Raw genomic sequence first — 71,714 nt, 5'->3', positions numbered from 1 at the left:
ATAGCACGTTGATGCATGCGTATTGTTTGGAGGGAAAGATTGATAAAGCGAAAGAGTTGTATGTATCGATGGTGGATAATGGTATTGACCCCGATGTTCAAGTTCACAATGTGCTTATTAACGGGTATGTCAAGATTAGGAGAGTAGAAGAAGCTTTGTGGATATTTAAACAAATGATTCGTGAAAATATTAAACCAAATGTTGTTACGTATAACGCGTTATTAACGGGTCTTTTACAGAAAGGTGATGTTTTGGGTGCACAAAAGTTGTTCGATGAGATGCCGGTTTATCATCTCACTCCAAGTTCCTGTACGTATAACGTATTATTAACCGGACTTTGTAAAAAAGAGCATGTTTTGAAAGCTTTAGACTTGCTTCAAGTTTTAGAAAATAACAGGGTTGAATTAGGGATTAGGGTTTATAACTCGATGATTGACGGATTGTGTAAAAGTGGACGTGTGGAGACCGCTTGGGACGTTTTTACAAAATTGCCGTCAAAAGGGTTAAAACCGACCGTGGTGACGTATACGATCATGATACACGGGTTTTGTAAAACGGGTCAGTTAAAAAAGGCGGATTTTTTGTTTCTTGAAATGATTGAGAATGGGTGTGCTCCAAATGCGGTTACTTTTAATGCGTTTATGAGAAAAGGTTTGGATATTCGACCCAAAGTGGTCGAGTTGGTTAAGAAAATGGTGGAGAATAAAGTCAAACCGGATGCTTCCACGGTCTCGTTGATGGTAGATTTGTTATCCAAAGATGAAAAATATAAGCAATATTTGGATATGCTTTCAGCGGTTCTTGAAGTAGGCTAACAGTTAACATTTTTGATCATATATTGTGAATTTTAACAAGAGAAGAGCAAAAGAAATGACGGGAAAACTGTCATAATCGATGTCTTACAAAGCTTGATTTGGGAAGCTTTAAGCTGGTATATCATCCATGTCAGGCTGCACATCCAGCAGGTAATTAGCCCCCCCCCCAAAATAAATAAATAAACCGTATGCCATAGATCTAATGGATTATACATTAGGGGTGGTTGTTTTGCTAATTAAGGCTTTTTAAAGCAATATGTTTTGGTAAATATAGCGGATAAATGGTCAAAACCAATAACTAGATAGGAACTGAAAAAACTTTAAATACCTAAACGGATTGAAAAAGTTATAATACCCTAACAAGTACCTTTTTTCACAGATTTGTTTGTGGAAAACTTTATTGTGGAACTTTTCATTTGCTGTTTATCAGCAAAACAATCGGAGCAGCTGCAAGCTTTTTGAAGATTCAGTTAAAAAGAATTTTAAGAGGCATGCTAGGTGAGAAATTTTTTATTTTTATTCTTAAATTTATACGCTACATGAAGTTTTAAATTTATTTTGCAACTTGCAATACATGGATAGAGTTAAAAACACAATTCGATTAAAGTTATTGATACTAGGTTAAACATGCCAATAGTGCTGATCTTTGTAATTGATGATAACCACGTATTGGTTATCGAGTCTGAATAACAGTTATGGTTGCTATAACAATAGTGTTATTCATTTTGAGCTTACAGATGACCGTTACTAGTTTAATTATGCAACTTAATGTTTGCTTAAATCACTTAGTTATTCTCTAATGGCTCTCTTTAGCCTTTGGGCGTGTTATGTGCCAAAATGGTATGGTCGGGTAATAGGTAAACCGTAAACACAGATTTGAGTCAAAATGTGTCATGTTTACCTATACTTTCTTACTTTTTTAAAATACTAATCACCACCATGTTAAATGCAAATTCATTACAATCTTTTGCTTCTAATAATAAAATGTAGTACCAAATTTTAGAACAAATGTTTATGCATTTTGGAATGATTATCTAATTATCAGTTTTTAATGTTTGGCTACTTATGATTTTTGAGTCAAATAATCATTTCTATATGATTATTTGGTTCAACATCACATAATCCATTCTACAACTCACATCCAAAACTCAGAGTTGACCTTAAAAAGTCAAACTTTTTTTTCTTGGTCAATTGTACATGGCTTTATGGAGCTATTGATTCTTATGTTCAGTTTGCCTAATATTTGCTTATTTTTGCAGTGTTTATATTGGTGAGATTTTTGAAATATCGCTTCGAGGAGGTGATACGGGTTGCTAAATTTACAAGCGCCCAACAAGGTTTTTGAGCATAGTGGTCATATAGCGGTTAACTTTTCATTTTTTTTTAGTATTATTTTATTCTTTTAGATACATATAAAAACCATACCCAATGGGTAAAATTCATGTTGCAGATCAATTTATATCTCATATACTTGTATACATATTGGTACACACAACATTACAGTACATGATTCATTATTTCGTTTATACGGACAATTTCACCGTATGCTTTGTTATCTTTTCTTGGCACGTAAGTTGTTAATGAACCATGGCAGATCGTCGTGACTTGACTTATGGTACGTGCAATATGACTATTTTTTGCTGGTACGACAGGCATGACGCACAAACGTCGTGTAGATAGTGAGTCAATGGTGATTCTTTAGCCTCGAAAAGAAATCTATCTAAAGCAAAACTTACAGGTCCAGGGTGCAAACATGGAAAGATGAATCTTCCTTCATCTTGGCGGGATCTACATGAATATCCTTTTCGTTGACAACGTGGTACAAGAATTAAACTTTTTTTAGTCAAAATTCACACTTGAAGAATTTGGCGTATAATTGTTCTTTTTTCAAAAGATCCAAAATCAAATGTAAGTGTTTCTCATTGTCGGATTTAGATTTAGAATATATTAGGATATTGTTGATGAAAACAATTACAAACTTGTCTAAATGGCGTTTGCAAAAACGGTTCATAAGGTCCCTGAAAACCAAATGGCATGACCATGAACTCGTTATGACCATAACATGCACGAAAGGCGGTCTTTCGAATACCATTATCATGAACACAAAGTTGGTGGTACCCCGAACGTAGATCGAATTTTGAGAAACAATCAGCACCTTGAAGTTGATAAAAAAATCATCATTCTTGGTAAAGGATAATGGTTTTTGATAGTAAGCTTGTTGATTTCACGATAATCAACACAAATGCAAAAATATCCTTCCTTATTATTCACATATAGAATGGGTTCGCCCCAAGGCGAAGAACTAGGACAATTAAAAACTTTGTCGATAGCTTATAAATATTGTCAAATGAGGTTGAAAATTAGAAAAAGAAATCAGATTATGAGATACAGATGGATAGATTTACAGTTAAAAGTTAGATTGACGGCCTTGTTTCTTTCATTTCCAACAGCCCCTTAACTTAATAAACGACTTTTATCGTGAGAAGTGTACAAATAATTAGTGTAATTTAAATTTTAACACTAGAGTAATTATTATTATATTTTTGAACTAGAGTAATTTCTATTACACGTAATATCTTATTTTTTATTATAACATAATTACTTTTTATTATAACATAATTACACTAGTTTGTTATTTGTATGTTTAGTAGGATAATTTCATTTGCCCGGGATATTCAATTCAAAGAAACAGATTATAATAACTAAGTTTTGTTAAACCAAAAGAGTTTCACAAGTGTTGTCACAAACCAATGCTGCAGCTCAACTTCCTTTCTGCACAAACAAGAAAAGAGTTTCTTATGCTACTGAACTCAATAATTGATATTGTTGTTGTGTGCCTCTACTGTACGAACAAGAATATGATAATTGCTTTGATCTCACAAAGTAATTAAATTACACCAACCGGAACTTTACTTGACAAACAAAATAATTCAACTTTATATTAAGAAAACCAACTAATGGAAAAAACTTAATAAACCTATGTGAACCAAGGGTTTACATAACACCCTTAATTCGAGTCCTACTCGTATTCAAATACACAATTTGAATCTAACTCAAATACGTTTAGGATAAGACTAACTTAACTAAAATAAGACAAACTTATTAATAAATAATAAACGAATTATTATTTAAATCTCCTCCAAGCCACCCCATACCCTTAAATATCGTCTCGTTTAACAAGTTTCACCAACACCAACGATGACGGACAAGTCGAAACGAGGTTTGAAGAAACATGTCGGAAAGAACAAGTCGAAACGAGTAGTTTTTAAAAAATAGTCACCTGTGGTTCAAAAGAAACTGTTATAAAAAACGATTGACAAAAAATTTTAACGACACTAAATCGACTTGATTTAGTGACTGATCTTCGAAACTCGAATACCCTATGTGATTTTGGTTCTCTTGCAGTATAGAGACATGGCAATTTCTTTTAATATCTTGTTAAGATGATTTGTTATTCTTTAGCTCAACAAGTTAGGTTTTATTTTTTATTTTTTTATAACGATTTTCTTTTAATATATTTTTTTGTTTGTGGGGCTTCAACCCAAGATCTCACAAACCCTTCAAACCCGTAGTGTTTAAAGGTTTTGCCTTTGACAATGAACCACCAACCCAGTGTGTTTATAGTTTCAACTCAACAAGATTGGAGTATAAAACATGAACCAAAAACCAAACCATATAAATCAAAATGTTTTTAATTAATCAGTTAATCTTGTTACTTCTTTAAAATCGTGTCTATATAAGTTCATAAATCCTGAACTTGTATTGCAGCGTACGGATTGGTTTCGAAAAAAATTACGCGTCTAAATGTAGACTGTGATGTGTTGTTTTAAGTAGGGTTGTCATAACTCATAACATGTCAGACACGACACGATAAGACACGATGACCTGTTGTGCTAAACACGAACACGACAAGATAACTAATCGTGTCACTTTTTCCAAACACGAACCTGTTAAGTGACATGTTTAAAGACACAATGAGTAATACATGTTTAACAAAACCAAAATTTTCAAAACGGGCATAAAAGTCTTTAATTAATAGATAATTCATAACATATTTGAAACAAAAAACCACGAATCCATAACATATTATAAATAAAAGACGATAAATACATAACATATTTGAAAAAAAAAACCATAGATGCAAATCATAACATCCATAAAAAAGATAATATCGTGTGTGTTCTAACGACCATTAGTGAAATATCGTTTGTAATTATGACTTTAGGGGTGTATTTAATAAAAATCTAAACGGGTTACTAATAGGTTAACAGGTCTTTAACCTGTTATGACAGGAATTTAAACATGTCGTAACAGGTCGACCTGTTTAAGACACGAAACATGTTAAGCTCAAACCCAAACCTGTTAAAACTCGTGTCGTGTTAACAGGTCCGTGTCATAAATTGATAGCCCTAGTTTTAAGTATTGTGTGTATAACCAACCTGTAGCATCCATTTTCTGTATATCAATTATCAAACCATCATTTTCTACTTAAAACACAATATAAACATGACTTTTCAAAACATGTTATAAACCTCTCATTAAAAGTAATTATATTCAACCGTTTGCATTATAACTCAAAACAGTAAATACTCAAATACCATACTCAAACCTAAAGTCTTTTTAAGACCATATTAAGCAAGTGTTAACCTCAAAACACAGGTCAGCCAGCACCCTTTAGCCCCGTACCCAATAACGTCCATCACGATCCACTTGACAGTAAATGGGTCAGGTCAAATCGGAGCAGAACAGGTAGTCCTAAAATGTCCGGACTGGTTACACCGACTGCAATGCACAACCCGTTTCACAGGACCCCGATCGTCCGATCTCACCCTCCTCTTTCTCGGCCGCCCTGGTGGCCTAATCAACTTTGGTGGGTTAATAATAATATCAATCCCGTCACACTGTGAGGGTATATCCGTCCACATCGTCTTATCAGGAACCGGATGTATCGTTTGTGAATACGCTTTCCTGTAATTAGCCACCGTGAAGCAACTCTCGGTAAACCGCTGCACGTTTTGTCTCAACGATAAAAGCGCTGCCACTGCGTGCGCGCACGGGATCCCGTTAAGCTGCCATCCCCGACACAAACACCGCCGGTTTCTGAGATCAACAATGTTAGTCCCTTCATGTGAAATAACCTCGAATTCGGTGTCGTTTGCTTTAAGAACTTGATACGTTCGGGCCCGATCAATTGCTTCTGAAACCTGTCTCTCAGCAGACTGGACAAGAATCGAGGTCCATTGCATACTCATTTCTCGCCTCTCGTTAAACCATATCATTAACTGTCGGCGAATGCATTCCATCATTTGAACGATCGGGAGTCCGGAAGCTTCTAGAATCCATGGGTTTAGCGATTCGACTATGTTAGCCGTCAAGTGACCGAAACGGGTCCCTTCGAAACACGCGGTTGCCCATAAACGTGGTGGAACTCGTCTTATCCAATAAGCAGCTTCTTGAGATATCTCTTCGATTTCAAGAATCTTCGCTTCGAATTCCATTAACGTAAGCGCGCTTGCAGCGTCCCAAAGCAGGTTGACGAGCATCGTGTTGTTGAATTCTTTCCGAAAGCTCTCGCTAAGGTGGCGCATACAAAACCCATGGAAAGCCGTCGGGAAATTTACTTCGACGCTGTCTATGATGTTTTTGTGACGGTCGGATAATATTGTCAGTCTCGGCATGTTTTCGGTGTTGATTTCCAACAAATTATGAAGCTCAGAAAGAAACCACATCCAATTATCTTCGCTATCTTCATCGACAACACCGAACGCTAACAGGAATAACGCGCCGTCACCATCAAAACTTGTAGCGAAAAGCAATGTTCCAAGATACTTGCTTTTCAAAACGGTCCGATCGAGCCCGATAAGCGGTCTACATGCGTTTAAAAACCCGTAGATCGAAGCTTGATACGAGATAAAAAGCCGTTGAAAACAGTTATCATTTGGGTTCACGTAAACAGACGCGATACTGTCAGGATTTGTGCGACGAATCTGCTCACAATATAGAGGGAGAAAACGGTAATCTTCTTCAAATGAGCCGCGTAAAGCCGCCATGATCCGTTCTTTTCCTCTCCAGGCTTGTTTGTAAGATAATGTAATCCCGTGGGCACGATGGATTTCTTCAAGAATCTCTTTGGGCTTGCATTGCGGGTTTTCTCTGAGCTGTTGTTCAACGGTGGTCGCAACCCAATCAACCGAGGCTTGTTGATGGCCCAAATGAGCGATCCCGCCACAGTTATGTTCTGAATGGATGGTTCTGATTGTGAAAGTCGGGACACCTGGCAGTTTGGCAGCGTGTATTCTCCACGGGCAGCCTTCGCTTGCACATTTGGCGGTAAAACGTGTTTTGTCAGATTTAACCGTTTGGATCTCGAAATGAAGCGTGATGGCGGTGTGTCTTAACGCCCTGCGGCAGCTGGCGACGTCGGGAAACTCTTGACCGACGGTTAGTTCACAGTTTGGTGGCGGTGTGGTTCGGGTTTGGATTACGTGATTTGCGAGCACGGGTTCGGGCTGGAGGTAAGATATCGGGTTGTATTGATCAGCAAGAACTAACTGGGAATCGGGATTGTTGACCGATGGTTGACCAATATTGTGATGATCCATATCGTCATCATCGTCATTGTATCTAGATTCGTGTTGGTTGGCATCGTCAAACTCAGTTACTTCCCCATTACCATGATGATGTGGCATGGATGGTATCTCGTGGTCCAGAAGCAGTTCGTGATCGTGACGATGACGTGACAACTCGTTTTCGTTCTTTAGGTTTTGTCCTGGTCCCAAGTTATGATTCTGACTGGGCATCAAAGCGTGTGCATGCCATGGTATGTCGGACCGTTGACCAACAATCAGGTTGTGGTTCTCCATAACATCACCTGTTTGAACAAAATCAAGTTTAAAATCAATATATTTTGTAATTTTGTTTACTGTATTAAAACCCATAATGATGTGTATTTATTTAAGCTCAAATATAAAATGAAAACAGCTTACAATGATGAACTACAGAGCAGTTTTATATAAAAGATTAATGATCATTATTTGACCTAAAACAGTAGACCTAGAAACTACGGCTGTAAACGAACCAAACATTTGACGAACTATTCAGCGGGAAGTGTCCGTTCAGTTGCTTGTTCATAAAAGGTTTTTAATGACTTTTTTAATTTTATCAAATACATTTAAACAAAAGTTTTAACTATAAAACAAATATATATATATATATGAGCGTTATGTAACTAAAATTATTGTAAAATAAACATATGAAAGCTGTGAAGTTGTCGGTTCAAATCCTTGAAAATAAATGCAAGGTAAAAGTGGAATTTACGTGTTAACAAAAATGGCCATTAATAAAAACATATGAATATAAATAATAAAAAAAACACAAACTTGAGAGCCTGACTAAACTGTTGACACTTGACACTGACTATTCTTGATTGACCAAATCAATAAAACATTGTCTATGTTCATTAGTGTTTGTTTGCGTTCGTGAACAGTTCGTTTGTCCGATCGGACGAATATTAACAAGGCCATGTTTGGTTTGGTTCGTTTACAACCCTACTAAAAACTTTGAAAAATCATAACAAGCTACTGTTTTGTTTCCGTGAATCAGAAATTCAGAGCTTTGAGTTTTAACATTCATATGAATAATGAAATGCAGATACATGTACAGATCACAATGCACTCATCTGATGAATAGTTTTAAATCTGGAAGGCAGATTAAGCTAATGAGCTACAATAAACCTTCATACTAAAGCTAAAAGCACAAAATAAAACATCACCAAACCCTGATAGTATGCATAAAATTTGAACAACCACTAAATATGTTAAATTCATCACAAAAAACACACTATTATCAGGAGCAGAGGCTACCCTATCTTTTTTCGGTTTTATATATCTGTATAGTACCGTATTAATGAACGAACCCACTCCTTACCGGTGAGCGAACAAATTATGGTTTTTAAAAAAAATAATTTGAACCCACTGGTGATGAAAATTTTAGTTAAAAGCATTTTAGTAAATAACTTTTTTAGTTTCTTTATATAACTTTAAAGAAACTATGAAAACTACTAAATACTAATACCAATTGAATTGGACAATTGACCAAAAGTAACATTATATTTTAAAAACTATAGTAAAAAAGCCCAAATTTTCAAATAAAAAGTAGGCCAATAACCCAATTAACATATAAAACCTAGATATGATTGATATATATATATATATATATATATATATATATATATATATATATATATATAATCTGAAATATTTAAAACAATTAAAAAAAACATAACATCCAATCATTAACGCCTCCTGAGTTCCAAGATTGTGTCGACTCTAGCACCAACGGACCAGGCGACCAGGCAGCCCTCAATGATAAAGAATGGCCCACATAGGGAGGGTCGGTTATAAAGGGGGGACGGGAAGGTTGACCGTCCCCTCCTCCCTGCCCTGATCACCCCAGTAGGCCTGAATTTAAATAAAAAAACTTATATATATATATATATATATATATATATATATATATTTGAAAAAAATAAGTATTCATAATGTTTAAACCTAATTACTCAACTCATTTAAGCCCATTTTTTTATTAAAAAATAAACTCTTTTACTTAAAGCCCATATTTTTTTAACAATTCTCGTAGACGGCCTGCTACTAGACTCCAAACTGTTTGATTTTCATATTTTAGATTTTGATTTTAATTTTCAAATCCAATATGAGTAACAAGAATCAAGGTTAGTCTTTGTTCGATCGTTTACGATTATCATTTATGATTTACCAGCATGGGTTTGGATCAAACACGAATTAAATTAACGTGCTAGCTGTGAGAATCAGGTAATGTAATTTGTATATATAATTACATTACCTGATTCTCACAGCTAGCACGTTAATTTAATTAGTGTTTAATCCAAACCCATGCTGATAAATCATAAATGATAATAAAAACACGTTAATTTAATTTAATTTAATTCGTACATTTAAGGGTTATATGAGACGACACGACCCGACCCGACCCGACCCGAAAAAATACCGAACCCATAATATAAAAAAAACTCACCAATTGTTTAATCCAGCAGCTGAAACAATTGAGTGAATAAATAAGCTTCGTAGATCTGCAAACAGTAACAAAACCGGAATGAGCAATTGATTGTTGCTGTGAATAAACAGTTTGAAAAATTGGCGGGTGAGTGAGAGTGATGATATTATTATTATTATTATTATTATTATTATTATTATTATTATTATTATTATTACCTGGATGGAAGAAGAATGAGACGAAGGGTAACAAGGGGAAAACGAAGAATGAAAAATGATAAAAGAGTATTAGGGCTTTTATTTTTGCTGATACAACAGAGGGCAATTACGTCATCTGGATGGTTATTTTGCCTTTTGTTTTTCTGTGTTTACTATTTTACCCCTTCTAATTCCTCATTACTGTCAAAACTATTATTCTTTATTCTAATTTATTTTATTTTTTTTCTTATTTCTATCTATTTATTATTATTAGGGAAAATTCCCATAATAGCCCATTAAAAGAATGTGTTTTCAAAATTGTCCTCAATAATTCAAGTTTACAACTTTGTTCCTTTGTTATCTCGTCGCCGACGACATGATAGCGAACACCGACGATGCGTTACTGAAACAAATAAGATAACGACACGTGACAGGAATTTCGCCAGAATAGGTCGTCGACGATGCGTTAGTGGATAACGCATCGCCGCTACCCTACGTTACGTATAACATAGGGTTGACGATGCGTTATGTTGCTAACGTAGGGTAGCGGCGATGCGTTATCCACTAACGCATCGTCGACGACCTATTCCGACCAAATTCCGCCCACGTGTCGTTATCCTATTTGTTTCAGTAACGCATCGTCGGTGTTCGCTATCATGTCGTCGGAGACGATATAACAAAGGGACAAAGTTAGAAACTTGAATTATTAAGGATAATTTTGGAAACACATTATTTAAATAGGCTATTATGAGAATTTTCCATTATTACTATTATTATTCGTAATTCACTTGCTTGGAGTAGGGCTAGCCTGACCGTTTTGGAGGCGTAAAACGAAATGGAAAATACGTTTTATTGTACTTAGTTTTGTTATTTACCCTTTATGCTTGTGTGTGTAAATGGAAAAAATTGGATTGTTATATGTTTAAAATTGTTAACAAGTTGTAATTGATAGTTTGATACCAAATACGATTTGTCATAATTACAATTTCCATTAGTTACATCTGTAGTAGTAATAACATACGAAAGGAACTATAAAAAGTTCAAAATGATATGAAAGCACTTTAAAATGAGAATCCTAACTTTTGACTTGGGTGTTTGGGATTTGCTTATTTAATCAACTTATGACTTATTAACTTTTTGCCTTATGCAAAAAAAAGTTATAATGAGGTGAAATAAGGAATCCTAAACATAATTTTCATAAGCATCCATCATTTCATACCATTTATTGATATTCTAAAACTTTCTCATCAGCTAAGCTCGAACTTTAGATATGTAGCTTATAAAAAAATGGTTAACAATAAACAAGTCGATTTCAATTTTGTGATTTTCTCATGAGCTAAGCTCGAAATTTAGATATGTAACTTAAAACGAGTCTCACTTTAGCTCTGTTAAGTTAAACAAGTCAAATCCTTTTTGAATCATTATCATATAAAACAGCCTTAATTGACTCATAATTAACTCGTTTATTTCATAACCAGTTTTATGTTGAACGCATGACTCTTTTGACTTTTTGCTCGACAAATCTCTAATATTAAAAAAAAGTTTCACTAGGTCAAAACTAAAAAAATATGCAAATATACATGTAATGTACATGCATATATACATCATCATCATCATCATCATCATCATCATCATACTCAGTATATCCAACAAATAGCAAAGCTATGGTAGGGTCTGAGGAGGGTAAGATGTAGGCAGCCTTACCTCTACCCCATAGGGATAGAGAGGCTGCTTCCGGTGAGACCCCCGGCTCGATAGTAGTTTTGCATCAAGTCTTGGACATAAGGCACATAGCACTCAATCATCGGGACACCGGCTGATCGGTGCATGTACCCTTATCTTTCAGCTATCAACGCCACTACATGATGTCTGATTAACCGTCCGTCACTTTTAACGTTATTTTCACGAGATTAGTAAAATAACATCAAAATTAGTGCAATTTCACTTTTGCCCACCCGAGGGTTCACACATATATACATCATATATGCGCACCGCAAGCAGGGCTATACATGCATATATAGACAATTAGGCAAAATATTATAAATACAATACTTTTTTTAGAATAAATCCACATGCAATACAGCAAAATTATGTAAATTAAAGCGGTTTCGCGGTCTTATCATATTATTAGTTCCAAAATAAACGCCTTGATTACAGACTTAACCGTGAACCTCACTGCTTATAAACCAAACACCATAACCAATCAACCAAATCAAAATCTCAGTTTCTAACACTTTAATTTCCTGCTCTAAACAATCAAAAATACAAAATTAAAATCCCACATAAATCTCAAGAAGACAATATCCCATCTGCCAATGAAGCTTCAAGTTCAAGCAAAACCTCACTAACCACCTTTTGAAGGTTTACAACGTTTAAAAATCGGTTCTTGGTCCCCTTAACTGTTGTCTTTGACAGAATCGTGACGTCTTCTTTGTTTAAGTTTTCATTGAGTAACGTGTTCCAAAAGCTGTCGTCTTCGTTAAGGTTTGATTCCTTCATGAGTCTTGTAACGTCTTGCAAATTTGCAACGTTTCTACCGGCCCCACAGCCTGTTGCGGTTGCTGCACCGACTGCGTTGGCTATGGTTAGTGTGTGAACCAATGGCATGTTGTGTATGTAACCGTAGGCGATTGCAGCCACGAAACTGTCCCCACATCCAACTGTGTCCATCACATTAACCTGTTGAAAGAATTGGTCATGTGTTTGTATTATTATTAGTATTAGAATTGAGAAATACTGATAAGGGAAAAAAACGGGTCAGGTTGACCCGGAACACATTTTGCCTAAAAGTCTGCAACTTTTTACAAATAATGGGTACGATATCAAAAAATAATGATATTTGATAATAATCTGATCTTCTTAACAACTTTTAACAAAAGGGTTATTATTTGTCGCATTACACGTAAATCTACTAGATTTAGGTGATGTTGGTATGGGTTGAAACGGGTCGGGTTGATCCAGAACACATTTGGCCTACAAATATGCAACTTTTTTCAAATAATTAATGTGTCGCGTATGATTTCAAAAACTTATATTTGTCGATGATAATATGAGTTTTTCAATAGACATGTAAGAATTGGTTGTGCATTTGCATTAGAATTGATTAATATAGGTATGGGATGTTGGGTAATATTGGTATGGGCTTAAACGGGTCGGGCTGACCCTGATCACATTTTGCCCAAAAGTCTGCAACTTTTTAAAAATAATTAGTGTTCCAAGTACGATTTCAAAAAACAATATTTTTCAATAATCATCTGATTTTTTTAATATATGAGGTAGAAGTTTTTTTATTTATTTTTTTTTTTGCCTTAAAAATTACAATATGAGCGCCTTTTGACAGTTAAAATTAAATCCAAACACCCTATTTAAGTCAGAACACAATATAATAATATCATTAAAACCTTAAAGAAAAACACGCGTCATATGCCATTAAACAACAAAACACCATAAATGTTACCTTAAACGAAGGCGCACAACATATGCCCGTTCTAGTGATTAAAACAGATCCCTTTGATCCCATTTTAATTATCACCCATTTCGTGCGAACACCATTGCCAAGCAACTCCTTTCCGGCTGCTACCGGATTCCGCAAGCCCGTCATTGATTCCGCCTAATAAAAAAATAATAATAAATCATTAACTAAAAAACAAATCATACGATTTGTGCAAAAACAAGAAACAAACCTCTTCTGAAGTTAAAAGAAGAACGTCACTAAACCTCAACAACTTTGCAAGCGCATCTTGTTCTTCACGTGTTCCAACCGCAAGTGACTTCCCTTTCGGGCCAGGGTCAAAAAAGACAGACGTGTTGACTGCAACTGCATACTCGAGTGCAGAAGTAATGAGACCCGCGGGTAGCTCATCAAAACCATACCCGTTACAAAACAGGACCTTTGACTTTTGTATGTTTGACTTCACATCATCAGATAACGTTTTCATCCATGCAAACGCAGGCTCCTTGCTAAAATCTGCCCGACTAATAAATAAATCATGGTCAAATACTAGTTAAATGTTAGATAAAATATAACCCAAATCAACTCGTTCATAAGTAAAGAGAGAATTCCACATATACCCTTAATTTTCTAAAACTTTAAAAATTTGTATATACCCATTTTAATCTTAGAAATTTATATTTAACCATCAACAATAACTTGTTTATATTGAAATGGGTGAATCTCATATTTAGAGAAAAATACTGTTGATGGTTAAATATAAAAACTTAAAACTAAAATGAATAAATATGAAAATAAAATATTTTAGAAATTAAGGCTAAAATGATTATTTTTTAACAAAATGGATAAATAGGAAATTTTGACTAGCTTTTAAGAGCATATATATAATATGTTAACTTTAGGTTGGGTATATATGATATTTAACTAAATAAACGGGTCAATATATGCCACCTATACCATATACCAGCTAAAATGCAACCCCGAAAGTTCACACTCTCGAATATAAACTAACTAACTTAAACATGAACGAACCTTTAATAATTCACGTGTACCTGCAAAACCCGTGTCTTTGCAACGGGTCAACCAACACCCAACATAAAAGGGTCTCGTATTCGCTGCTAGATAATGTGTTAACTATATCGTCCTCTTCTTTCATTTTGATCACATTAATCCCCTCGTCATGAAGCACATCAAGTAAAAACTTTCCATAAATTTCGTTCCCGATGTGACCAATTGCATTGCAACGAAGCCCTAACCTTGCTGCTGCTATTGCCATGTTGCAGTTACCACCAGCTTCCCAATATTTCTATAACCAAAACAAATAATTTATCAAAAGGGTATCGTAAATAATCAAATTTTGTTTAAAATCAGAATTATTAGAGATCAAAGATTCAGTTTTGAATAATATTTCTGAAACAAGATAATAAGTGGTTATAGGCTGCAAACCCTATTAAATCTAAGAAAACAAAGTGCAATAAGGGGTGCAAATGAGCCGAGCCGCTCGCGAGCTACTCGAGCTCGGATAGATAAAAGGTTCAAAGCAAACCGAGCTTTTTCAAGCTCGAGCCAAGCCTCAAATAACGCTTGTATAGTTATTGAGCCCAAGCCTTGTATGGGAAGCTCGTATAAGCTCATCAAGCCTTGTGTATTTTTATGTTTTGCCTCTTTTAGACTTCTGTGTATTAATTTCACATTGCACACCCGAGCTCAAGCCAACCTTAGGCTCTTTTAAGGTTTTTCTCAAAATATATATATATATAAATAATTAAAAACATATACAAATCTATACTCTCTAATAAAAAGCTACAAGTTTTGCCACTTGTCACTTCTACATTAAACCTCACCCTTTTTAACAAATTTATAATACCAAAATAATACTTACCATTTTTAAAATTTATGCTTCAAAATTTGTTAATTTAATATTTACTTCATATTTTTTTTAAATATTTGATATTTATAAATATCTTTTACTTTAAAATTGTTTTAAAGACTATTGTGCAACAACTGTATTAATAGTATTTAACGAGTTTATTGTTTCTTGTATACTGATTATTTATTAAATATTGTATTTTCAAGAACTACCCGTGTAGTACACGGGCCTTATACTAGTTTATTAATAAATGAACCGGGCCGAGCTTGAAAAAACAACTCACAAGCCGAGCCCGAGCTCGAGCCTAGTCTAGTCTAGCTCAGGCTCGGCTTGTTTACACCCCTAGCCATAATCACCCCTGATCGGATAAAGCAAAATATTTCTAATACTAGCTGCACCAAAACAAAATATAATTGCAAAACAAAATATTAATTACAAAATCCTAATTAAAAATCCAAGAAAACAGAGTACCTATTTTCTACTCACGAGCTACTCGAGCTCGGATCGATAAAAAGCCAAAAACGAGCCGAGCTTTTTCGAGCTCGAGCCAACCCTTAATAAAGCTTGTTTAGTTATCGAGCTCGAGCATTGTATGGGAAGCTTGTTTAGGCTCGTCAACTCTTGTGTATTTCTAAGTTTTACCTCTTTTAGACTTCTGTGTATTAATTTCACATTGCACATCCGAGCTCAACCCAACCTTAAGCTCTTTTAAGGTTTCTCTCTCTCTCTCTCTCACTCTCTCTCTCTCTCTCTATATATATATATATATAAAAGCATATACAAAATAATTAAATAAATGAGCCAAGCTCGAGCCTAGTCTAGTCTAGCCATAATTAAATCCAGCAAAACAAAGTACAATTTCAGTCCGTTCATTTAATAAACGAACAACGAACTTCCCGCCAAACGTTCATTTCGTTTACATCCCTAGCTGCAACAAAACAATATACAAGGGCTTTCTAAAATAACTACAGTTTAAAAAAAAAAAACAAGATAATAAGTGATTAACTAATTATAATTACTAAAGGCTCTAAACCCTAATTAATAAAATCCAAGAAAAAAAAGTACTACCTTATCCGGAGGCGAATTCGAAAGCTGTTCCATATAATCTTTCCTCTCATCAAACCCTAAAGGCGGCAGCTTTGGAACATTAAGCACCACATCAACACACAGGTTGCCAAGTGTCGCCACGTCAAATTCCTTCTCGCCGGAGAAACTGAACGGAATTAAACGCCGGTTACCGTTAACGGAGACCTCAACTCCGTTACCCCTGCAATTAATTTGAACATGGTTGCTTCTAACAGCGTAATTGGGTTTCAAATTGGGGTTTTTTAATTTAGGGTTTTGGGTGAAAAATGACGGGATTCCATAATTGGGTTTGTGGGTGTTGATTGTTGTTGTTAGGGTTTGCATATGTATGTGTTAATGAAGAGATTGGTGTTGATTTGGTGTTTGGATTTGAAGTGGGTTCATGAACTGATAATCAAGATTTTGAATCTTTAGACTTTAGTTTACAAGTGAAGAAGAAGTGTTTGTTTTATTGTGGGATTAGGGTTCTATAAAATGATTCTTTTTTAAGGTTAATTGAAAAGGTGTTAAAAAGTTCGGTTCGGTTTGGTACGGTTTGATGGTTAGCATAAAATGAAACCACGGTCATCGGTTTTTGATTAATTTGGTTTGGTTGATTCGGTTTTTTTGTCAGTTTTTAGTTCGGTCCGTTATCTAAATAAAGAAATATAGTATTTTTGTAAGGAGTTAGGACATGTGTATATAATATAACTAGCCAGTTGCTCGCGCGATGCAGCGGTGTACGTGCAAACGTAATTGGTGTTGGTATGTTTGTAACCTCGCAACGGTACGTACGTAACCCGACGGTGGTATGCATTTAATGTGGCATCGGACGTGTAGCCGGTGCCAGTAAGCGCGTCACATAACGTCTATACGTGAGCAACTCGGTATGTTATCCACGTAACCGATGCTTAAACGCGCGTAACTGGTGGCGAAAAGCAAAAGGTAAAGATGAAATGTATAGTAATTTCAAATAATCTATTTTTTAACCCAATCCGTATTGACGGACCAGCTCCAACCCGAATTCCGTTTTGACATGAACCCTTTCGATCTAAACTCATCAAAACATGAACTAAATTAACCCTTTTTGTATTAACATGTTCCAATCTAACCCGTTCCAACATCATTAGCCGAACATGTCCGACCAGTTGTCGATAATAAATGGTAATCGCGTAACATGTTAGATCTTTTAAAAATTAATAAACTATAGCAATATCATACTCAAATTAAAGAGAATAAAATGCTCGTTTTTATGACGTAGTTTTTTAGAAAAAATATTAAAGAGTTAAAAAGTTACGGTCGTTAAAGAGTCGTGTGGATAGTTGGTTTAGAATTATGGAGAAATGTGTAAATACTTAATAAATTAACAAAACTTGATTGAAGTTTAAGGACCATTATTGTAACTTGTTTTTTAATGAGCAAAGACTAATTTGCCCCTATACTTTTAAAATTTTATGCATCATTACTTATATAATATGTAATAAGAGTGGTACCTCTTAAAATTTAAAAGGCCCTTAACTCGTATATTAGATATAGTATAGATATAGATATAGATATATCCAGTGAGGGGGTGACGAGCAGCCAAGCACCACCACATAAGCCCTCATGTAAGCAGAAAACTCTTTTTTTGCTTTCACAAACCATGTGTTTTGTTATTAAATTAAGTAAAAAGATAGCATCAATTAGTCAAAGAGAGTTTATATTTAAAAAAGAAAAATACTAAAAATAAAAAATACAAACTTTATAGAAACTTTCAGACAAGTAACCAAGTAACCAACTCGCCATCAAGCAGATGGCAAACATCTTTGATTCCATTTCAATTTTCAACCAGAATTTGTAACGATCCAACACCTAAACAAACTACATATACTAAAAACCATCCATCAAACTCTATAAACTCCCATGAACATGATTCATCATCAATAATCCAACAATCAAACATACAAACTAAACACCTACAACCAAACGCTCACTCATCATCATCACTTCTTTGCCTTCCTTGTAGTCGCCCCACCTCTCTTCGCCGCCGCAGCTGCTGGTTTCTTAGCCGCCGGTGCCGCCACCTTCTTAACCGATGTCTTCTTCACCGGAGCTGCCTTCTTCGCTACAGGAGCTTTCTTCCCAGGCGATGTCCTTGTAGACGTCCTCGCAGCCTTAGCTGCCGGCTTAGCTTTTGGAGCCGCCTTTTTCTTTGCGGGAGCAGCAGCTTTCAGCTTAGCAGCCGGTTTGGCTTTTGGGGCCGGCTTAGTTTTAGCAGCAGGCTTGGCTTTAGCAGCTGGCTTGGCTTTCGCAACCGGCTTGGTCTTTGCAGCCGGCTTTGCTTTTGGTTTAGCTGCAGCTTTAGGTTTTGAAGCAGCAGGTGTTTTCTTCTTAGCCGGGGCTTTCTTGGTTGCTGGCTTGGCTTTTGCAGCAGGTTTCTTCTTAGCAGGAGCTGATTCAGATTTAGCCGACGGCAGCTTGTAGGAGGCTTTGACTTTGACCAGCTTACCAGCAGCTACAAACTTCTTGAGCTGAGTCAACAGTATCTTCTTGAAATTGGCCGGAAGGTTCTTGTGCTTCTCTTCAATGAACTTTGCGATTGCGATCTGACTCGAGCCGGTTCTTTCCTTCAATGTCACAATTGCTTCCTTAATCATCTGCACATTCATTCAATCAGTTAACAAAATTAGGTCAAACATTGAGTCAATTTCATCAATTAGTAACAAAATTAAGCCAAATAACTAGTCAATGTCATCAATTAGTAACAAAATTAAATCAAACAACGAGTCAATTTCATCAATCAGTTGCAAAATTAGGTCAAATTTCGAGTTAATTTCATCAATCAGTTACAATTACTAGAGGTCAAACAACGAGTCAATTTCATCAAATCAGTAACAAAATTAGGTCAAATAACATTCTAATTTCAACAATTAGTAACAAAATTAGGTCAAACATTGAGCCAATTTCATTACACAGACACAAAATCAGGTCAAATAACGAGTCAATTGCATCAAATCAGTAACAAAACTAGGTCAAATAACGTTCTAATTTCAATAATTAGTAACAAAATTAGGTCAAACAACTTCTAATTTCAACAATTAGTAACAAAATAGGTCAAATAACGTTCTAATTTCAACAATTAGTAACAAAATTAGGTCAAATAACAAGTTAATTTCATCATACAGACACAAAATTAGATCTAATAACGAGTCAATTCCAATCAATTAGTATAAAAAATTAGGTCAAAATCAGCTCAGTCATCCAGTCAATTTCAACAACCAGTAACAAATTCAGGTCAAACATCAATTCAATTTCATCAACCAGCAACAAAATTAGGTCAAAACCAGCTCAATAACCGAAATGCAATCAATTACCTCAAAGTACGGAGGATGCTGAGCAGGCTTCCTAGGCTTCTTCGTAGCAGCCGCCGCTTTCTTCGTCTTCTTACCTTTCGTCTCCTTCGCCGCCGTCTCAACCGGAGCATCCTCCGCCGGAGCAACCTCCGTCGCCACAACTGGTTCTTCAGTCGCCATTACTTAACCTAGGGTTTGATGATAGATTGAAAAGTTGCAGGTTATTTAGAATTAGAAGAAGAAGATGGTGTTATTATGTTAATAAAATGGTGAATATTATGGATTTAAATATATAGTGGATTTAATGAGAGATACTGGACTCTGATTGGCTGATATGTTTACTACACGGATGGTCTCATTTTAATATTACCCGTTTGATTGTTTTTAATCTACGGTTGTGATACAAGATGGATGTAGCCTTGGATCAAAGTTGTAATCAATATTTTATATGAATGTGTTTCTATGCTTGATTCATTTTATCACAACTTAACCTACACTTAATGAAAATTTATAAAAAATATTTAGTTGAGTAGGAAATTAAGTTAGCTTTACAATGAATGTTTACATTACGGTTAACGATGAGTAAGTTAGGAGATAATTGAGTTTAAATCGGCGATGGTCAAAACGTATGTTTGGAAACGTATGTTATCATATTTTGAAGAGGTTTTGATAACATTTTAAGGTTTCTACGAAATTTTTTTAGCTTGTGTTATGCTTTATTGATTGGGTAACAAGTGGTTACAAGAATTTTTTAAAACACGTAAAAATTGAGTGTGATAAGTTGGTCGTAAAGTTACTAAAGATGAACACTCTAAAATGCTTAAGGTATCATTGTAAGTGATTACATTCGTTTTGGGGGAGATAGTTAAATTACTAGCATAATTATGTGACTTTATTTGATGTGCTTAGAGCATCCATAATCGGCAACACTTCCCAAGGTTCAATCCCACGTGACATCTTACAAACTTGGAAGAAATCAAACTTCATTATGGATTGATGAAGGTTTGCCACTACAAACTTGTAGCAAACTTAGAGTGTGGGTCCCCCCTCTCTCTCTCTCATACACACATATCATATAATATACACATATGCATACATATTTAATATTTTTTTAATAGGGTTGTAAAGGTTTGTTGTTGTGAAAGAAAGTAGGGTTTTTGAGAAAAGTTTGAAATATGATGTGACGATGAAGTGACGGTTTATATGCGTTTGTTGTTGTGGATGCTCTTAGATTAATGATTGTAATCCTATGTTTTTAATTATTTTTAGGATTTTAAGTTTAACATGCCAATATGTTTTGATATACATGTAAAGTATAATAGTTGCATGTATAGTAGGACATTAAAAAAGTTCCAATAGATTCTTATATAGAAAAACCAGACAAGGCAATAAAGTCTGAAACATAACATATCTAAAACACTACGAACCGTAATAATATTAACAATTCAAACTCATAAATAGCACATATTTTTGTTGGTGTCTATGCACATATAATGAAGTGTATGTTGGTGTTGGTCCAACTCTAGTTGTAAGTTGATAACACAATTTGAGTAATATCAAACAACTACTTATAAAAGTAAAACACAACATGTAACATTAGTTATTGAAACATTAGGAAGCATTGTGAATTAGCCAAGTTGCATCTTCTACCCAAACTTGTGGTTTAGTTGCCTATTCTGTTACTAAAGTTCGTGTTCTATTCGTAGAGTTCGCTACAAATTAATGTAACTTTTTGTCGACAAGTTTTGACATGACTTGTTATGAATTGACCCTTCTAAAATGACCTATTTTTTGCACTCACTAATGAAACTTTCTAGATTCACCATTGGTCTAAGGTAATAACTAAAAGAAGTAAGTTTATTATGCTGGTTGTTTATTTAATCAGAAATATTGGGCGAATTGAGTGGTTGATGTTGTATGTCTGAACCCGTTCGTTAGACTAATGCTACTTAGAGTAACGTTACGTTCTTTGTATGCATTCCTTTCGTTAACAATCGGGATTGAAATTTATGACAATATATTTCTTTATGCTTCGAATAACTATTATGTCGGGTTTCTAGTAGTCACCGGATATTTAAACATGTTAAACACTTTGTGATATCACATATATGTATAGTCATCGTTAATAGTTCTATTTCGGTATGAATCCTTTAACTTGTGCCTTTTATTTGTTAAACAAAGTTTACTCATCTGTTTTGGACAACAATTATGAATCGCACCTTAGTTGGTTCAGTTTATACCGTTGAGCCTTCATAAACCCACTTTTCTCTATTTGTGGGAATTCAAAGGATTTAGAAATAAATTATTATAACACCATGTGTTTGTTTTGTTAGAATTGAATTCTTAATTTCATTTTGGGGTGTTCGGTTGACAAAGAATTGGAATTGGAAGTCAACTCCTTCAAATTCTATTAAATAAAGGAATTCCAAATTATTCTAAAATGTAAAGGAATTCAAGTAAATTCATTAGAATATTTGATTGGTCTGCACTTCGGGTATGTTCGTGTTCAGGTCGATGCTCCGGGTCATAGCCCTTTCAGTCAGCGCTATGGATTGGTTCGCATCGGTTCGACGCCCCGGGTCAGTTTGTGTTTGGTTTGACGATTTCGCTTTGGTTCTACACTCTAGGTCAATTCGGTTCTACTATCTCGGACAGTTCGCGTTCCGTTTGACGTTCCGGCTCACTTCGGTTTGATACTCAATGTCAGTTCACTTTGGTTCGGCACTCCATGTCATTTCGTTTCAACGCTCCACGTGAAAGCGCGTCTAGTTCAACTCTCGGGGTCAGTTTGGTTTGATTGTCCATCCGAATGCGACCCACACCGTTGCCCAACGCAGTCCGCATCACCAAGCCAAACGCGACCTGGATGTGACCCAATTGTCAACAAGAAAGCGTTCTAATGCGTCAACCCGAACGCGATCGAACTGCCGACACGGAACGTCGGGCTAAACGCGACATGAAACGTAGACTCGCACTGTTGACCTCGGCACGAACGCTACACAAAACGTAGACCAAGACCGTATACTCGATTAGTCAACTTGAAAACGACCGAAATGTAGAGCCGAACGCAACTTAGGTTTTTGACCTGAAAGTGGTCGGGCTGGCTGGAGATGAGGTGATATTTGTGGTGATAGATTATAATTCATTTGTCAATCGAACACATAAAGAATGGAATTGTATTTCATTTTCTTCCAATTCATATTGGGATGTTCATATTCCAAATCCAATTCTTTTCAATTTCAAACCCTATGTAAATTCCAATTCCAATTCCAATTTCAGTTTCAGTTTCATTTCATTATGTAAAACGAACACGACATAATAGTGTAAACTAATGTATTATGTATGCATAATTTAATTGGAGTGGGCCCAATTACTAATTAAGGTATTGGGTGAACATCGGTTTAAGTTCATTAAGAGCATCTATAATCAATCTAGGACGCTCACAAACCGTCACATTTGATGCCATATCCAGTTTCAAACATCAAACGTCTGAAAACCACCACATTATCACATATTTTTACAATTAATTTATACTAATTAAATAATATTTTATGTTATGTACATATTTAAGTAATATAATTTAAAATTAAATAAAAAATGAAAATAGAATATATCTATAATCTATAATATATATAAACGAAGACATAAAAATCCTACGTGTCGTGATGTGGTGGCTCCCCATTTTTTTGGAGTCACCAGATTTGCTTGATTTTTAAATGGAGACTTCTCATGCATTTGACCCGAATTCATGGGTATGGGTCTTACCAAACCTAGATATTCCTTAAACGGGTTATAACATCTCATTAAATTAAAAATTATTCTCATCAAATTATTTATGTAAAAACCCTATAAAATAGGATATAATAAAAATAATATCTTATTTATTTTTAAAAAGATATATATATATATATATATATATATATATATATATATATTATTTAAATTAAAAAAACAATTTGATAGTAAAAAAAATAAACGGGTCTTGGTTCTCATCAAACCATAAGTATATTATTAACTTTCATAAATATTAATTATAATTAAAAAACCAATTTCATAGTAAAAAAAATAAACGGGTCTTGGGTCTCATCAAAACCATATAGCTTTTAAACCGGGTTATAACATCTCATTTATTTGTGAAACAATTTATCGTCAAACCATAACTCCATAAGTATATTATTAACTTTCATACAATAAAAAAATATAAATTAAAAAAATAAATAAATATTAGAACAAACAATATAAAACAACCCCCGTAATATATATATATATATATAAAAACGAAAACATAAAAATCATACGTGTCGCGATGTGGTCGCTCCCTATTTTTTTGGAGTCACCAGATTTGCTTGATTTTTAAATGGAGGCTTCTCATGCATTTGACCCTAATTCACGGATATTGCTTATCAAACCCAGATATTTCTTAAACGGGTTGTAACATCTCATTAAATTAAAAACTAATCTCACCAAATATTTGATATAAAAATCCTATAAAGTAGAAATATACTAAAAATTAATATATGATTTATTTAAAATATATATATAATTATAATTAAAAAACCAATTTTATAGTAAAAAGAATAAATGGGTCTTGGGTCTCATCAAACTCATATAACTTTTGAATCGAGTTATAATATCTCATTTATTTGTGAAACAATTTATCATCAAACGATAAGTATATTATTAAATTTCATAGAATAAAAAAATCAAAAAATTAATAAATATTAAAAACAAATAATATAAAACAACCCCCGTACCCGAATTCAGGAGTATGAGTCTTATCAAACCCAGATATTTCTTAAACGAGTTATAACATCTCATTAAATTAAAAACTAATCTCACCAAATATTTGATACAAAAATCTTGTAAAGTATGAATATACTAAAAATTAATATCTGATTTATTTAAAAAAAAAGATATATGTTATTTATAATTATAAAACCAATTTTATAGTAAAAGAAATAAACGGATATCGGGTCCCATCTAACTCATATAGCTTTTAAATTGGGTTACAACATCTCATTTATTTGTGAAACAATTTAATATCAAACCATAAGTATATTATTAAGTTTCATACAATAAAAAGTTTAAAAATTCAAAAAATAAATACATAAATATTAATAGCAAATAATATAAACGACCCCGTAATACGGGGATAAAAACAGTGTTATATAAATAAAATTAAAAGGACACGTGAATAAAATAAAACGACACACAAATGAAAAATACACACAAACTAAAAGGTTGATTACTTAGCGGTAATCGTCATTTGATCGGTTTAAACCCTTCTCGATATAGATTAAAATATGGATTGCAATCCGACCTGTCATGCACTTGACCATCTTCACCGTAGCGTTGTCTGGTTCTAAAACTGGAGCGTCGTATGTTTGTCAAACCAAAGTGTTGTCTAGTTTGCCAACCAAAGTATTGCTCGACTCAACAACCGAAAGGTTTTTCTATAAACCTTGTGGAAGCGGTTTCATAACCGAAAAATTGTTACCACATTGGTTCTTCGAGGTGTGTGTGGCCGTTTTTATGAAAGGGGTTGAAAGGTTTTAGAGACGATTGGATACATGTTTGATAAAAGGTAGTAATAATATATGGAAAAGATTGAATAATTTGTAAGGTAATTTTTTTTACAGTTTGGAAATAATAATATTTTTGAACTTTAAAAACTTTTAAAAAACTTAATTCACTTAAGGGATGAATTTATATTTTTTTTAAATACGAGCCCCCATCAAATAATCCGTGTTTGAGTTTGAATTGACCGAAGAGGGAGGCAGACTTCTTCAATGATGTCATTTATAATTTGAGAAGGTTTGGAAATCCAGACGTTACCACAAGGGAGCGTTACCACAAGGGAGCGTTGTGGATGTTCTTAGATAGGTGGGACAATCAAAGTCATTTACAAGTTACGAAGTTTAATATTAAATGTTCTCCCTCCGGTACTCCAAAGTCGACATGTGTTGGCCTAATCCTTCAATAGGGAGAACACTTAAGAAATCTTGAGCCCGAGGAGATGAGCCGTGCCCGGTTTGCCGTAAGGTTTGTTTGGATTCTTTTGGCGAGCATGCGGTTCACTGCAAAGAGTTGCCTGGGTTTAAATACAGACATGATTTGGTGAGAGATGTTCTATGCGATGTTCTTAAATGAGCCGGAATTTCGGCTAAAAAGGAAGCCCCCATAAACTTTCTTACGGATCCTCAAGAAGGAAGATCTACATTACAACCGGCCGATATACTTGTTTTTGGTGGGTAGGGGGGAAACACGCTTGTGTCGACCTCACAGGAGTGTCCCCTCTTGTTGGGATTAGGGACACTGGATTTGTAGTAGGCCAGGCAGCATTGAAGGCGGCATCGGGTAAAGTTGCTAAACACGAGAGAGCTTGTTTGGAGAATCAACACGTGTTTATCCCCTTCGCCTTTGACACTTTTGGTTTCTTAGCTCCGGATGCCGTGGACCTTTTGAATAGGGTTCAGAAAGTTGTGTATAGTAACGTATCAGCCCATAAGAATCAAAACTTTGTTTTTAGTCGAATTGGGTTTGCTATCCAAAAGGGGGTTGCGGCGCAGCTTGTTACCCGCTTACCTGCCACTTCATTGTAAATCGTTTGGATGTTTTTATGAAATATAAAATGAGCCAATTCTATTAGGGCTCGAAAAAAAAAATTAAATAAATGCGAAATATTGGCTTGTAAAGTAAGTTTGTTACATAAACCAAAACCAAACCACTAGTAATGATCTTTTACAATTGTTTATTCAACCAAACCATTTCCACCATAATATGAATATTAATCGGTCATGACTCATGAGTTAATCAATAACCTTATATACTATCAGAAAATTGGTCCATTTGTGTGGGCAATGTGATGCTTGATTTTTTTTTATCTTCTATTTGAAAGTAGAACACAAGTTTTTGATAAACAACTTAACCAAGCAAATGGCTTGGTCATATACAACATTTGTCAATACCAGACACCTAAGTTTTAACAATTTAAATCTCTCACAGAGTTTAATAATTAACTTTGATCCATTAATAAACAATAACAATTCTTTTCATAAAAAATAATAACTAGTTTTAATAAGATGACCGTTCAAAGAATATTTTTAGGTATGTTTCGACATATATTTTATTGGCGTGTACGGTTACTATAGCGAATATGAACCAAAACAACACAAATTTCTGACCACGTCTTCGCCAAATCTCGAGGGTTAAATTTTCGCTAGTTTTTAATAATATCATACTCCTATCAGTTATAACAATTTGTGCTCAAGCTTAAACTCCTATACATACACATATGCTATATCACTATGTAATATAGTGATGTAACTGTATCCTTTTCTAATAGGCAAACATTATATAGAGATGAGATGAAGAAAAACCAAGCAAAAGGCTTCTTATAGGCTTACAACGGAACAACAGAAGGAAAACATGACATAGTGAAATTGCAATTAACCTTCATGCAAGATAACTAGTTAACTACTATTAACTAGAGATGAGAGTTTTCGATACGAATACCGATTGCACCCGGTACCAAATCGGTACCAAGTTTTAAGTTTTCGGTACCGGTACTGGTACGGTATCTCCCGAATTTTGCATGGAATACTGGTAGCGGGTACCGAATAGTACCGGTACCAATCACATTCCTACCATGAACATGCAAACATAGGTAAATGGAATTGACAAACATATGTATGCTAACTTGACATAATGGACATGGGCCTGTGATGACTGTAGTCTGGGCCGGGTTGCCTGACCCGGAAGCGGGTTTACGTCGGTGATCTGGGAGGTCCATCAATTTTCATACTTTTAAAACCTACGAATAAGCAACTGGTACCTAACCATGTACTTTCGATACTCACCTTTTGAGATTTCAAGATCGGCACAGTACCAGTATTTTGCCTACGGTACATGTACCCACTTTTTAAGGTTACGGGATCGGTACGGTACCCAAGTTTCAGTACCGAGCTCATCACTAACTGCACAAGCTCTTAGCAAGCCACACCCTTTTCACATCACCAACACAACAAGATTTCATGTGAATCCCCTTAAACTAGAGGTGTACAAAACCGGTTTTTTTCCCAAACTGAACTGGTTTATAAACCGAACTGGTTTGGTCAAAGCCTAGTCAAAACCGGTTTAAGAGCAAGTGAGGTCGACCTGGTCCAAGTCGGTTCGGTTTAAAACCGGTTTTCCTCAAACCTGTTAGGTTTTAAACCCAGTTTGGTTGTTCAAAAGGAGAACCGGTGTCAAAACCGGTGATTTGGGTCGGTTCATGAACCGATTTGGGTGAAACCGGTTCTTCTCAAACCGGGTCGGTTCGGTTCGTTCTTCTCAAACCGGGTTCGCTTTAGCCAATCAAATATGCAATGCACCAAAACAACATAAAAAAAACTCCCAATAAAAAGTCTACTCTTAAGTTGATAATTTAAACAAAAAACCAACCATCCCATATGACAATTTGATCCAAACCCCCCATATATTTCCCCTAAAATCGCACAAAAAACATGTACGGGACCAACCCAAATGCGATCAAGACTTCAACTTAAAACAGACAACAAACAACACCGATCTTCTTGAGCTTTCTTCCATCAAAAGATTTTCCCTTTTCTTTTTCTTTCATGTGTTTGCTGATTGAGAAGGTACGCCCCTCGAATGGTTGTGATCGCCTTCATATGTGACGATAAGCATTGCTGAGTCATCCAAACACCTCTCCACATGCTTCCTTGCGGGACAGCCTCTCATACTGCTACATTTGTAGTAACCCCTGTTCGTCATCAACCAAAAAAACATCATCTCAAATGAGTTCGTTAAAAAAAAACTAAAGAACAGATCAACTGATTAATATCAAGATTTTGATTATTAATGTAATGAGATTGTGTCTAGAATCTTTGTTACCATTCTTTAGTTGGATCAAATTTGAAGTATTAGTATGTTTTTTTTAATGTAAATACTTATTGTTGTCATAATATTGGAATTCATGATTTACACATTCATGAATAATACTTTTTGTAAGTGTTTGTGGTCAACCCAGCCCAGTTTTGACCAGCCCGTTTTCGACCCGAGCGTATTACCAATCTGTCACCTCGTCCATTTTGCCATTTCTAACTAAACTGTCTTTATACACACGAGTACATTATATAAAAACTGACACAATTAGCGCTGTAAACGAGCCGAGTAGAGTCGAGCAAGAGTGTGCTCGAGCTCGAACTTAATCGAGCTGGCTCGAGCTCGGCTCGTTTTATTATCAAGCTGAAATTCAAGCTCGAGCTCGGCTCGTTTAAAGCTCGAGCGAGGCTCCTTTAATTTTTTTAGATTGTTTTATTTTTTATTTTTTTATTTTATATTTTACAAATTTTGATATATAAAAGACAAAAATTATAATTTTAACATACATATTATATAAAATTTATAAACTAGAGAATTTGTAACTTTATATGTTTTATTTTAGCTATTCTTTTATAAGGTTTTAGATATCGGGTGGCATAATATATGCATAAATTTTATTTATTTATTTCTTGGTATACTATTATTATAAATAGATATTAAAATTTAGGGTTTAATCTAAACGAACCGAGCTAACGAGTCGAGCCCAGACCGAGCCACGAGTCAAGCTGACCCTGGCTCGAGCTCGGCTCGTTCAGAAATCGAGCCGAGTCGAGCCGAGCTCATTTAGAATTGAGCTTTTTCGAGCCGAGCTTTTTTTGAGCGAGCCACGAGCCACGGCCTTTTTGAACAGCCCTAGAGTCTAGACACAATGCGCAAGCTCGTGTCATACTGTGTATTTGCTTTTTACTTTCTCTTGGTTCATGTACACTCTTTTTAAACATTATTGATTCGAACTTCTGTATCCTTTTAATAGAAGAAAACATTTTACCAAAACTGAGCGTCAACACTACACGGGGTGCGTTTTCATGTAAGCACTATCAAAAAATTTTATTTTGTTTCAATAATTAAATTTGTAAACACTCTGCTTAGATTCATTAACACCACTTCCTAGTCAAATGTGAACTCAATAATCCATAAAAATGTTATATATGTGTAACTAACAACTAATAAAGAACATGCTTTTTAATGAAACCACCTTTTGTAAACAGCTTTTTTCTTACATAATTACATATATCATGCACTTGAGTTAATTTAGCCCTGCTTGCGGTGCGCACATATGATGTATATATGTGTGAACCCTCGGGTGGGCAAAAGTGAAATTGCACTAGTTTTGACGTTATTTTACTAATCTCGTGAAAATAACGTTAAAAGTGACGGACGGTTAATCAGGCATCATGTAGTGGCGTTGATAGCCGAAAGACAAGGGTACATGCACCGATCAGCCGGTCCCGATGATTGAGTGCTATGTGCCTTATGTCCAAGGCTTGATGCAAAACTACTATCGAGCCGGGGGTCTCACCGGAAGCAGCCTCTCTATCCTTATGGGGTAGAGGTAAGGCTGTCTACATCTTACCCTCCTCAGACCCTACCATAGCTTTGCTATTGGTGGGATATACTGAGTACGATGATGATGATGATGATGCACTTGAGTTAATGCAAACCAAATAGGGACAATTCCCAAAATGTCCATACTAGTGATTGAAGTCAAGGCTTTGTCTACTTAAATATTTTCTTCCCAAAATGCCCACTGAAAAAACCATCGTCCGATCATTAATTACAAGCATCATATGCTATTGTAAAAACGCTGTACGCCTTTTTTCTTTGATGAAGAATTTGTTTGAATACGAAAATAATATAATTGATATTACTCTTATTTTTTGTTTTCCTTTTCTAAAATTTAAAAATATATAATTTTATAAAATTTCGAATATATCGTTGCGATGTGCTTATTTTTATCTACGGGTCAACATAAGTTTTACTCAATACCGAGCCATGTCAAATTTATATCAAACGTTCGATTTAAATTTGACCAAACTCGGATATGAGTAAAGCTTATGTCAATGTGTTGATAAAAATAATCATACTGCAATGGTATATCCGAAATTTATAAAACTATATATTTTAAAAAGAAAGAAAAGAACAAAAAAAGAGTAATATTAAACGTATATAAAGTCGGCTCTTAATTATAAACTTATTTAAAAGACACGTGACTTCTATCGGTTGGATAAGTATATCGTTGTCTAACAATATATAAGATAGGAGTCCACGGTAAACGAGATGGACATTTTGGGAAAACTTTAGTCAAATGGACAAAACTTGATGTCTTTTAGGAGAACGGACATCATGTATGGGAATTTTCCCGAACAAATATGGTAAATGAATGCTAGTGTGTAATAATATTCCACATACGATGGATTAAACTGCAACATAATATTTATTAAAAAGTTAATATAAACCGCAAGTATTTGAGTCGTTTACCTTGGATGAGGAGAACCCTTGATCGGTTTCTGGCCATATTTCCTCCACGAATACTCATCAGGCGGAATATCAGCAAGCTTGTTACTAACAGCCGGTACTTTGATTGACCTCTTAACCCTATGTTTCCTGATTAACAAAACCGAAAACAAAATACAAACATGAATTTTCAGTAATAAAATTGATAATAAAATGTCACGGGCAATAAATCTAAGACCGACACTAACCTCTTTTTGCAGTGACATCTACCCGAACTCCCACACTACAAGCTCCCATCTTCTCCCCTAACCATACACCTCGGTTTATGTTGGTGCGAACCTTGATCAGCCGACCGAGTTGACCCGACTAAATGAAAAGAACTCCCATCTAAAGTAGTCACACTTCCTTCCATACTCAACGACGACATAAACGACCGGTTCGACGAAATAGTAGGCGTACAAACCGCACTATCAAAATTCAAATTTATCCCACTATTGCTACGCTTATACATCATCTCGGTCTGCTGTTTAAGAAACTGGTAGTTAAGATGAAGATTAGGGTTTTGTTGAGAACTCCCAATCTGAACCGGGCTCTTCCCGATTGAGTTCAACTCGAGCGTCGGGTACGTCGGGTACATCGGGTGATTGTTCGATGATAAAAATGTGTTCTTGACGCCATTCGGAACAGTTTCTTGAACCGCGTGAGTCTGGTTTAACGGTGTGAGGTGAAACCGAAGGGGTGTTGGTGGTTCTTGAATATTGGGGTTTTCTTGAAGAATGTTTTGAGGAATAAAGTTATGAACTTTACTCAATTTTCTTACTCTGGAATGAGTTAAACCTAAACCATCATCTGTTTAATAACAGCTTCATCTGTTTGTACCATTAAATGTTGTGATTGAACATGATCTTTAGGTTGAGCTAATAAATTAAGTATTTTATGGCAGCTTTCAACTGCAGCTTTATTAGCTGCTTCCATCTCCTCCATAAATCCCCAAATTCAAATCCCCTAAAAAAACCCTAATTTCAAAAAAAAAAAAAAACCAAAATTAGAATCTTGTTACCAAATTAATCAAAAATTTCACAAATTTATCAAATTAAAACCCATAAAACACCCAAAGACAAAATACCCAGATGAAATTTCATATTATTTCATAGTATTATCTTGATTCTTGATAATTAAAAGGGTAAAGTTCCAATTTTTTATTAAAAAAAAAACAAGAATTTACAAATCAAAAGCAAAATCAATAAAACCAAACAAAACCCACAAATTAAAACCCATAAAAAACCCAAAAATAAAATACCCAGATGAAATTTCATATTATTATCTTGATTCTTGATAAACTAAAAACAAGAATTTAAAGAAACCAAAAGCATAATCAGCAAAACCAAACAAAACCCACAAAAAATAACATCTTAATTGAATGAAAAAAGTAATAAATCAAAGTAAAGATGATACCTTTGTTCATGAGGTATATTAAGAACCCTAAAACAAGATTCTTTAAATCTTCATGTTTGGTGTAAAAGAGAAGACTTTCAGTTGATTCAAGCAGAGAATTCACACTTACAATGCTTTTATTTTATTATTTTATTTTTATTAATATTATTATTTTTAGAGAGAGAAAGTTGAAGTTGAGAGAGAGAGAGAAGCGTGAGAAGAGGAGAGGAGAGGAGAGGATGTACATTATATAGTAGAGGTGGTCAGGAAAAAAAAACTGCCATCTCTGCAGCAGATTTCAATGGCGGGTCCCACCTGTTGAACTTGGTAATACTTTTATTATTATTATTATTATTATAAAGAATTACATAAATTGTCCATTTATATTTACATCAAGTTTCAGTGGTTGTCCTTTATCTTTCATAAATTGTCATTTATGAAAGTAATATTTTTCATAAAATAACCAGTTTTGACCCTAACTTATACCGACCAAACCGGTTCTTATGCGTTGCGATGACGACACGGCTCGTCCGTTTTGCCAACTATAAGAGAACACAAGTATCGAATTTGACCCATTTACTTAAAGGGTCGAATACAAGTTGAACTTGCCCAAAATGTTCCAAGTCATACGAAAAGTGAGCTTGTTTCAAGTGAAACTTGTTATTACCCGTTATGTAAATCATTGTAAAAAAATTGTTGCAAAGATTTTATTAACAACAAATAAGTATCCCACTGAAAACCAAACCATCATTCCTCTCATATATCAAACAATTATAAGATTCTTGTATAGATTATAGAACACAAACAAATCATAATAATAAACAACCAACTTAAAAGAAACACATTAGTATTTCGAATACCCTACTCATGATCTTATTCCTTACAATGATTTTGTATAAAATCGGTTTGCAACACCCATAATTACAACCATTTTCATATCATTTATAATAGTCAAGTATACTTTATGGACTTAACTTGTAAATTTTTTTTAACGAGTGTTGTGTCTATAACAGACAACACAATGTCATCACCACCAGGATACTCTTTCATGAATATATGAATTTTGCTTCATGAATTTAAATGGATATCATAAAGTAAAAAAAAAAACTCACCATGACCTCATTATATTTTAGGGATCAAAACAACTTATTTTCTATATCAATTTAGCATGAAACTCTAATTGGTGCAAGTTTGTGACAATGAATAAGCACAATGAATTTCACTATCAGTGATAAAAAAATGCACATAATTATTATATATGAAAGAAAGAGTACTGGTATGCATTATCATCAATCTACTATTCTTCTTGAGTGTTATATTATATCACTTTAGCAAAAGTTATCAATACATATAAAACATTTTTATTATATAGAACTAATAGTAAAAAATAATCAAATGAAATGAACCATTTTCGTATTGCTCAAAGTAAAGACGAATCATGGTATCTTCTGTATCGATCACTAATAAACTAAAAGCATACAACACAAATTTACACACAGTAAAATGAGTTTCAAAAGTTCTATATACGTTCTTTTATTTCTATTTTTTTACTTTATTTACTATAATAAAATGATAGATAAATCATTAACATGGAAAGTATAAATATTTATTCATTGTTTTAATTAGATAGTTATGAGTCTTATGACTTTCAAAGTTGAATAACAATGATGCCACTTGGTAAAAAAATGGTACAATTAAGTGTCATGTGGCAAATCAATGTTTTTGTTTATTATAACAGTAGATATATACAATGGGTTGCTACAGTAAAGTTTATATATTTGCAAGTTCAGTTCTTTGTTGCTTTGATAAATACAATATAGCACTATAATTTGTGTGTTTTGTGTATGATGTTTGGAACCTTGGTACAACCTTATGAGCTTCATAACAAATAGATGTTTATGTCGTTGAACAAGTAGTCGGTAATCAGCTATGCGATTAGGCTAGCGAGGAGGTTGGAGAATGGAGATAGGCGGCGATCTCGCCGGGTAGTCTGACTAAGTGTTTATCATTTTACGTATTGATGGCTAAGGGTTTCGACTACAACCTTTTGGTGCGACAATTGTAGTTTAGCGGCGTTGATATGATGGAATCAATTAAAGTTATATATAAGAGCTCTCAGATATTCTATGACGGCCTTGTGGAGATGAAGATCGTACAGTAGCGGAGATTATTTTTGTTTGTTAATATACAATTCATGTTTGTTTGAACGACAAAATATTATTCACTTTACAAAATTGGTTTCTTTAGCAAACTATAAAAGAAAGGCAATCAAACCTGCGCAATAAAATAAATTGCATATATGTGACAAACAATGGAATCAAGTCATTTGCGGGATAAATATTGTAAAGTTATCATTTTCAATTTATTATTGATATAATACGTCTTATATTCTTTTAGGCATATCACGACTTTATTTTGTTGGTTTCTCTTTTGGTTATAGTGAATAACGGTACCATATGAACATTGTAACAAACCAAACCAGACGGTCGACGCAACGCGTTGCGTCGGGTGTTACCTAGTTCAACTACAAAGTCAAAAAGATAAACCAGATAAAATATCCTAAAAAGCATTCATAAATGTCAAACATAGGACAATATTATTTTAAACAAACATTTTAAAAAAACTTAGGCACATAAGTGAACATATGAATTGTTGAAGGACGAAACTTGTGAATTACAAATTATTTTTTCTCATTACCACGAAGCAAACGGAATCTTTGTAGCGGTTACGATCCAACGAATAAGAAAGAGACACGAATAATCCGACATAGTACGAAACAACGCAAAACGACAGCGCGTGAAATACACATAACACCTTGCATATTGCCTATGTTTATTGCTGGTGGGACCCAGAATGACTAATATTATTCGGTTCTTTTGACTCTTGTAAAGTCATAGTAGGTCAGATTGAACTTATTCCAAAGGTCCAAATAAAGGGTTTAATTAAGATGCAAATGTATATAGTAATTGAAAATAACTCATTTTTTAATAGCTATTTCTAATATTTTAAAAAAGTGGATTGGTCGATTCAAAAATATTGATTTATTCGGTTTTCTTTGGTTTAAAAGCAGGTTTAAGAATAGTTTGATGAAGTGGTTGAATCGGTGTAGATTTGTATTCATGTAATTTTCGTTTTGCTCCTTTTTTGGGGTTGTGTGTTTGCTCTCCCGCTTGTTGAGGTTGTCTTTAGGTGCTTGTTCGTGCGGTTGGCGTTGATTGTTTATAAAAGTTCATAGTTTTAAAAAAATGGAAAATATAAGAAGTAAAATAAAAACTATAATACAGTGGTCTACACTCTCAAAAGCAAGAGACTTTACCACTCAGTTTAGATTGGAATAACAAGTCACATGTCTTATAAACTAGTTTTGTATAATATAGCATAATATTCTTTCCCGATTTTCTTTTTGTGTGCTCCAATAGGTCGTTGCTTCCCATATACAAGCTATTTGCGACCAGTCATCTATCATGGAGAACCATTGTAGATACTACGCCAATCAATACGATTCAAATGACTAGTTAAATCACAATTCTAAACCAACTTATTTTCATCCATATAACTAAAATATTTATCTATAAAATTATTATATATAATAAAAAGGAAGTTTGGCGCCACTGGACTATGATTGGTTCATTTGGCGGCGCCTAACTGTCCAATTATTATATATATATATATATTAGTTTTGTGCTTTAAGTTTGACGATTAAACGATTATTGGTGTTGACTCACCACTACAACGTCTAAAACAAACAACGTGCAGGATTTACCAACTACTAGATGATACAGACATTTTTGTTTTAGTTCCAAAACCATAAAGAACGTAACCGAAACCGACCGAATTGATGTCGGCTCACCACCGTAACGCCAGGACCGACAACGCTCGCGTTTTACTAACGCCCGGGTTTTATCGACCGAAAACACCATTTTAGATCTTTTATTTTTTTATATGTTAGTTTGACGAATTTATTAATTTTGGGATTTAACGCTTAGGTTTTACCAACATTGTTTATACTGTCCCGTAACAAACATAACTGAAACCGACCAAATTCGTGTCGACTCACCGCCACCATGCCGGGTATAGACAATGCTTAGGTTCTTTACCAACATTTTTTATACTGTACCGTAACTGAAAATGACCAAATTCATGTCGATTCACCGCCACAACGCAGGGTACCGACAATGCTTGGGTTTACCAACATTCGGGTTTTAACAGCCAAATAAACGTCGTTTTAAATATATAATTTGTTTTAACGCTTGCGTCTTAGAATTTAGAGTAACATGACAGGTACATAGGCGTATCTGACCAGTCCCGACGCAACGCGTCGTGTAATTTACTAGTTTGTTTACAATTGAAGTAATCATACATCTAACTCCTCATATGTATCTCTGTTCAACTAAATAATACTGTTTAATTCCATTTTATAATCATATTTCTTTTTTTTTCCTTAAAAAATATATGCAATCAATATAGAGCGAATAGTAATCCATTTATATAGGGAATTGCTATTCAAACAATATATCTATCCCATAAGAGCATTCTCAGCTCATTCTCTAAAGTTGTCAAACCTATATAATTTATGGTAAGTTTTGAGAGAACCATCAAAATCACATCTCCAATCAATTCCTTATTATATGAATGAGTTATATGATAACTAAAGAAAAAACCTAAATATAAAGACTCACTTTTGATATAACCGTAAACTTTTCTTTACATAAAAGGAGTATAGATTATGGGCCGGGCCTGCTTTTTGGTTGTCTAATATTTCAATTTACAACTGCCTTGTTGTCAAAAAGTTTATATCACTAAGCCCACAGCCCTAGCCCCTCAAGCCCACAAGTTTCTGTTTTTGCAATTAATAAGCAAGTAACATGTAAAATGCAAATTATAAACGTGTAAAATGCACTCCCTATTTTGGCGGCTGAAAAGCTTGGATAAGTTGGTATAGAATAAAAAAAAAATGATAACTATACTCTAGAATTAAAATAAAATTAATAAAACATACGGCTCTCTTCTCAAATTTATAAGATATTATTTTAGGGTTTTGAGTTTTGAAATGAGATGTAACAAATAGCCCAATCTCTATTGTCACTATATATTATTTTTATTATTATTATTATTATTATTATTATTATTATTATTATTATTATTATTATTATATATTGCCTTCAACGCCGTTAAATATTTTGACGAAGTTATCTTCTACCCTAGAACATCAAAGGTACTTGATTAATTTCTGTTTATTATTGTGTTAAAAGATTTTATTTTGTTTTTTCATTCCTTAAATTTTTCATGCATGCAGCTTCATATGCATGCATGTATCTTTACTGATTAATCACCACCAACTCTAACCGGAACTAAAACCTTTTAGTCAGAAAGTCATCATAAGGTTGTAGTGGTTCAACTTTATGTTTTTTTTAAGTTCAAATTTTATATACAAAAATTAACCAAGTTCTAGTGATTGGAGGGTCAATGGACTCTCTTGAACCTCGTTCCGTGATTCCCCTTACCCTCCCAAAATCATTCTTTTTGAAGTTAGTAAAGAGATGATATATAGAAATACTCAAATACTCACAAGCTAGCATGGGCGTAGGCAACTTCAGGGGAACGGGTCGGTCGAACCTGTACAAAATTTTGTTTTAGTGTTATATATATATTAGTGTATTTTGACATTGCACACGTAGAAATTTCAACATCAAACCCGTAGAAAATCCAAATCTAAGTGATAAACAATCGGTCATCCGTCCCTTGAAATTTTCCGAACATGTAAGCTAGGAAGAATTAAACCCTTAGGAGTATTAATAAAAGTTTGCAAGGCCTCGGCCAACCGGAAAAATAATAATAAAAAACCCTCACATACTAACTTTTTGTTTTGTTTTTTCTTTTAATGTTATTGATTTTGTTTAACTCACATTTTTTTTAATAATCTGATATTATCAACTGCACATTTTGCTCAAGAAATTATATATTGTATAAAATGCTAAAAAATATAAAAGAATGATAATATTGTGACATGTTCTTGCATATTGACATAATTTATTTGTTATAAATGCTATCATAGGATCAATGGGTACCGAAAGACCGAGATCATGGACCGATCTTCCGATGGAAATACTATCATTCATCGCCATCAAATTACCGCTCCTCGAACTCTTAAGTTTCCGAGGAACATGTAAAGATTTTCGCTCTGCTTCATCAACTGCCACGGCTGCAATCGAATCATCCAAAAAACCTGGCTACTCTTCCACAAATCCGGAGATTCAAAATGCGTCATTTACAATGACTCAAAAACTTACAACCGAGAGATTCCAGACATCGCTGGCGCAGTCTGTCTCGCGTCATATCAAGGATGGTTGCTTCTACACAAGGATAACACAATGTTTTTCTTTTCCCCATTTTCCCTATCCAAAATCCCCCTCCCAGAGTTCCCAAAACCACAAATCGAGGGCCACGTGGGAGCGTTCTCCAACGCTCCCACATCGAAAACATGCATTGTTTCCACCATCAACCCTATTGATAGTTCTTGGTTTGAAATAAACATGATTTCAAAGGGGGAAAACACTTGGACACAACATAAAGTGTCCGGGTACCACGGATCAAACCTTAATGTCACCGGAGCAACATATGATAACAAGGGTGAAACATTTTATTACATGTTTGGTGAGAAATCTGTGTTGGGGTTTTCGGTTAAGGATAAGATAGGGACGAAGTACAACATCGTTGAACCTTCAATGATGCGCAAAGATACGGAGTATTTGCCGTATATTTACTATGAAAACATGTTTCTTAAGAAGAAGATAAAGCTTGAAGATGATGAATATGTTGATGTTTGTGGATTAACATATGAAAATAAAAACTCTAAGAGAATAGTGTACTTGAAAGAAGCTGTTAATGTTTCTGAGACCAAAACAAGGATGTGTAAGGCTGTTTGGATTCAACCAAGGTTTTATGAAGCAAGTAAAGATCTTCAATGGTAAGTGTTTGTCGCCAAATTGTTAGGATTTGATTCTTAATTCATGTCTTTATAAAGATTTTTATTCTCACAAACCTTTTTATTTTCTTTCATTATTTTTGTTTTAATTTGGATGATATTTGAACATTGAATTTATTATTGATGGTGTTTTTGTTTTGTTTTTGTTTTTTTTGTTAAGAACTAGTTAAATATATTTGAATATTGAATTTTATTATTGACTGGTTTTATACGCGTCCGATGAACAGATTGTTTAATAGCATAATGAGTTAATGACTTAAAACTATCTTTCTTTGTATTATAAACAAGAATAGTTTTGTTTAAAATCTAAACACAACGCGTTTAACTTATGCTTAAAGAAAAATGATAAATTTACGAAACACAAAACATTGAAAGTCAATCATGTAACTATCGAACATTCATGTATGTTAATCCATTTACTTGTTAATATATTTTTTGATTGGTCGTTCAAAAAAAAATCCATTTGTTCATATGACCCAAGCACAAAATTATTTGCATTTCAATAGATGCTTATTCTACCAAAGTCTCATATCATGAATTCCCCAACATCAATTTCAACTTAAACTTCCATCAAATAACAAAATAAGTGGCCACATTAAATAAATAGAAAATTTCTAAAATGTCTCAACTATGGAGAGAGATTTTGTTTTCGTTCATAAAAATAAAAGTTTTTAAAAATGTCTTATACAAACACGTCTTTGACAACGTGTTAGGCCTCAATGCGTCTTTCACGATTTGTTTGACCACCAAAAATGTTTTTCACGATCTGTTAGTCTCCAGCGGGCGTCTTTCATGATCTGCTAGCCTCTAGTGTATCTTCCATGACCTGTTAGCCTCTAAAGAGCAGTTTTTTATATAATATTTCATATTTTTCCCTAGACTATTTTTATTATTGTTATTACTTTTAATATTATTATTTAAAAACTTGTTGGGGGGTGCTATATGTTATGGTTCACAACATGAGAAATTAAATTATTTGGTTATTGACAATTTTAATTGAATTTAAAACCACTCAAAATTTACCAACGAAATTGTTTTGTAACCACAAAACAGAAAATTCACACACATATCATTAATATAATTTTATTAAAGTAGAACCATTACATAAACGACATAAACAAATCTTTTAGTACTCCCAATCTCCTTTACGCGCCCAAATTGGATCATCATATGGTTCGATACATTAGATAAGTAATAACCGTCTTCCTTTAGTAGCCAAAAAAGATTCTGCTTGTCACACTCAGCACAAACAGTATTTTCTACATATTTATCAAAAATATGAAAATATGCTGATCGAAACTGATAGTAAAATCTCCTACGAAGAGAGTGTTTCCCCATATGTTGTCGCAAAAATCAAATTTATAGGGGAGATCAGGAGTAAAAATGTGATGCCCAAGATCATCGTCACCTGACCTCACATAAACATCGATATGTGAATTTGGAATTGCGCTGTGTATTTTTATAAACCAATGTGTAGTATAACACCAGCTTTGAGAAGGGATTATGAGAAAGCAAGTGAAATAGGTCAATGCAATGAAAAGTGATCAAAGCTTATTCATAGCAAAAATACTCATTTTCAAGTTCCAAAGGTTAAGTACTTGTGTGTTCCTCTCATATCACATGCATGTATTTATATACAATGCATGTATATTGAAAATTAATTTGCATATCTACAATCAAATATTTGCAATGCACAAATTACTATGCTTTTACAACATGTTTAAAGTAAAATGTGCAATAAATTAATAGCTTGCATGCATATGATGTCATAATATTTAATTATTAAACATGTTTTAAATAATAGTTTCCTTATATTTTCTGTGAAACATATTTCACTACTGATTAATTTATTTTCTAGTTTTGTTTGTTTGACTACAATTGTAATTCTACTTGTTTTGTGTATTGTTTGTAAAAGAGAGAAAAAAATGTGAAATACTTTTATTATTTTCCCTTGTTTCAACATCTCTTTTGAGGTGTTTAATTTAATTTAATTTAATTTAATGCATTTGGATCCGTTTGACCCATTTTGTTTTAGGCAAATTTGATTTTAATATTCTCAACTAAATGTTATTGGTCGATAATAATTTCAGTTGAGTTTATTCCTATTGGCGGCCCCGAATTTAAGAAAATTGGCTCTCAGTGGTCTCTCGTTAAATTAAACTTAAACTTAACAACGTTAAGTTTATGTTGATTCTCAAAATGAATCTTTTAGGGTTAGTCGGTTAAAATTTTACACTCTACAATGATTGAGCCCCTGGCTTTCTACTTCATACCCTAACCATCTTACAACTCCATCAAAATAGAAATAACATTTACTTTCTATTGCATTATACTGAATTGACCCATTCAGAAGACCATCATATTTATTTTCCTAAATTTTGGTTTTGATATATTAATAGTAAGGGGAAAGTGAATACGGTGCTGTGAGTCGGGTAACCTTACACCATCAAAACTACATAGTTTTGATAAAAATAACCCTAAACACTAAATACCATTAAAACCACGCTCTATTATCTGCTATGCTCTCTTATGCTTCATTGCAAACCCAACAACCCTATGAAGTTCACAGATGATCGACGATTAACAAGGACATACGAAGATTGGTACGTTCTTAAATCGATCAGGTTCTTGATTAATTGATAGGATTAAGCTAAATGAAAACGAATATTGATGTTTGATTCTTGATTAATTGATAGGAAATTTGTGTACTAATCCACGTTTTAATTCTTTCTTTCACTTTGTTGATTATCAGTTTACATGGTCCAATAATTTTCTTTTATTGATGCAGAACATCAACACCACAATGGATTTAGTAAGTGTTCAATCAGAGTATGAAGCTTTTGAAACAAATCTTATTGAACACATTGATGCAAATGGGTATTTGGTCTCAAATAACGGTTCCGACGTTGAAGTAGACGAAACAGAAGTTGCGGACTTGGATATTGGGGTTGAAAAAGAAGTACCAATCGAAGTAATTGGACAGGTTTTCGATACTCCCGATGATGCATATGAATTCTATAACGGTTATGCGTTTTTACATGGTTTTGGAATACGTAAACGTGTGACTCATAAAAATAAGACAACAAACGAGGCTTATAGAAAGAAATATGTATGCAACAAAGAGGGTTTTAAAGATTTGAAGCGTGATGGTTCTGCAGGAGAAGCTAAGAAACGTCGCAGGAATTTAAGGACCGGTTGTGAAGCGTTTCTTCGAATTTCAAAAGGTAAAGATGGGAAATGGTTCGTTAATGCATTTAACAATGCACACAACCATGAAATAACCGCTACTCCAACCAAGGTAATGAAACACAGGTCTCATGGGAAGTTTCCCCGCTCACTGGTTTGCAAATCTCTGATGTTGGAACTTGGTCAATCCGGGTTGAGACCTTGTCAAATCAAGAAGGTCGTAAATACTATGAAAAATCCAAGTGAAAATGATGTTACATCAAAACAATGTGCTGATATATTAGGTGAACAACGAAAACAATACAAGGGTAAAGAGTTTTATGGCCTTATTAAATATTTCAAGATAAATTACTAGAAGACCGCGACCTTTATTTTGTTGTGGACTTATTTGACGATGGGTCTCCTAGAAATATTTTTTGGGCAGATGGGAGATCAAGAGACTCGTATATAAAGTTTGCGGATGTTGTTGTGTTTGATGTCACATATATGACCAACAAGTTTATGATGCCATTTGCTCCATTTGTCGGGGTGAATCATCACCGCCAGTCCATGCTTTTTGCCGGTGCACTGTTAGAGAATGAGAAACAAGAGACTTTTGAATGGCTATTTCAAAATTTCTTAAAGTGCATGTTTGATAAGCATCCATTGGCAATAATTACCGATCAAGACAAAGCTATTGAAAATGCAATTAAAAAAGTTTTTCCAAAAACCCGACATCGTTTCTGTTCATGGCATATAAAGAAACATCAGATTGAACATCTTCGAGCACTTACAGTTCGTTATAATGACATTGAAGAGCCATACAAGCAGTGGATAAAGAGTAATACTGTTGAAGAATTTGAAAATCATTGGGAATTTTTATGTAGTAGATACCAATTTGAAAGTGGGAGTTGGATAGATGTATAATCAACGCAAGTATTGGGCTAAAGCCTTCTTGAAAGATTGTTTTTTTGCTGGTATGACATCAAGTGGAAGAAGCGAGAGCATTCATTCTTTTTTTGATGGATTTGTGAATTCAAATACCATGTTGAATGAGTTTGTAATCCAATATAGTGACATATAACGAAACGGGCCAAAATATAGAAATACAAACTTAAACGAGTCAAAACGTATCAACTAGAACCGGCTGAAAATATAGTGACATATAACGAAACGAGCCAAAATATAGAAATACAAACTTAAACGAGTCAGAACGTATCAACTAGAACCGGCTGAAAATATAGTGACATATAACGAAACGGGCCAAAATATAGAAATACAAACTTAAACGAGTCAAAACGTATCAACTAGAACCGGCTGAAAATATAGTAACATATAACGAAACGGGCCAAAATATAGAAATACAAACTTAAACGAGTCAAAACGTATCAACTAGAACCGGCTGAAAATATAGTGACATATAACGAAACGGGCCAAAATATAGAAATACAAACTTAAACGAGTCAAAACCAAGTGTACAAAAACGGAGTGTGCGAGGTAATATGACAATATCACATCTGCAATAAAATCAAGCCATGTTCAGAACTTAACTGTCATAGTCAGGGCTGAAATTTTCGCCTACACTTTGATCAATATAATATTAAGTGATTGTGTATTTGGTCTTGTATAGTAATATAAACTGAAACGCACCCAAATATAGAAATAGAAACTTAATCGGGTAAAAAAGTATCAATATAAATTGAAACCGGGTCAATATATAACAATATAAATTGAAACGGGCAAGTGTGCAAGCTATGCACACAGGTAAAAAATGTGTGTGCAAATGGTCGAAGCTGAATTGCTGCATATTTGATGGTGCATATCTGTCCAAAACGTGTGTGTAAACTGTCCAAACTTTGCAAACTATGACTAAATGTTGTTAATAATGTAAAACTATGCAACATTCAAAATAGATGAAATTTATTACATACATGCATTACACTTTTATTTGTGCTAATAAAGATTTTTTTTTTTTTTTCATTTCTTCAATCTATGCCTGTGCTAACAAAGTACATAACAAATCTAAAATTTTCCATTTTGTTTCAAATACATGACAATCATTTACATGGACATAAAGATAATAAACATTATAAGTATCTCCTCATTTGTCTTGCGTTGAAGAAGATTGAGTCGGGTTTTAAGCCGTTGGATTCAACTTTTGAAAGAATGGATGGGATCGAATTAAACTATTTTTGAAGGGTTAACGCAGCTAAGAGTGTTGTGTATGTGACAAGTGCCGGTTTGTGGCCATCTTCGATAAATATCTTCATGTTTTCTTGACAGGTGGTGCAGCTCGATTGCGTTCTTGAACTCACGACAGCTGAAGCCATACCAAAGTGGACCTTTCGGGCATATGTGTTTGCTGAAATATAAGTAAAACTATTGTTAGTTTTCTAAACTATATGAAATGTTCAGAACTTGAAGTTAATGCGTGGTGTACCTTGGTGGATGATGCTTTGACCTTTGACTTGCTTATAATTGGTCTATTTTGGTGCTTGTTAATGATCACATAATGCAATCTTTTGTACCAAGTTCTCCCATTTTTCATGAAATGCTTTTCAAATTTGTTGTGTGGCACTGCAATTGACATTAACATTGACTTTAACCTTCAATTCATTATCTTAACAGATACATGATGGTATCGGTGTTAGACATCCTAAAACATAATCATGAATAAAGTAAGGAACACCGGTAGTGTTTGTGGGTTGACCGACCAAACTTGACCTGACCCGTTTAAACTAAACCCAAACCCCGTGAATTTAGTAGTCATATTCAAGGGAAAAATAAGATATATAACTAGCAAAACACACCCCCAATTTCATTGTATATCAAATATTGCAAACATAAAGATTCAGTTTGGTTTCCAAGAATCCTAAAAATTGAGGTCTAATAATCAAATTATGTTACAAGAATACATTTTTAAACATGAAATCAAACTACAACTCCATAAAGATCAAGGCTTTTTGATGATCAAAGAACATAACATGAATGATAAAAGAACTTAGATGATCGATTTCAATCGGAACCGCAAAACATTACCTGCAGAGGTTGATCCGAGAATTGCAAGGTAGATTAGGAAACAGCCTGATCTTCGTCTTCAATGTTAATCTTCGTCTTCATTGTTAGAAGCAACAGACGAAGGTATATCTCTAGGGTTTATGGATTTGTCAAGTATGAAGAAGAAGCAGAGAATAGAGCGTCGTTTTAATGGTATTTAGTTTTTAGGGTTATTATTATCAACAACAGGATTTGATTGATTTTACGTGTAAGGTTGTACGACTCACAGCACCGTATTCACTTTCCCCTAATAATAATACTACACATATCAAGTCAACCAAAACATTAATTAACATTCCATCTATTCAATATTCATATATTCCCTCGACTATTTCTAGTATTGTTATTAATATTAATATTATTATTTAAAAACTTGGGGGTATTACATGTCGTCGTCATGCATGATGTATCGAGATGAAGTAGAATGTAAGGTTCCAAACCTACGAAGTATTAATGTATATCATTCATAAGCATATAGTTCAAATGGAATTAAACATAAAACCATCGTGACGGAAAACATACGACATCCACAGCTTGAATCAGAGACAATACTAACTAAGATCAAGCTCAATTAAACCTGATATATATTGAAAATGACAGCGTTTTTGAGTGAGTTCTATTTATTATAATCATCAGTTAAGGCATTAAGTATCATATACCAATCAATAAATACAAGTACGCAACGTAACATATAGAATAGTCGGTCTTGGGGTCATAAAAAGGTCCATAATTGCCCCAAACAGGACAAACAAAAGGTTGTGACATTAACTGAGGACTTCTATTTGTCCCGTGAGAGGACTTTTGTTTGTCCCGTGAAAGAACTTATTCAATTGGCCCGTGAGAGGGCTTCTTCAATTAGTTGGTCCCAAAGTTAATAAAACAAATTTCACAACACCCCCACCAGGTTATCTATAACAAGCATATTGATCCAGAATCTAGTATAGTTAACGACTTCTAATAATCTCGTTTGATATACAAACTATGCAACAAACTTTACGCGGAATCAGGATATGTCACATACAATGTATTGCTACATGAGAAATTATTTGGTTATTGAATTTTTATTTATTTTTTTTAAATTTTAAACTAGTCAAATTTTATCAATGAAATTGTTTGGTAATCATAAGTTATGAGCCTCACTTGTAAAAAAATAAAAAACAACAAACACAAACCAATGATAGGCTTGACAGGTCAGCCCAAACCAATTAAGGACCAACAACAAACATATATCATTAATATAAATTTATTTGAGTAGAATTATTAGATAAACATCCTAACAAATCTTTTATTCCCATTGTCCTTTAAGAACCCATATTGGATCATCATATGGTCTCCATTGACTTGATAAGTAATACCCGTCTTCTTTTAGTAGCCAAAAAAGATTTGCCTCGTCACAATTTTAGCAAGTAGTCAACGCTGCCGGTCCATCAAAAACATGAAAATGCGCAGCTCGAGAATTATAGTAAAAATCTCCTACGAAGAGAGTATTTCCAAGGATGCTATCGCAAAAATCAAATTTATACCCAAGATCGAAAGTAATATTGTGATGGCCAAGATCATCGTCACCTGATCTCACATGAGCGTCGATTTGTGAATTTGGAATTGCGTTGAATATTTTAATTGTCCACTATGTAGAAAACATACAAAAGCTTTGAGAAGGGAAAATGAAAAAGAAAGTGAAATAGGTTAATGCAATGAAAAGTGAAGAAAGTTTTTTCATATCAATAATACCCATTTTTTTCAAGCTCTAAAATTGAGTACTTGTGTGTTCCTCTCATATCACATATTTATATACAATGTATGTATAATGAAAATTAATTTGCAAATCTACAAACAAATATTTGCCATGCACAAATTACAACGCTTTTACAACATGTTTGAAGTAAACTATGCAATAAATTAATAGCTTGAATATAGTACCATAATATCTAATTATTAAACATAATAGTTCCTTCATTGTATGAAACATTTCACAACTAAGTAATTTTCTTTCTAATTTTGCTTGTTTGACACTACAATTGTAACTCTACTTGTTTCGTATATTGTTTGTTGAAGAAACACTAACCGGACCCCGGGCAGATTACTGGTAACCTGGGGGTTGGATAGCTGTTTCCCACGAGGGGTTAGACCCTTGGAAGATGGTTCTTCTGATAACCTGCAAAACAGACACCGTGAGCTCGTCACTGAGAAGGGGGGGGGGGGGTTCCTCCTTGTGACCACCCTCCGGCGTGAGAATCAGACTAGATTGCTCTTTAAATATAAAAGTATATTAAGAGATTGCTAGAGCAGATATCAGGTATATTATGATGATATAAGATAATGTAATGTGTTCAGATGATCATACCATTTGGGGTATTTATAGCCGAAGGTAGGTTTCCAAGGAGGTATGGCCAGCTGCAACAGTGTTCCTGTTCATCAACAGTAGCCTACGCACGTGCCTTGCTGGTAGTTGGTGGGTAGGCAGCGGCTGATAGTGACCAGGCCTGCTGTATACTATTCCCTTTCCACCAACTGCCGGCTACGCACGTGGTATGACAGTAGTTGGTGAGTAGGCAGCGGCTAATAGTGATACAGTACAGGAGCATGCTGCTCGCCATACTGTATCAGTGAGCTGTCGTATCTCTGATCAGATCTTTCGCCCATACCTCGTCAGGTACAGTAAAAGATCCTTCAGTATACAGACTGGCTTATTTGGGCGGGAGTATTCCCCCTCCCGCCTCTGTGCGGGATTGCTCCCGGCTTTGCTCATTCCTTCAGGTGACACTGAATGATCGAGAGCTAAGTGCCTTGTGCGTGTAGCCATGCTGCGCGGGTGGCCTTCCCTAATGGCTTGTATCCGAGGCTGCGGGGACAGGCGGAGTCCTTCACCATTGGGAGGCTTTTCCTGCGGGACCAGCTTGCGTACTGCGCGTAAGGACGTCACGTCTCTGAGCATGGTTGGTCCTGCGGATCCAGTTGGTCTCTGCGCAGACGTCCCTGTTTAAGGTGAGTCTTGCGGGTCCAACCGGGCTCTGCTGGGACCTACCTCTTCATTTGTAAAAGAGACCAAAAATGTGAAATACTTTTATTACTTTCCCATGTTTCTTGTCTCTTTTGATGTGGTTAATGTAATTCAATGTGCATTTTGATCCGTTTGACCCACTTTACTTTAATGCACTATATTTTCACCATGACATCTTAACATTTTGATACGTTTGACCATCTTAACTTATTTTCTAATTTTGTTTGTTTAATGCTATAATTATAATTATATTTTTAAGTATATTGTTTGTATCAAAGAACATAAAATGTAAAAACCTTTTCTTATTTTATCCCGTTTCATTTCTAATTCACTATAACTCGTTTGACATGTTTTATTTTTATTCAATACATTTTGATCTGTTTAACCCGTTTTGTTTTAGTGCACATTTTGACTATGTTTGACCATGATATCTTAGTATTTAATGATTAGTATGTGTCATTTTACGGTTTTTACCCGTATATAATTTATGTTATTTATCATTTTACTGTGTAATCTAATATGCAATAAAAAAAGAAATTGAATATAATTGTCCCTAGTATATAATATGATATAATATGTTGTATTCACAAGCTACATTTCAAAACCAAAGATAAGTTTGAGTATGAGTATATCATATACCACCCATTTACACATACACAAATATGTATAGGTGAGAAATCGATTATATAAACAGATCTTGAAGTTAAAGTGAGAGGAAGCACATCTAACACTTAACAACCATATCCAATAAATCTCGCCCATAGCGATCGTTATTGGTACGTTATTGGTAGGGTCTGAAATAGAGTAATAATTACGTTACAAACAAGTAGAGCAAATTTTATTGCAATATAGTTTTGAAATAAAGTAATAACAATTAGGCTATGCGTGAGTGAGTTAAGCCTGGAACATCAAAGTCATCATGGATGGTTGACATTCTGTCTCTGGAAGGTTTTATCGAGTATTGGGAGTAGTTTTAAACGTTGTTAAAAAATAAATTAGTTTCTAAGCGTGATTAAGTTAAGACAAGTGTTGCTATTGTTCCTTCGCCCCGCTTGTTACACATTTCGTCTTCTTCTTTAATCCTTATATCGATAACTAAACGCAGGGGACTTCTAGTTCGATTATAATAATCTATGTATTACAAATCAATTTCATTTTAAATTACGAATAGTAGGTTTGCAGTTCAAAATCTTAATAGGATTGAGGTTACAACCAAATGTTTGTTTTTAACCTTTTAGTTTTTGAAAGGGAAATTGAGAATTAGGTTTGATGCAAGTTCTTTAATTTGTTCAATTGGATATAACCCTCTTTTGGTTTTGCTCAAGATAAGAGATTAATATAAAGGAACAAGAGCAGTAAAATACGATCGAATCAAGAATACAAACACATGTATTTTGAGAGAAAAACTCGTCCCAACTCATTTCTATTAAACTCAAAAACTCGACACACATAAAACAATTACGTGACCTATAGTTTTACTAAACTTTAAACTAATCACATTCTAATTCAAACTCAATTAAATAAACATTGACGATTCATAAGCGATAAACCTAAACAACATAATCTAATCTCTAGTTTATCTTCAAATTCAAATCTTTTACTTATTTTCAAGATCGTTATACTCTTGAATTGGTTTTTATCTCCGATCCAACTTGCGCCTTTGGACTAAAATGACAAACAATAAACGACCTTTAACTCTACTCTCGACTTGGTATCATTACATTTAGAGTAAGTTACACGGCATGTCATGTGCGATGTCAAAGTTTTACTTTTCGTCGCTTGGTTTGAGAAATTACGGATATCCGTCCTATTGTTGTCATCTTTTTTGTCCATGGGGTAGATATGCTTTAGAAATTCTCATCTTCAAAAATTATTGTTTTACCCTTAGTTTTAAAAAGCTAAAAAAATCAAATAACTAACGTGACTTCAAGTCTTCAAGTGATGGACTTTGAATCTAGTGATTGTGAACCCATTTGTTATTTTTACAACTAGAAGTGATGTCAAAGGATGGAATATTGAATTCTTAAAAATATATATAAAGAATCATGTAATTGCTCCAAATTAACCTTTTTGTGTTTAATTAAGCCTATACCTTATAATTAGTCATTTTCAATGTGGTGTAGTGGTAGGGAGCTTGGGTTTCTTAATTGAGACCCAAGTTCAATTCCCGCTTTGGGGGGGGGGGGGGCTCAATGAAAAAAGATTGGGATCTTTGTGATCTCTAGTTCGATTATGAGGACATCCGGGTTTTACCACCAGTGGGCCTTCGGGCGGGTGGGTTTCCCTAGAACTGGAGATAACTTAGAGGCGCTTAAGGGCTCCGTACGGCTGGGTCGGGCCAGCTGGCAGGTGACCTTTAGCAATTGAGTCGCATTATATGTTTGTTGGTCGTTAAAAAAAATAATTAGGAATTATTCTAATTAACAAACCCAAATTCAAATGGGAACACTCGGATCTGATTCCGAGCACATTAATCTAATTTATAAATTAGAAAAATATATTTTGTTACATCGAACTAGAAAGCAAACGAGTGACAAGTTGGGCCGCTAGTTTTTTTGAGATTGAAAAACTAAGTCTTTTATTAACCACTTTCATTGATTCTGGAGTCCTAATATTACTATGCATAACTCGTTTGACTCTGCTACGTAGATCCACACCTTAGTCGCAAGAAAACCAAAAGTATCAACAACAAAAGAAATAAACACGTGTTGATTGTCGAGACGCGAGGTTTTGAGACAAGGACTAGAGAATGGGGTGGGGTGTTTTGCACTTTTTTAAATTATTTTAGAGTTAAGTTTTGTTTTTAGCCTTTTTGGTAAAAAAAAATTCGCAAAGGACAATAGTGAGAGACTGAGTAAAGGCTGATTTTTATATTGCTAGATATATTTGTTTTCAAATAGTTTTTATAAGGGAAAATTCACATACATATCATGATATAACTTTATTAGAATGTAGTTATTACATAAACAAAATGAGTAATCTCTTACTCCCATTTTCCTCTAAACATCCATGCCGGGTCGTTAGGCGACGATTTAAATTCCCCTGACACGTAATACCCATCTTCTTTTAGTAGCCAGTAAACACTTGCACGCCCACCATATTTGCATGGAAACATATGCTCTATTTCTTTATCAAATACATGAAAATGTACAGATTTAGCATTGGAGTAAAAATCTCCGCTAAAAAGAGTATTACCAAAGATACTTGAACAAAAAATGAACTTATAGGGACGCTCATGAGTAATTTTGTGAAGCCCAAGATCGTCGTCTTTTGATTTCACATAAGCATTGATTAATTGTGAAGAATAGTCTCCATTGTAAATATAAATGGAATAATTTTTAGTGAAAGGACATTGACTATGAGAAGGGGTTATTAGAAAACTACAGAAATAGACCACAACAAATAAAAGAAAGCTTTTCTTTGTAGCCAAAATACTCATCTTTCAAGATCCAAACAATGAGTAATTGAGTATTTGAGTGTGTTCCTCTCTGATCACACAAATTTATATACAATACATAAAGTATATATGCAATTTTATAGAAAGTTTTTATTATCATAATGTCTAGTAGTATTCTTTAATACAATATGCAATAAATAGAGTAAATATGATATGATTTATTCAATGAGTAATATTCGCTTTTTTAATGAACCAAAATATTCAATGCATGTGATTACAATTTGAAGAACCATTTAAGCTTAGATAGTAAATGAGTGAAAATGCATAATTAATTGTATTTATTTATCTTCATTTTATGAAGATTTAAAAAATGGGTTTTCCATATCACACTATTTTTACTATATTAAATAGGTTTGACTATAATTCAAAACTTTATGATTTAGTAGTATAGTGTGTTCTTAAAAGATGTTGAGTTTATACTTTGATTTGACCTTGTGTAGTCATAAAGTTCTAACCCTATGTATTATGTGACACGTGACACCCAGTCAGAACTATGATTTTATATAAAAATAGAATGTAGTCATAAAGCCGTAAGTGTAGTCATAAAGCCTCCATAAAGCCATAACTTTATTATTTTATTATTTTTTTGCTTTCCATGTGCGTTATGTACACAACTTTGAACCTATAACTTTACCTCATAACTTTAAGGGGGGCGGTGTAAAGAAGAGTTATAGGCCATAACTTTACTCACAACTCTCCCACTACATATGGTCTATATCATTGCAATCCACATGTATAAAGTTAGAAGATTTTATGTGAAAAAAATTATTGTTAGAAAAAGTAGGTTTGACTATACCTACACCAATATTTAATTACATTTGCAGAAATCATTAGTTAGGCCACACGTAGTGGGCAATAAAAATGGGCGAAAAGGGGCGGGGCTACAACAGTTTATCGCCTGCTTTCTTTCTTTTTTATTATTATTATATTCTAATGTGTGATATATATATATATATATATATATATATATATATTATATAACTATTGTAACCCTTACACCATTACACCCCAAAAACAAATTCTCACCCATTGCTGACTGGGCGTCACACGACGCAAAACGCCCCAATTTGTAGTTCCTCCATACGCATACCCTTATTACCCAAACATTAAACACACATTTAGCCATTTATTAATTATTAATACTCAAATATCAAGAATTCATCAACTCATTATTTAACTATACTATTATTAAACCTTTTTAACGGAGGTATATCATTTTTTTTAATTGAGATGGATTTCATTTCAAATAAAAGAATCCAATTACAATAAAGAGGCAGGTAAGCGGGCAACAAGCTGCGCCGCCACCCCCTTTTGAATGGCAAAACCGATTCTACTGAAAATAAAATTATCGTTCTTCGGTGTCGTTGAGGAACTGTGCACGACCCGCTGAACTCTTTTTAGACACGTAGCAGCATCGGGAGCAAGAGACCCAAATGTATCAAAAGCAAAAAGAATGAAGGTGTGTATATCATTTGATTTTTTTAATATTAAGAATGTTTTTAATAAGTCGTTCTTTTCACATGATATTTCCTAATTGATCGATCTCTATCTATAATTCCTTATAAATCTCTATAGACTCACAACACCCTAAATAATTGATAATTTTAAATCCACGATTAATTCTCTTTCCTCATATAATCTAGTATCTAATGTCTCATGGCAAAGAAGTGACGCGGGTTGTTAATTAAGTTTTTGATCTTTAGTCAATATCCTCAAATCTATACTATTTAATAAATAAAGCTTTATAAATATCACATGTTATCATTATGTTGATTCTTATAAAATTTTCCCTCTTCTCTCTCATATTAAATACATTTCTCTTTTTAATATTTCATTTTCAATTTTTAATAATTCCGTCCTAATTTAAAAGAATTAATACCGCCATAAATATGTTAATTTGTTTAATATAAAATATATTGCATTGGTTATTAATATTAGATTTTTATAAGTAACCAATACGAAATGGGTGGGTTTCTTTAACCGGTTAACGTATCAAACATTGTTCATGTCAAAACAGTTAAGATTAGAATGAGTTTTGGTCCACGAGTTGGTTTAAAAAAGTAGTCATTTACAACTAGGTTTTGATATAGAAAATAACAAATAAATAATTTATGATTTATGAATTTTCTAACAACTTTTTATTTCTAAATTGCGTTATGTGTATTTTTTACCGTATAATATATCTTAATATATGTGATACATTTTTTTTGTATTTCACATTATGTTATTATTTAAAAAAAATTATTTTTTCTAACCCGCGTGCTACACGGGTAACTAACCTAGTAGATAAATATATTAAAACAAGTGTCCGTTTAAGTTTTATCGTAGAGTGATTAGTGTAATTTTGATTTCTAAATGTTGTATTGTGCGGACCTCTCGTAATTTGCTAGTGTGCCGTATTTTAATGAAAATTGTCGTTAGAAAGAAATATACATATAAGGCTAAATTAAATATGATTTCAATAGTTATAATTATCTCTTACTTCATTTGATTTAATTATAATATGTAACATCTAGTCTCCTAATTAAACGTTTATAAAATTCGAGTTAAAATGCTAAACTCTCTGATCTTCTCTAAGAACGTTTAAAAACTACCAACAAGTTTATTATACATTTCTAAAGCCGCCCACGAAACAAACCAGATTCTCCAACCAGATACAAAATCAATAGTTACATACAACTGTCGAACCAAACCAACCCATACAAGCCCGCAATACTTTTCGGTCATGAAAGTACAACCCGAATAGCATATGGAGTACAATCATTTAAAGCATGTAATTCAAACCCTTGTCAAGATCCTACAAGACCTTTGTGTCTTGAATAAGTGGTTATTGACATAAAGATTGATGCACTCACTATTGCAGCAAGAATGACCACCTTCAAGAAAATACCATTTATTAAAAATTCATAATGTATTTGGTACAAGTGTAAAAGCACATGGTACAAGTGCTTACCCATTTGAATACATAACCATGGTTTTTATTCCATGGGTATGGAATGTTCATACCAAATATAGCAGCCACCAATGAGTAAACAGACAATGAAACTGTTCCGGATAGTAGGAAGAGTTCTAACTATTTTATGAAAAACAAATTAATAAAAAATAATAATACTTTTTTAGAAATAAACTACATTAAATGAAGAAATGGATGATAATACTTACCTGGATTAGCTGATTTCTATGATTATCCAACTATATAAAGAAAAATTATTATATCATTTTTCTTAGGAATAATATTTAATCTTAAGAGAAAATTACACAAATAATCTTTGTGGTTGGATCAAATAGCAAGTCTGGTCACATATTTCAAAAAGCTGCAAACTTAGTCCACACATTTGTAAGAGGGTTCGCTGCCGGTAGCGAACCTAGAAAAATTTCTCACACGGTCGAAAACTTCTCAGTTGACTATCTTTATATACTCACATGGCTCGGTTGAGATTTTTACACTATGATAATACTAAAAAAAATCACAAGGGATGGTCAACCACCGTAAGGGTAGGCCCGTCATCCACCCCTGAGGGTTACGATTAGTATTAACTGTTAATCTCAATTAATTTGTTAAGTGATGCAACGTGTCATTCATGTTAAAGTAATTGTGTTTTGTCAAATATGAAACCTTAATAAAATAGTCTTTCATGTGAGGCTAATCTCATTTTTATTTAAAATCCTAATAAAATCGAATGTTCGGTTTAAAACCGAAGGTATACGAAGCCAACGTTAGGAGTTCCGGAGTTTGAAAGAATATGTTATTAGTTTTTCAAATTTAAAAAGATACACAATTACCCTCACATCAATGATACGTGACATCAGCTTTCTTTAAAACTAACTGAGATTAACAGTAGAGACTAAACGTGCTACACTCTCACAAGTGTTCGGATTAAGTTTGTAAAATGATGAAACCTTAGGGACTATTTATGCAATTTTCTCTAACCTTAATTTTAGGTTGTTTGTTCTACCTGAATATTAATGTAATCCTCTGTATCATCAATGTACTCACGCAACTGCAAACACCCAAAAAATATTATATTAAACTTGACATTTATAAACATAATAAAATATTTAAATCTTAATTTTGAGTTGTTAAAGGCCCGATTCTTGGGCTGTGCAATCCGTGCAAAAGCACGAGGCCCAAAAGATTAAAGGGGCCAATAGTTTCATAACTTTTATATATATATATCACTATATGAGAGCATGAGGCCCAAACCCGATGCAACTTATTGATTCAGAAAGACACGAATGTGAGGAAGAAAGGGCGGTTTACCTTCTAGTTGGATTTTTAGTCTTTTAAGGTATACTGAGTGTTTGAGTATAATAATGTATATTATAATTTATATATATATATATATATTAACATATATAAAATAGATTATAAAAAATTTTATTATGGCGGGTTACAATCATGTATATCATTGGGTACATGGGCTATGTAATCGATAATCGGGTCGGATAATCAAGAGCGTTGCTCCCCAAAACGTTAGGAGAGCCTCAAAATCCGTTTAAGTTTGATCATTTTGTTACACACTACTATTGTTTTGTTTATTTTATAAAAGTTGCATTCGTATTGTGGTTTTTTATATATAATTGATGAGTTTATATTATACGAAGGAGGCCCAAGTTTCATCTCGCACGAGGCATAATTTTTTTTTATCGTTCTTGGGAACAGGCCCGAGTTGTTTATTCAAATGGGCCCAAAGAAGAAAGATAAAACATTTGTGATTACTTACTGTAGTCAACTTATTTGATGTAGATTCAATTTGCATGAAATAAGCCTACACAAAACAAAACAAAATCAATACAAGAAATACAATAAACACAAGTATTTAAAAAAATAAAAATAAGTATTAAAAATTTGGCGAAAAATGAACCTCGAGTAACATTTCAAGTTCTTCAACATCGTTTTCCCCATGGGTCGAAAATGGTGTGGTACGACTTGCTCGTGATATTTTAGATTCTATGGTTGGAGACGGAGGAGACCACGTTAAGTCTGCACTATCATGACTCGGGGAAGAAGCGAAGGATAATTTCCTTGATAAATAGAGGTCTGCCATGTCATCATCATCATCCAATAGTTGTTCGAGTTCATCTCGTACCTATAAAAATGAATCACATGCTATAATATTAGAGGATAATTTGTTAAATTTACATCTATCTCTAGATGAATATTATAAGTTAATACTTAATAGAAAAAATTCGTACTTTTAGAACCCGATTGGTTAATCGTGTCATTGCACTCTTGAGCTTTCGCACCCTGTCCAGATTGCGACTGCTTATCTGCACATTGTTCACATTTATAATACAACCCGAAAATGGACATCACTAAACTGCAACAAAAATCACATAACATATGAAAGCCCTTTCATGTTAATCTTCATGTTAGTGTGACATTATAATCATAATAACTTCTAAAGACCCTCTTAAACTTATAAATTTAAATGCACATCTAAAGACCCTCTTAACCACATCACAATATGTCATATAGATATTTTGTATACATGATCAAATAATAAGTTAATTACATCAAATAATATGGGTAGCAATATTTGAAACGGCACGAAAATTATCAGGTTTTGAGTTAGTATATCTAACCCGTTTAAAAAACAGTTCATGTTTGGGTTGACATGTTTAATCAAAAGGGGTCGTGTTTGGATTTACATGTTTAACTTGTTTAAATAAACAGGTTGTCCACTAACCTGTTTAACTATTTTTTTTTATATCCCACCAACCCTTTTAACCCATTTTTACTTACAACTTGATTATCATCCGCCAACATGTTTGACACGTTTAGATAGATGGGTTAAGCATGTTTATGCAAATGAACCATTTTTTGGTTTGACATTTTAACACCTTTAGCTAAACAATTCGACACACGAACCCCCTTATGACCCGTTTAACCCATCTTTTTACAACCTAACAATCCGCTTAACCCATTTTTTCACAATCCACCAACCCAGTTAACACGTTTACAACCTAATTATTAGTTTATTACCCACCAACCCACTAAACCATTTTATCACATTCAGATAAACAAGTTAGGTATGACGTGTTCGGGTTACACAATTTCAACCCGTCAACATGAACATACCATAGAGGTGAGCTCATCCAACGCAGGGTAAGCCGCGGTTTCCAATTCTCGTGTGCGCGCATCAAGAAAACTACAAATACCTTCTAACGCAACTTCAAGAGCCCGGAACTCAAATGGGAATTCTAACATCATTTACACCCAAAATAATAACTTTAATAAGAACACTAATCAATATATTATTAAGTAACATTAACTATCCAAAACCATAAGTTTTTTTTTATAAATTTAATTATATAATATACCAATTGATTCACTTGTTTGACCCTCAGTTTGACCCCCAACACCAACACCATCTTCATCATCCCCTTGGCGTAAACAATTAGCACTGACAGGTGGCAGTCTTCTTTGAAGCTCTTCAACAATGGGGATAACATTATCATCAAGTGGATCACGAAGCAATACCTATATAATAATTAATATTATTATCATAACTTTATATATATTTATATACTAAAATACCAATGGTGTTACAATCCTAGAACTTAATCTAGTCAACACACTTTCAAATTGAAATAAGTTATAACTATTGTAAGTCTCATTTAGGCTTGTCGAGCCTTAACGAGCCTTGTGTATGTTTAAGTTTCTCCTCTTTTGGACTTCTATGTATTAAATTTAAACAACAAAGTTGAGCCCAAGTCAAGTTGTGGCTTGTTTAAGGTACTATACGAGCTTGACCCAAGCTTCGGCTCGTTAAAAGTTTTTCTCAAAATATATAAAAAAAACGTATATAAATGAATTAATAAATAACAAATGAGTCGAGCCTTAGCCGAGCTCAAGCTTAAAAGAGCAACCCACGAGCTGCACGATTAAGTAGATCGAGCAACACGAACAACACCGATAATTTTGTGGTTGAATTGTCTTTTGTTCTTTATTAATAAACAAGAAAAGAGTGTGATGAGTTCTCACAAAATCTTTGTTTATATGTGAAATCAATATTATTTCCTTCACAAGCTTTAGAAAAAGAGCTCGTAACGAGCCAAGCTAGAGCTCTTGTAATTTAAAACGAGCGGAGCTCAAGCCGAATCAAGCTTGGGCTCGGCTCAGCTTGTTTACACCCCCTACATACACCGAACCGCGTACCCATTTTTCGGTCAGGTGTTGATCGGAACCGGTACGACAGTACTACTGAAAATACTGAAATCAATCGGTACCAATTCCAAAAATATAAAATATAAAAATTTAAAATTTAAAAAATACCTGTACAGATTGTGTTCAGTTTGTACCGTTACCATTAACTACACCAAAAAGTGAATTACTGGCACTGTACAGTGCACGACACACGGTACAGTACCAGTGTAATGTAAAAAAATGTTCATCCTAAAAGAGCCAAACTCGAGCTCTTGTAAGTCAAAACAACCACTGCTCGAGCCTAATTAATCAAGTTTAGGCTCGGCTCAGCTTGTTTACACCCCCTACATACACCGAACCGCATACCCATTTTTCAGTCCGGTGATTGGTACAGGTACAACAGTACTGCTAAAAAAACTGAAATCAAACTGTACCGATACCAAAAATATGAAACATAAAAATTACAAAAAAATAATTTAAAAATACCTTACAGATTGTGTTCAGTTTGTACCGTTACCATTAATTACACCAAAAAGTGAATTACTGGCACGTTACACTAGTACAGTACGGTAAGGTACCAATAACAAATGTTACCTCTTCAGTTGTAATGATTGCCTTAATATGTTCCAAATTCAAAACAATAGCTTTCTCTCTACCCAAAATCGCAGACGGGTACGACAACAACGGGTCTAGCAGTCTCAGATCTCGAGCATGAATCGATACTCGTTTCATGATCCCATATTTATCCAAATCCAAAACCGTACTCTGTCCATTAGTATCAACAGACACCCAACTTCTAGATACAGCAGTTTTCTTGATTAATGAAGCTGGTTGTGAGAATGAATCCACTGGTACAATTAACTGGCCTTCATTGGCCATTAGGTTAGGTTAGTGAATTTATGAAGTTAAAGTTGATGTTAACGTTGTTGTGGTTTGGTTTGGTTTGGTTTGGTGAGTTGGAGATTGGCTGGTGGGATGGATAGAATGTGTGACGGATTAATGTGGATGGTTGTTACTATGTTTTGAGATTTTAAATGTTTGGTGTTTTTAGTTGTAAGAATGGACTATAGTGGTCCTTGCGGTTTTGCGGTGGTAATGAAAAATAGATGTTTGGTTATTGGTTAGGTTGTTAATTAGATACTGATGGGAAAACGGGTGTTATCGACTTATCGTCCATGTTTAAATGTTGTCAGGTCATGTTGTTCGGATTGCTTTCAAAAGTTATCTCGGGTGTTATTTTTTTCTCTCTCGTAGAAATTGGTTGAGAATGTTTTTTTTCTGAAAAAGTCTCGTTGGGTGACATCTTCTCCCACTCTTATTTACGTGAGCTTAAAACGCCTAAAAGATAGAGTGTTAGAGATGCTCTAAGGTAAAGAAAATCAAAAGTTTTGTACCGTATGTTGAAATTAAAATATTTAGAGACAGGGAAACTATAATATCTTATTGAATATATCTTCTTAAAAGGTTAGTTGTTTTAACTTTAACGAGTAGGGAAATAGTTAAAAACACTCGAAGTGATGTTGATTAATTTATATTTTGTTTTAGAAAAAATAAAAATTTGAATTGAATTGGTTATAAAAGTGATAGTTACAACGATTCACTAGGTCAAGTTGTTGGCTAACAAAAGAAGGGAGCGATTATCAATGGTTTTCCAACGATTTTGATCTGGCATTCTTCGCTTGTTTTTTCTACTTTGTTCAAAACTGATTGATTTACTTATGAATGGTTTATTAACTTGTAACTACTTCTCGACAGTAGCGATGTTCCCTGTCTAGCCCATACATGTTTTAAACAAGGTTTTAGACAATTTTCCATCTTATCAAACTATTAACTTGCAAGTTGCAACTACCGATTCACAACACATGACCCTATGTTCTAAGGGGCTGTTTGTTTGCATCTGAATGGAACCATTCAGATGTAAACATATGATTCATTCAGACTTCAGACTGTTTGTTTCCAAACAGAAAAACATCTGAATGGCTAAAATTAGGTCTGAATCATTCAGACTTCTGTTGTTACTGAATGGGACAGATGCTCATTCAGATCTGAATTAACCAAATAACCCCTAAAGCTAAGAAATCACCATTACAATTTTGAGGCATCTCAATAACTATGTTTCGCTTAGCATTTTATTTTTCGCATGAACGATAATTTGCTAGAGGAACTATGTAGCTTCTTTGTGCTCAAATAAATGAGTAAAAGAAACCCTACATTTACAAAGAAAAATGTTGGAACATGAAGGGTGAAATTGAAACCTTTCATAACTACAGAGTCTGTTGTTGAATACTTCTAATATATAAGGGGGTACAAAGTGACATCAAGTAAGAACTGGCGGTTAAAAATCAGTTCATAAATATCTTCAAACAAAGGCGGTCATGTGGGTCCAAACACATCGAATTCATCACTGCATTCTACATATTCAAGCATCTAATTATTTATTTTTCATGTAGAGTTTTTTTTTTTTTGAACGGCCAACTAAGTAACGTCGGATATTTCGTATGTGGTCCCAATTGTTTAAAGATAGCCCGAGCCGGCCACTAGTCCGGACGGACGGAGCCCCTAGCGGTTCACCTGTTGAGGGATTCACCAAATAAAACCCGACTCCCACGCCCGCCAAACGGCACGACAACGAGGAGCAGGTAAAACCGGGTGAGATTAGGACTCGAACCCTGGCAAGCCAGGGTCATCCCTCATATCTCTCATATAAATATGTGATAGTAAGGTTTGAACCCCCTACCTCTCACTAGTAAAGTGAGTGCTCTACTATTGAGGCACATCCAATTAATTCATGTAGAGTAAACTCTAGCTATTGTTCTCTTGGTTTGTTTAAATATATGGTTTTAGTTAAATAGTTTTAAATTTGTGATTTCATTTATATGGTTTCATTTCACTTGTAATTAAACACGAACTCACTGACTCTGTTAAGTCTGGTCATTAAACCATCAGCGTGCTCCTCACGTAAGGGGCAGATTATCCCCCCTTTTTTCCCCAGTTATACCCCAATCCCTCACGTGATGGGGCTTGCGAATTAGGGTTGGAGATTATTTGGGGAGAAAAATAACAAAATTGTCTCTCACGTGAGGGGCACACTGATAGGTTTAAGGACAATCCTTAACGGGTAATGTTGTTGGGTTTAAATGCATGTGAAATAAAATCACAAAGACAATAATCGCAAATTTGAAACTATTAGAGTAAAATCGCATATCTGAACAAATCACAGAGACAAAAACCACAATTTACTATCTCATATATGTATTGAATATATGTATTGAATAGATCAAATAAAATCTTCCTTTTAAAAAAAACTTCAATCAATCAAATATTTTTTTTTCTAATTGCAAATACTTTTTGATGCAATGGTGTTTATGTAAAACAATAATTCTTTCAATTATTGTACTTATCACATTATTTTTAATTCCTACTTTTATGAAATGTATGTATCAACTGAAGAAAAAAATATATATGAAATGTATTTGGTGATAAAGATGAACAAAAAAAATCGAAAAATACGACATACAATCACGTATTCACATAAGAATAGGATTCAAGAACACAATTTCACTCCATTACAATCTCATGATAAACCAGAAGTTGAAATCGATGAACATGATTTCTAATAAAGAACCAATAATCGAAACAAGAATGTAATTTACACTTAAAAGCCCTAGAGTGATAAACCTGAGTCTTCATCCTCATCAAGGCTTCCTGTATACACGAAGTAGAGGGTCCAAATCAATCCAAACACGCCAAGCAAAATCCAACCAAGAATATTGTTACTTAAACCAAAGGGTAGCCCAGTTCCCTCTGTGCTCATTCTCTCATCCACTAGAGCCATGGCCATCGGGCTCGACATGGTTGCAACCACTGTTGTAGCAACCAATGATGACACACTAGTCATCACTAGACGTGATGCGCACTCCTTTATTGTATCTTGCTTAGCCGAACATTGCACTTTTCCCATTTTGTATGTAGTCGGTAACCCTAGAATTTAACCAACTTTCAACCTTAGTTCTTTCAAATCTATGATTGTGTGTGGTTGATGTAACAAAAATTGCCAAAATGTAATAAATAGTAAAATATTACTTATTAAATTATATTGAATATGTTATAATGTTATATAGTTTTATAAACTAAAATATTAAATATAAGCTTTTTTGTAAATTTAAACTAAAATTTTAAATTCTTGTAAAACAAAGAATCATTGGCAACTTCATCCTAAAATATTAAAAAACATGTTTCATTTTAAATAAAAAAAAGAAAATTAATGAACTCTAAAATACTAGACAATGGCATATGGTGTTGTTTTAGACATGTGATTATGCCCTCTCATTTTATTTTTTCATTCCAAAACTTATTTCTATATCATCTTAATATAAAACTAACTTGATCAATGGAGAATGTTTATGAATTTCGTATCGGGTCACCTAACGAGTTTATTTATATGTTACAGCTCGGATCTAGACTCGAGAACAATTCGAGAACTCTAGGCAAGGGTCAACCCTACAAGACACAGCCCGGTTTTCATATCTGACTTGTTTGCTACAATGATAGTTTAAACTTCATCAATTCTATCAATTGAAGATGATATATACCCAAAATTTGTTCAAATATATACATAAATATGTGAAAGTAATCATATTTGTTTATCATTATATTATCTGAAAACAAATTAAACTATATAATATTATATTGATATAAAAATTAAACAAGAAAGCATACCAAGAAGAGTGGAAGGTTTCTTTGGAAGAATAATAGGAGTGCAAGCTGAAATGGATGCCATTTTCTCTGTGGTGATTTGTCTGTGGCTGAAGAGTTTATTTTTAATAGAATGGCATTTTTATTGGTTTAATAATTTAAGTCTATCCAATCAAACCAGACAACTTGGATTGCACCACATCTTCCTTTATCCACCACTCATTGCAGCCAACTCTCATTAAAAGTGATTGATCAAATAAAACAAAAAATATAATGTTTTTATTTAGAGTAAATTGCGGTTTTCATCAATATGGTTTGTTCAAACATATAGTTTTAGTTCAATAGTTTCAAATATGCGATTTTCGTCTCTGTGATTTCATTTCACTTGCAATTAAACCCGACCCCACTAACCCCGTTAAGTGATCGTTAAACCCATCAGTTTGCCCCTCACGTGAGGGGCAATTTTGTCTTTTTTTTCCCAATTACACCTTAGCCCCTCACGCAAGGGGGCTTACGAATTAGGGTTGCGGTTTATTTGGGGAGAAAAAGACAAATCTACCCCTCACGTGAGGGGTTTAACGATCACACTTAACGGGGTTAGTTGGGCCAGTTGGGTTTAATTGCAAGTGAAATGAAACTACGTGAACGAAAATCGCATATTTAAAATCATTGGCCTAAAACCGCATATTTGAATAAACCACATAGACGAAAACCGCAGTTTACTCTTTTATCAAAAAGTTATAATCATATTAATATTAGTATCTACCTAAACCGACCTAGTAGGCATTTTGGCTGGTTTAAGTCGCATAGTTTGGTTCATGGTTTATTTTGAAAGGTTTAGTGATTGAACGGTTCAGTCTAATTCGAAACTTGAAACCGTTCATGTAAATCTAACCAATCGTCTAACCATTGCTATTCATATTACACCCGTACTATACTCATGAACTATCTTTATAATTTTAATACAATCTAACTATTTCGAAGAGAAAAAGAGCAGTTGTGTTAAAACCCGACCATTAAACCGCCAAATCGGCCTCTTCTTCCCAATTGCCATAAGAATCAAACACATTGTGCAAATAAACAAATAACCAAATCAACCACTGAAAAAATAACTATATCGAGTTAGCTTCATTCAATTTAATGTAACCGAAAGAGCAACTTATCAATCCATGAGTAAAGTTACACCTAACCAGGTATTATAAACAAATAAACCGAATAAAAATTCTATGGCTCGATGGGTGTTAGTGTCTAAGTATCAAATGGAAATCGGATGAGAAAAAAAAACTAGTGTTCTTGTGTTTAAATAAAAATTTGGGTGAGGGATATTAGGCAATATTGCACTGCTGCAAATACGGGTGATTGTATTCGACATGTTTTCTCCAATATGTTTTGTACTTCTCAAAACCGATATCTAACCATGGTTTCATAACTCCATCATAGTGTATGACTGCTGCACGCTCGATATCCTCTTGTCTAATTCCAGAATAATATCCTAATCCATGAATTTGCCATTTCCGGTCCAAACCAATGGTTTGATTGTAAAATGTCATCCAACCTAAGGGTAAGGTACCAGCTTTCCACATTGGCTTCTTTTTCCCCTGCAATATATATCGAAAAACAGAATATTTATAAACAATAGCTAAAAAGAAAACTGGTCAAACATAATATTATGCGTGTATTCAAATGCATAAAACCAAATGTGGCACAGAATGTCATAAAAAAAGTAGGGGTGTAAACAAGCCGAGCCGCTCGTAAGCTACTCTGTATCGGCTCGCTAAAAACTTGAATCGAACCGAGTTTGAACGAGCATGAGTCCAAGCTCAATTCTATAACTTGAACTTATTTGATACACGAGCCCGGTCTTCACTTATATTATATATGTGTTTTCAAAGCAAATAATAATTCAACTGAAAATAAATTACTGAAAAAACAAAAAATACATACCAGTTGCAGATATTTGCCATAAACACTGGTCAAATTCATTTTCCTCCACTTCTTCAAATCAAACACATTTACACCAAACACCCATGTGCACGCCTCGTTGCTAAATCTTTTTTCCACCGTTGGATCAGATAAGTTGAGTAACAAACTCATCCTGCGATGCGCAGGATCATTTCCACAAGTCTTGACCGCCCCGTTGACTTTTCCCATCATATTTACTCTCCAAAGGGGAGTTAAATCCTTTTGTACAACCACATCATGATCAAGAAGTATAATCTTATTTAATGTCGGGAAAATATCTGGTAAGTAAAATCTTAGGTGGTTTAAGGTGGATGTATATCTTGGGTCCTGTGAATCACGGCCATCGGTATTTGGTGGGTTGTATTTGGTAGAGAACCAATCAAAATTGTCTATGTTATGAATCTGGATTGAAGCTTTTTTAGGAGGATGTAATATGAACCACATTGAGAAAGCTGCAAAGTTGAGAGAATCTGTCACCACATGAAACACAATTTTCCCTGGCTCCTGTGAATCCACCACAAAAAAAATAAAAAATAAAAAGTTACCGCTCATTCTATAACATAAGTATTATATATAAGTGGAAATGATTGTTTAAATAACAGGTTTGGGTCAAAACAAGTAGTTTCTAATTCTATAGTCTAAAGCAGTTCGGACAGTGTTACATGAACCAACAATGTTTTTATTTCTTTTTCCTTTTAATAATTAAATAATATATGTATGATAGTCATATTAGCCACCAGGTAGGGTCAAAACGGTTTGAAACAAGAAATAAAAAATGGAATGGATCATATTAGCCAAACGGATTGAAAGTCTCACAAAAGCTAACTGGAACGCATACAACTTCCAAATCATTTTTTAAATGAAAGATTTAATCTACTTTTAGGGTTTTGCTAACAATATCCCTCTGGGCTACTGTTAACAACTACCTTATTTTGTTTCTAATATTTCAAAAATATAATATTCAAGTATAATCACAAACCACCTATTTTTATATCAAAATCATTATTCACTTCTTCAGTTCTTCATTTGTCGTGTGATAAAAAAAATACAAGGTTGTTACTGATTATAGAGAGTTACTTATAAAAAAATTAATAATAGACAAAAGAGCGTATCCAGACCAATCGGGCCTGTGGTTCATATTATCCCAATCTATTTTGACCCGTTAACCAGCCCGCTCAATCTATTATTTTTCCTTCGGAAGCAAAGTCAGAATTATCAGCAGTTATCTATAATAAAAAATGTAAGAAACAGTCAGATAAAGCCAGGTCAGCATACCTTTGCAGATGAAACAGTAGAGTCCACCACAACAGAACCAGCCAGAACATTATCAGAAAACACAACAAAATGATAAAGATTTGAATCATGCACATCTGGATTGCTAGGAAGCTTTCTCTCTTCAGGATTCAAAGCAAAATATTCAGATGTTAGTCTCATTGAAAGACAATGAAGCCCTTTCGGAGTCGTTCTTCCAGCCAGCTGTACAAGAAAAGACTCTTGCTCCTTATGTACCCGAACCTGTTCTTCAGCATTGTTAGCCATCGCACGAAGCTTCTTCACCATTAACGAACAATCGGGGTAAATTCGTGCTGACTTTTGTAAGGAATTTTCCATCGACCGCATCCTCTGAAAAGCCCTGAAGAGATCAATATCCAAAAATCAGTATTAAATATTTTAAAACCATGTTAATGTATACAAATCCAAAGATAAATCTGCAGTACATAAATCTGATGATATTTTTGATTGAAAACAGTAGAGGCGGGTACTTTCACCTCATTTACTTATTGATAGTTATATGCATGTTATGTTCATCTCTAACAGGTCATACCTATAAAATAAGTCAAACGCCGATGAAAGTGTATTTTAAATCTACAAAACCTCCAAAATCATTATATTCATCTTATGTTCATCTCAAACAGGTCATACCTGTATTTAAAAATATGAGTTTTGTAATAAAACTTGACATGCTAATTGGCCGTACAAAATTTAAAACTTTTGCACAAAAAGTGTTTTCGGTCAGCCTAATAAGTCCAGCTTTGACACGTGTCAAAAAGTCTGCTTAACCATCCATTTTACTACCGCCTAAAGAGCAGCGATAATGATGTATATAAAAGCAAAAAAAATGATCGGTAACCTCTTAGACAAATCAGAGTCTTTGCTGACATCTCCCATGGCTCGTTCTAAATCTTTAATTCGTAACCGCAATTCCTTAATTAAATGAGCATTGCCAGCTGGCACTGCAAAACTCAAGTAAGCTTTAGCCCTTATCAGCTGATCTTTCATCTCTTTAATCTTTGCATCCAATACTACCCTCCGTGCTTGTGGTTGTGCATCCTGATCATGCCACATCATCAAAACAAATAAAATAATAAATTGTTTGCATTTTTCAAAGTCAAAAATATAAGATGTATAAATTACAATATAAAAATCAAAGCATGGATCAAACCACTATCACTGAAGTCACCGGTCTTTTCTCTTCTTGATTCTGTCCACTAATTCCTTTTGCATCAACATCTCCTCCTGAAAGTATTCAGCAGATAATCATTGATAATAAAGAACCGGACAGTTCTCATTAATCAATAAATCCATCGATTGATCAATCAAGTTACATTAAGTTACTCAATATTATCAGACTGAATACCTAAATCTGTGAATCTGGAGCTGACAGTGGGATCAACATTTACATCTTTGTAAACCTCTAAAACTGGTTCTCTTAAGCCAACACTTTCCTCCTAATACACAACAGTAAGCAACTCAATCCACCGAAAAACAATAATAACAGCAAACATATTTCTGTCACGTGAAATTTTCAATCAAATCAAAGTAGAAACTAGCATTGCAAAATGCAAATACTAACCTGCTTTACTAAATTAAGCTTCCGCAGATCCCTCCTTCCTTTCTGAAAAAATAATTAAAATAATGAATGATGAATCATTATGAGTTCATCCACATCTATATTTTATATCTATATCTATATTACTATATACTACAGTACTACATAATAAAAGAGTAAAATGATATGAGTTCATCATCACCCTTTCTTTCTCGTCTCTCTCTAATTAATTATACATATTATTTAATCTTTCTATACTTTTTTGTTTCCCGCATCTCTCTCCTATTAAATAACAATGATTTCTATAATTATTTTAATAAAATGTTTTCTACTTTTAACAAAAAGTTCAGTTCATTCATAAAACAACAACCATACCCAGTAAAATCCCACAAATAACAATGCTATAAGCAGGGTCTGGGAGGGTGGGATGTAGATAAAATAATATAAAAAATTAAATAAAATTAATATTGAATAATAAAAACACTAGTCATAATAAAAATAAATAAATAAAGATAGTGATAATAGTATTGGATATTAATAATATACAATATAATATAACACTAAAACAAGATAAACACAAAAACAAATTAAATTAAGTTTAGTAAGTATAAAAAAATATAATATAACAAATTAAATTAAGTTCATTCATAAAACACTTATATAAACTGATCATTTCTTTCATTATTTAACCCTAGTAATATAAATCACATCATTTTTATAAGAAACATTTACATATTTATGAATCATATCATTCTAACTATTCTCCAATCTCATCACTTACAATCTCCACTTCGATTCAAACTCATTTCGAAAACCGAATCGAACCGAATATTATTATTAAGTTTAGTAAGTATAAGAAAAAATATAATATAACAAATTAAATAAAGTTCATTCATAGAACATTTATATAAACTGATCATTTCTTTCATTATTTAACCCATGTAATATAAATCACATCATTTTTATAAGAAACATTTACATATTTATGAATCATATCGTTTTAACTATTCTCCAATCTCATCAATTACAAACTCTACTTCGACTCAAACTCATTTCAAAAACCAAATCAAACCGGATATTATTATGATTATTATTACTACTATTATTAATATTATTACTATTATTATTATTAATATTATTTACAAACCTAATTTCAGTCTAATCAACAACAATAAACACAATAACTTAACAAAAACAAAAAACAGAATCGATCATACCAAACTCGATAAATCCTCAACGAATCCACCCGATCCTGCACCACAAAACACGGATAATAATAATATAACATAATATTATCGCACCTTATAGTAATAATCAATGAAACAAATACAAAGAGTAGCAATCGAACCGTAGAGAAGGAGGATCGGGGCGAATACAGAGAGGAAGAGTAAAGAGAGGATGCATATCCTCGTGCGGCGGCGGAATTGCTTCATCTAACGGTGGAGATTGTGATCATTGGTTGTACGGATAGAGTATTTAGTAGTAGTGGTGGTGGATTAGGGTTTCGAGTTTGGTGATTTGAGATTTAGAGAGAGAGATACAGGGGATGCGGGGAAGAAGGTAAACGCCATGTTCACTGTAGGTTGTGTACGATTTAATTAAACTATGCTGTAAAAATTATATAAAAGTAATAATTATAATTCTTTTTGTAATCATTTATTGACGTACGTGTCACTGAAGAGTATATATTATAACAATGATTTAGTATCTAGAAGATCACAAGTTCTCACTTTTAAATTATTTTTTTTAACGACTAACGCCGGTACTTCGTCGCGGCCCTTACTGGTTAAAGGTAGCCTAAGCCGGTCACGAGTCTGGACAGACAGAGCCCCTAGCGGTCCACTTATTGAGGGATTCTCCGGATAAAACCCGACCCCCACGCCCGCCAAACGGTACGACAGCGAGGAGCCGGTAAAACCGGGTGAGATTAGCACTTGAACCCTGGCAAGTCAGGGTCATCCCTCATATCTCCCATATAAATTGGTAATATTGAGTTTTGTGTTAGAATAAATATATTTTATATATATTTATATATGGCACTTATAATTATTTATCTTATTATTGATCATTGACCTAAATAACCTTATGTTTATAACTGGTAAATCCTTGATGGACGGAATTACCCTTACTAACATTAATAGGGTTTCCCCTTGGGTGTATAAATAGAGAGCTTATTAGAGAGGTTAATAACTAATGATGAATAATAACACCATAAGAATCATCTCCTACCTCTCTCTCTCAAATCGTGTTCATCAAGAACACCTAATCTCCATCCTAACCATACACCCTAAAGGGGAACTCGATCAGATTAAGAAGATGTCAATCTCAAACATCACTGGATTATCAGGTATTACATATTTCCTTGTTTCCATTATATCATCGATTATAGAAACTCATCAACATGTGGTATCAGAGCATGATGTTGATTAATCAGTTTCTTCGATGTCCATAAAAACTGGAATTAAAATAGGAAACGAGTTTTTGATTAAAACCCTTATGTTTACGGTTTTGATCATCATCATAAAACTGATTGGATCTGATGTTCGTATTACTTCTAACGAATTGTTAGGTCTGATTAAAACCTGTTCATTATAAAAACCTGATTATTTTCGAAATCTGTTTTACAAAACTTTCAGATTTCGATTCCAGTATTAAATCTGATAATATAATCGAAAACAGTTTCGTAAAATTCTTGAAACTGTTCTTGTTTTTTTCGAAGATGTTCTTTAAGAACATCATAATTTTCGAAAACTAACCTTAATTAGGATTAACTTGGGAAAATGAAATCTGTTAAAGAGATAATATTATCTCTAAGTTTAATTTCAAAATCTTTTAAATAAAATAAAAGATATAATTTTGAAATCTTATTAAAATTAGA

At 33.8% G+C, this 71,714-nt stretch overlaps 7 protein-coding genes and 3 pseudogenes across 11 annotated transcripts in view; 3 read left to right on the top strand and 7 right to left on the bottom strand.

Annotated features, from left to right (window-relative positions):
• Positions 1–2,334, top strand: part of LOC143624367 (uncharacterized) — a 3,315-nt pseudogene extending 981 nt beyond the window's left edge. The window contains exons 1-3 of the transcript XR_013152097.1: positions 1–965; positions 1,195–1,313; positions 2,075–2,334. The exon at positions 1–965 is cut by the window's left edge and continues 981 nt beyond it. The product of XR_013152097.1 is annotated as an uncharacterized LOC143624367 (transcript). The remainder of the gene's footprint in view (positions 966–1,194; positions 1,314–2,074) is intronic.
• A 3,199-nt stretch (positions 2,335–5,533) lies between these two features.
• Positions 5,534–9,924, bottom strand: LOC143624383 (uncharacterized). The gene is made up of 2 exons (XM_077095061.1): positions 9,867–9,924; positions 5,534–7,686 (listed from the first exon to the last, which is right to left on the bottom strand). The coding sequence occupies exon 2, from the start codon at positions 7,676–7,678 to the stop codon at positions 5,546–5,548; it is 2,133 nt and encodes a 710-aa protein (XP_076951176.1). The 5' UTR covers positions 7,679–7,686; positions 9,867–9,924; the 3' UTR covers positions 5,534–5,545.
• A 2,227-nt stretch (positions 9,925–12,151) lies between these two features.
• Positions 12,152–16,879, bottom strand: LOC143624382 (uncharacterized). Its single transcript, XM_077095060.1, has 5 exons — positions 16,432–16,879; positions 14,546–14,799; positions 13,726–14,017; positions 13,500–13,652; positions 12,152–12,721 (listed from the first exon to the last, which is right to left on the bottom strand). The coding sequence occupies exons 1-5, from the start codon at positions 16,771–16,773 to the stop codon at positions 12,332–12,334; spliced, it is 1,431 nt and encodes a 476-aa protein (XP_076951175.1). The 5' UTR covers positions 16,774–16,879; the 3' UTR covers positions 12,152–12,331.
• Positions 16,880–18,324: 1,445 nt separating this feature from the next.
• LOC143624366 (uncharacterized) lies at positions 18,325–20,008 on the bottom strand. The gene is made up of 2 exons (XM_077095051.1): positions 19,782–20,008; positions 18,325–19,064 (listed from the first exon to the last, which is right to left on the bottom strand). The coding sequence occupies exons 1-2, from the start codon at positions 19,938–19,940 to the stop codon at positions 18,411–18,413; spliced, it is 813 nt and encodes a 270-aa protein (XP_076951166.1). The 5' UTR covers positions 19,941–20,008; the 3' UTR covers positions 18,325–18,410.
• An 8,171-nt stretch (positions 20,009–28,179) lies between these two features.
• On the bottom strand, positions 28,180–32,735 carry LOC143624365 (putative WRKY transcription factor 21; annotated as a pseudogene). The gene is made up of 4 exons (XR_013152096.1): positions 32,556–32,735; positions 31,349–32,116; positions 31,125–31,250; positions 28,180–28,524 (listed from the first exon to the last, which is right to left on the bottom strand). The product of XR_013152096.1 is annotated as a putative WRKY transcription factor 21 (transcript).
• A 5,859-nt stretch (positions 32,736–38,594) lies between these two features.
• LOC143624375 (F-box/kelch-repeat protein At1g57790-like) lies at positions 38,595–39,505 on the top strand (annotated as a pseudogene).
• A 2,817-nt stretch (positions 39,506–42,322) lies between these two features.
• LOC143624374 (protein FAR1-RELATED SEQUENCE 5-like) lies at positions 42,323–43,611 on the top strand. Its single transcript, XM_077095054.1, has 2 exons — positions 42,323–43,013; positions 43,130–43,611. The coding sequence occupies exons 1-2, from the start codon at positions 42,323–42,325 to the stop codon at positions 43,609–43,611; spliced, it is 1,173 nt and encodes a 390-aa protein (XP_076951169.1).
• An 11,287-nt stretch (positions 43,612–54,898) lies between these two features.
• On the bottom strand, positions 54,899–60,283 carry LOC143624381 (magnesium transporter MRS2-I-like). Of its 2 annotated transcripts, none has more exons than XM_077095058.1 (10): positions 59,944–60,283; positions 58,524–58,683; positions 58,282–58,403; positions 57,396–57,470; positions 57,065–57,289; positions 56,924–56,968; positions 56,156–56,200; positions 55,362–55,391; positions 55,153–55,272; positions 54,899–55,075 (listed from the first exon to the last, which is right to left on the bottom strand). In XM_077095058.1, exons 1-10 carry the CDS (start codon positions 60,226–60,228, stop codon positions 54,989–54,991), a joined length of 1,194 nt encoding a protein of 397 aa, XP_076951173.1. In that variant the 5' UTR covers positions 60,229–60,283; the 3' UTR covers positions 54,899–54,988. The 2 variants fall into 2 exon arrangements, with proteins under 2 accessions (XP_076951173.1, XP_076951174.1); XM_077095059.1 differs by having other exon boundaries at positions 54,917–55,075; positions 55,153–55,268.
• Positions 60,284–62,913: 2,630 nt separating this feature from the next.
• LOC143624364 (photosystem II reaction center W protein, chloroplastic-like) lies at positions 62,914–64,270 on the bottom strand. Its single transcript, XM_077095050.1, has 2 exons — positions 64,069–64,270; positions 62,914–63,330 (listed from the first exon to the last, which is right to left on the bottom strand). Exons 1-2 carry the CDS (start codon positions 64,127–64,129, stop codon positions 63,014–63,016), a joined length of 378 nt encoding a protein of 125 aa, XP_076951165.1. The 5' UTR covers positions 64,130–64,270; the 3' UTR covers positions 62,914–63,013.
• Positions 64,271–65,145: 875 nt separating this feature from the next.
• LOC143624379 (putative galacturonosyltransferase 6) lies at positions 65,146–70,372 on the bottom strand. 2 transcript variants are annotated; one of them, XM_077095057.1, is made up of 9 exons: positions 70,185–70,372; positions 70,054–70,088; positions 68,861–68,902; positions 68,645–68,735; positions 68,450–68,520; positions 68,138–68,337; positions 67,282–67,639; positions 65,989–66,510; positions 65,146–65,642 (listed from the first exon to the last, which is right to left on the bottom strand). In XM_077095057.1, exons 1-9 carry the CDS (start codon positions 70,267–70,269, stop codon positions 65,370–65,372), a joined length of 1,677 nt encoding a protein of 558 aa, XP_076951172.1. In that variant the 5' UTR covers positions 70,270–70,372; the 3' UTR covers positions 65,146–65,369. The 2 variants fall into 2 exon arrangements, with proteins under 2 accessions (XP_076951172.1, XP_076951171.1); XM_077095056.1 differs by having other exon boundaries at positions 68,450–68,523; positions 70,185–70,371.
• Between the last annotated feature and the right edge of the window lie 1,342 nt (positions 70,373–71,714).

This window comes from Bidens hawaiensis, unplaced genomic scaffold (genome assembly GCF_021521415.1).
Source record: "Bidens hawaiensis isolate Kalapana, Puna unplaced genomic scaffold, B.hawaiensis_p1.1 tig00003775_1, whole genome shotgun sequence".
NCBI classification, from domain to species: Eukaryota; Viridiplantae; Streptophyta; class Magnoliopsida; order Asterales; family Asteraceae; genus Bidens; species Bidens hawaiensis.
This window is presented reverse-complemented; position numbering and strand designations above follow the sequence as displayed.

Bases quoted from the DNA above. Each gene is read 5' to 3' on its own strand.
- LOC143624383 (XM_077095061.1), bottom strand. From the start codon at position 7,678: ATGGAGAACCACAACCTGATTGTTGGTCAACGGTCCGACATACCATGG.
- LOC143624382 (XM_077095060.1), bottom strand. From the start codon at position 16,773: ATGCAAACCCTAACAACAACAATCAACACCCACAAACCCAATTATGGA. The intron at 14,018-14,545 runs GTACACGTGAAT...TTTATTTATTAG, and splicing joins CAAAGACACGGGTTTTGCAG to TCGGGCAGATTTTAGCAAGG. The intron at 12,722-13,499 runs GTAACATTTATG...TTCTTTCAACAG, and splicing joins GTTGTGCGCCTTCGTTTAAG to GTTAATGTGATGGACACAGT.
- LOC143624366 (XM_077095051.1), bottom strand. From the start codon at position 19,940: ATGGCGACTGAAGAACCAGTTGTGGCGACGGAGGTTGCTCCGGCGGAG. The intron at 19,065-19,781 runs GTAATTGATTGC...ATGAATGTGCAG, and splicing joins AGCATCCTCCGTACTTTGAG to ATGATTAAGGAAGCAATTGT.
- LOC143624374 (XM_077095054.1), top strand. From the start codon at position 42,323: ATGGATTTAGTAAGTGTTCAATCAGAGTATGAAGCTTTTGAAACAAAT. The intron at 43,014-43,129 runs GTAAAGAGTTTT...TTTTTTGGGCAG, and splicing joins ACAACGAAAACAATACAAGG to ATGGGAGATCAAGAGACTCG.
- LOC143624381 (XM_077095058.1), bottom strand. From the start codon at position 60,228: ATGGCCAATGAAGGCCAGTTAATTGTACCAGTGGATTCATTCTCACAA. The intron at 57,471-58,281 runs GTATGTTCATGT...AACAATGTGCAG, and splicing joins TGGATGAGCTCACCTCTATG to ATAAGCAGTCGCAATCTGGA. The intron at 56,201-56,923 runs GTAAGTAATCAC...GGGTGTTTGCAG, and splicing joins CATCAAATAAGTTGACTACA to TTGCGTGAGTACATTGATGA.
- LOC143624364 (XM_077095050.1), bottom strand. From the start codon at position 64,129: ATGGCATCCATTTCAGCTTGCACTCCTATTATTCTTCCAAAGAAACCT. The intron at 63,331-64,068 runs GTATGCTTTCTT...GTTAAATTCTAG, and splicing joins GAAACCTTCCACTCTTCTTG to GGTTACCGACTACATACAAA.
- LOC143624379 (XM_077095056.1), bottom strand. From the start codon at position 70,269: ATGAAGCAATTCCGCCGCCGCACGAGGATATGCATCCTCTCTTTACTC. The intron at 68,524-68,644 runs GTATTCAGTCTG...GAATACTTTCAG, and splicing joins CTCCAGATTCACAGATTTAG to GAGGAGATGTTGATGCAAAA. The intron at 66,511-67,281 runs GTATGCTGACCT...GTGGATTCACAG, and splicing joins CTACTGTTTCATCTGCAAAG to GAGCCAGGGAAAATTGTGTT.